Source organism: Haliotis rubra, unplaced genomic scaffold (assembly GCF_003918875.1).
Source record: "Haliotis rubra isolate DU_JTF1 unplaced genomic scaffold, ASM391887v1 Scf157, whole genome shotgun sequence".
Lineage (NCBI taxonomy): Eukaryota > Metazoa > Mollusca > Gastropoda > Lepetellida > Haliotidae > Haliotis > Haliotis rubra.
The window spans coordinates 679,446-743,598 of NW_025765525.1; the positions used below are offsets into that span (position 1 = coordinate 679,446).

Genomic DNA, 64,153 nt, shown 5'->3' on the forward strand with positions numbered 1-64,153 from the left:
TATAAGTATCAGCAGATCGTCTGCTTTTTATTTAGTTTCAAAATGCATACAAGTGTGATAATAAACTAAGGATTATAAGACCAAATATAAAGACGCACATTGACTAGTATCTACATACTGGTGAGTGGACATTAACCATGGGAATGTAGCAAGAAACCTATCGCGCAGTATTGTGACTTCGACCCCCACCTCGCTTCCGTGGAAGAAATCGTTATGTTACAAGTTGTGTCATGCAAAATCCGTTTGGTTATGATTCCAATACATATTTAACAACGAGTAGAAAGTAGTCCTGATTTTCTAACTTGATGAAAACAAACTATAATCTCATTAATTCTAACAGATTTTTTTATTTTTAAAAATGGCGGCGACCTGTCGGGAACATCCGCCAGTCTGAGGATAAATGGTATTTAGGTTTGTTTTCACCGAGTTACAAAATCAAAACTACTTTCTACTGGTAGTAAAATATGTATTTTATTGATGGCCAATAGGATTTTGCATGACATAGCGTATATCATAACAATTTCTCTCGGGGCAGCGAGGTCGGTGTCAATATGATATTACTTACAATATTATTGTTACTTCGACCACAACCTCACTTCCGAGGAAGAAATCGTTATGTTACAAGTTGTGTCATAGAAAATCTTTATGGTCATCAATCATATGCATATTTTACTACAACTAGTAAGTAGTTTTGATTCTTTAACTTCCGTGAAGCGATCTGAACACACGTAAGATATCGTTTCAGGCTTCCACAACGCTCGCTTCGCACTCACAAACATAACCCATTTAGCACGAACTGCGGGGTCCTGTGGAAATCTGTGCATGGGGACACCATCGCCCGACCCCTAGGAGCAATTGACGACAAAGCAACGATTCGGCATGTCGTCGTTGATGTCGAGAAATCATCAAAATGACGAGCGTGCTACACATTTTCTATACAACTAACTGAAAATCGTTCCTCATATGACGTCACTGCAGTGCTCTGGCGACAGAGTTACGTAACCTGTCTGTGGTTTCGTTGGCGGGCGAGAGGGAAGCAGGCGACTTTTTGGCCACTTTTAATCGCTCGGTATTAATTAACCACAAGTTTTTAAAGAATAAATTTGGTGTTCCGCATAAGACTAACCACAAATCTTTCATATGTAATGGTTAAAAGAGTAACAAAAAACAAAGTTTAGTGGTTCTTTAATACCTCAACCAATCAGCTTTCGCGGTCGTCATAAATTGGAATGAGAGCGCGCTACCGCTGCACGTCTCGAGCTTGATCTTTGTGTTGCAATGTCAACAAACCAGAGTGACTTCCCTTGGATCCTGGTACTCCGCCTTCGCCACGCTGCGGGGAATCCCCGATTTAAAACGAGCCCATTCTGTTATTTGTGAGCGGGGTGACCGCTCATATCGTCGGGTCCACTCTCGGACATCCAGGACACTACACTGACGGACAGAGGAGACCATGTCTACCCCGGATGGAGACCCAAATACAATAAATCACGACAGACGCGGGAAGTGGCAGCCTAAGTAAGTAGACTTTGTTTAATCTGTGCAAGCGATAACACGACTGAGGGTCTACATGGGGGCCCTTCGTTTCCTTGATCTGTTTTCTCTGATTTTCACATTGGGAACTTTGTTGTGATTAACTACGAAACAGATATCAGAATATGTATATGTTCAATATTACATTATTCAGTAGCAAGAACACGTTTTTGAGGATTGCTGCGTTGATAAGTTTTACAGGAAATTGGACGAATGAGAGGTAAAAATGTCAGGCTCTGAATGTGTGCAACACCCCACCCCTCTTCTTTGTAGAATTACCAAGATATTTATGTATTTGGGGAATTATGTATACCGGACAATCTAAAACGTTTATAACAACACTAACGATTTTTTGTTATGTGTCTTCATCCATATTTCGAACACGTGCCATCAATAAACAGGAATTGCTAAAAGAATGCGTTTTTCACCAAACCAGAGACCAGTATATGGTCTCTGTCCAAACCCTGTATCCGCTTGACCCATCTATTGTCTTGTGTGGGGAGAATAGAAAGCCTATTTGTTCATATTTTTCAAGTTTGTCTCACAGTCCTTGAACCACATTATCTTATCGATCACCCAGCCCTTCATGTAATATCGCTGTTACTGCAAGTTTAGATTTCTCATAGATTTAGGATCTGCCATATCATTTGGGCTCCTTTTTCTGCTCAAATGCGGTTATTTGTTGTTTCTGTCGAAATTATGCATTTTCAGGAAAAAACGTTAGTTTAGCATAACCATGGTTCTTAGACTAATGCTCTGAATGTACATAATTTCAATAGTAACAAACACTTCCTTTGTATTGAAAAGGAACCCCACTGAGATGGAAGCTTCAGAATCTGAGGCAATATAGACTTGCTTCGTTCATTTAGGGCTTTAACATTGCAGAGAGGACTGGGCAGAATGAAAAATAATGTGGTTCAGGGACTGTTAGACAGTCTAACCCTGTTCTCGAGTCCATAGTATTGAATTATACATAGTCAGATAGTATAATCAAGCAAGACTGCCATGTCAGGTGGATGATTGCGCAATGGCTTTTGTTTGTGTTGGGGACAAGCTTTAATCTGTTATCAGGATATCTCTTGTGTTGGGTTAGAGTGGGAGGAAAGTGATAGTGGGTTGTGAACTGGTTGACGCATTGTGAAACTCACGAGCACGATGTGGCGGTGAACACCAAAGGCGGCTGAGTGGATCGGATAGAGTTATATCGTACGACGTAAATCTCATAAATCCAGACCTTTTCAAAACTTGGTTTACGAATACACCGAATCCATGATATTGAAAACACAATATAAAAATATGCAAAGCAGTGTTATCTTTAGTGTTTAGCCGCCCAGAAATGCGTAAAATGTCGAAAACACCAATCCCTTTATTGTCGCCATCAATATAAATATGTTATTTAAAATCCTATGCTTAAAACCCGTTTAATTATCTTAAAACATCCATCTACTTTCCGCACCAAGCAACCTTCACGCCGAAGACCCGGGTTCGAATCCCCACATGGGCACAATGTGTGAAGCCCATTTCTGGTGTCCCCGCCGTGATGTTGCTGGAATATTGCTAAAAGCGGCGTAAAACTATACTCAGTCAGCCAGTCAGTCCGTACCAACCTACTAAACATTTTGAACAAATCAGTAAAAAATATTTCAAAGACGATATTTTCCTTTTCTGCGACCAACCGACTCGTAGTTTGGTAAGAAAATCCGTAAAAAAAATAAATGAAAGATTTCAAACCTTGCATCTGGCAGGTAGGTAATCTCAACTTTCATGGACTTAGACTGTTGCAGCCCTACGATAACGTTGTGGAACTAGGACCTGATTAATCGGGCAATCCTATTGTTGTTAATCCTCAGACATATTCCCGATAGATCTCAGTAGCGTGAAATAAAACCAGCCTGGTAAACCAAGTGAGACTGGTGATCGATAGCAAAGGTTACCATCATCCGGACAATATTAGTAGGATCACGTCCGATTCATTTTCTGGCAGGCTCCTGAGACGATCTGGTACAGTACGGCGCAGAAGGATATACATCACTGTGCACAGATACCCATAATAGATAGTCTTAAATCAGACTGCCTTGATCTACTCTAGTGGGATAGAATGAGTGAGTGAGTTTAGTCTCTACGCCGCACTCAGCAATATTCCAGCTACATGGCGGCGGTCTGTAAATAATCGAGTCTCGACCAGACAATCCAGTGATCAACAGCATGAGCATCGATCTGCGCAATTGGGATACCATGACATGTGTCAACCAAGACAGCGAGCCTGACCACCCGATCCCGTTAGTCGCCTCTAACGGCAAGCGTGGGTTGCTGAAGATCAATTAGCATCCATCAATCCCCATCAAGCTCCGTACGCTTCTTTCAATGGTAAAATATCTTGTTTCTTTCCGCTATGGAAGTTCTCAGGTGAATATGCTTTGAGGGTGGACATTGGATTCAGCGAAATATGGTTAAGGCTGGAGTTACCAATAGATTATTTATCAGTTATAAAACAAAGAAATAATTATCTTTAGTCAGTTGTACAACGAACAGCAATAGATATACATCGTATGATAAACAAACAAGAAAGATATACAACCTATCACAAAAAAGCTGTTTAAGCCGTTGGATGGTTAACTGGGACCCTTTTCGTGTTTCTTTCTTGATAAAAACTATATATTCATGATTGTCAAATATTAATGGCCAAATATTATAACTTTAGTCCCCTAGTCTATTAAAAACTGATTATTTTGTACTGTGCACTTTTAGTATACACGGGCTATTTTTTGACACATGGAGGTGGTCAGTTGGGCGTATGTAGTCGCCTTCAGCACGAATGCCAGTCACGATATACCCCCGACTTTGCTTTGTATTTACCTTGTCCTGACAAAAACCACATGCCCTGCAATCTTTAGCTGTTACACATCTGAATAGCACATGAGGGAGTAACCAGGCAACCAGTTCGCGCTGTGTTTTCGTAAATAGAGGTTTTGTCGAAAAAAGAAATTCCTCTCTTCTGACACCGTCGTATGAGCCTGTCACGAACCACGCCCTTCATCCCTAATCTTAGTTCTGAGTTCCGTTCTTATTCCTCAACACACACACACACACACACACCCCACCCCACCCCCCCCCCCCACCCCCACACACTCCATCTATCACGTCTCCCTGTCAGCCAACACGCCCCTCATCCCACCCCTAGCTCTGTTCTTCTTCTTCCACAAGTTAATCCCACCCGCTCTATCAGGTGCCCCTACCACCCACCACGCCCTTCATCCCCACCCTTAGTTCTGTTCTTGTTCTTCCACACGTCAGCCCCACCCGCTCTATCAGGTGCCCCTACCACCCACCACGCCCTTCATCCCCACCCTTAGTTCTGTTCTTGTTCTTCCACACGTCAGCCCCACCTGCCTCTATCAGGTACCCCTACCACCCACCACGCCCTTCATCCCCACCCTTAGTTCTGTTCTTGTTCTTCCACACGTCAGCCCCACCCGCTCTATCAGGTGCCCCTGTCACCCACCACGCCCTTCATCCCCACCCTTAGTTCTGTTCTTGTTCTTCCACAAGTTAACCCCACTCCTCTAGCAGGTTCCCCAGCCACCCACCACGCCCTTCATCCCCACCCTTAATTCTGTTCCACGTATCCACGATATAGCCCACCCATATATCCACCCAAAACCACGCCCCTCACCTTACAGCAGCCCCCGTCCCACACCGGACTGTAACCGGACACAGTTTGGCCTTTCGCTTTAACAGCAGTTTCGTGCATGGCATTATTACTTCACGTTCTGACTGATTCATAACCACTTAAGTAAATATTGTCAAATGATTATTCCATGCTTATGTGCCTGGCGCTCGGCATTCATGGGTACAGCAAGGACTGGTCGGCTCGGAGTCAGTATAATGTGTCTGGGTGGGGTATTCATGCTTCACTGCGGCATGGTATCTCAGTGGGCTAGCACTTTAAAACCAGCTTAAGTCTGGGCTAGTACAAGCAGCCGCACATACACATACACACGCATGCACGTCGTCATATGAGCGAAATATTCTCAAGCACGACGTTAAACCCAATTCAACCACCACCACCATGCTTATGACTTCAACAATACTACCACTCTGCCGAGTTGTTGATACGTGTCGAAGGTTGCACCATCTGGGCTAGCCTTGCTCTAAGGTTGTACTGAATCCTGAGCCCATGGTATAGTAATTCTATCCCTCGAAGAGGCAAGTCTAGATAGGCGGACAGTACAGGACACAGTCTGTTGTTTATTATTTTTATTTAGAAATTATCATTTAAACTATTAATTTTTACCATAGAGACTTGTGCAAGTCTACATCTGTGCTTCATATGGATGTATGTTGAGCACAGCTGTCGCTTGTGGGGGTCCAGCGGGTTCGGGTAAAATTGGGTTTTACATATTTACAAGTTATATGACACGAGGCTTATATCAATGACTTGTGATAAAAACATATATCAACTTGTAGAGATTTTTAAAGCCAATAATTTGACGTAAATCTATAGAACACGTTCCTTGGCGATAAAAGGGCGCGATTTGAAGTTAAACTACTGGGAAAATATCTAAAAGAAATCTTATATACAGGAAAGTGTTTGTACAGCATTGTCGTCTTTTAAATATTGAATCTGCAAACCAAATCGACTGAAATAGTTCGTAAAGGTTCATCCATCCGCTCTACCTTTCCAATAGTTCATCACCCGTGAAGGTCCGGATTGGATTGATCTTCAGTAACCCATGCTTGTGGTAAGAGACGACTAACGGGATCGGGTGGTCAGGCTCGCTGACTTGGTTGACACATGTCATCGTATCCCAACTGCGTAGATGGATGTTCATGCTGTCGATCACTGGATTGTCTGGTCCAGACTCGATTATTTACAGATCGCCGTCATATAGGTGGAATATTGCAGAGTGCAGCGTGAAACTAAATTCACTCACTCACTCACTCCAATAGTTCATCTATCCCCTTTGCTTTCTAATCATCCATATATCGCCTTATTTAATGTTTCACACACCTACTTTTCACTGTCAATAGTCCATATATCCCCTTTACGCATTCTTGTCGTACCTATGAAGGTCCGGGTTAGAATCGATCTTCAATAACCCATGCTTGTCGTAAGAGGCGACTAACGGGATCGGGTGGTCAGGCTCGCTGACTTACATGTCATCGGTTCCCAATTGCGTAGATCGATGTTCATTCGGTCGATCCCTGGATTGTGTGGTCCAGACTCGATTATTTACAGACCGCCGCCATATAGCTGGAATATTGCTGAGTGCGGCGTAAAACAACAACCAAACCAAACCAATTCTGTGTCAACCACACACTTGTGTTGGAATTGAATTGAATAAGCATTGAGTGGGAAATACAGTCAATCAGTCTTTCGTAATTTTGATACTGAACACGTAGATCGATGCTCATGATGTTGATCACTGGATTGTCTGGTCCAGACTCGATTATTTACAGACCGCCGCCATATAGCTGGAATATTGCTGAGTGCGGCGTTAAACAACAAACTAAACATAGGCGGATCCAGAGGGTGTATGTTTGTGAAGGGTGGGTGTCTGATTAATTGAAATAATCGAAGATTGGTCTCAGTGGCCAAACGACCAAGCAATCGATCACATTTTCTCATAATCAAACACAAACGATTTTGGAACTGCTGTAATAGAGTTTGAAATACTTGATGATTGAACATATCTAGGACGTTGTCAGGGCCGGAAATACTTGATGATGGAACATATCTAGGACGTTGTCAGGGCCGGAAATACTTGGTGATCGAACATATCTAGGACGTTGTCAGGGCCGGAAATACTTGATGATGGAACATATCTAGGACGTTGTCAGGGCCGGAAATACTTGATGATGGAACATATCTAGGACGTTGTCAGGGGACGAGGGCCGGAAATACTTGATGATGGAACATATCTGAGGACGTTGTCAGGGCCGGAAATACTTGATGATGGAACATATCTAGGACGTTGTCAGGGCCGGAAATACTTGATGATGGAACATATCTAGGACGTTGTCAGGGCCGGAAATACTTGATGATGGAACATATCTAGGACGTTGTCAGGGCCGGAAATACTTGATGATGGAACATATCTAGGACGTTGTCAGGGCCGGAAATGCTGATGATGGAACATATCTAGGACGTTGTCAGGGCCGGAAATACTTGATGATGGAACATATCTAGGACGTTGTCAGGGCCGGAAATACTTGATGATGGAACATATCTAGGACGTTGTCAGGGCCGGAAATACTTGATGAACATGGAAGGGCCGGATATACTTGATGATGGAACATATCTTAGGACGTTTGTCAGGGCCGGAAATACTTGATGATGGAACATATCTAGGACGTTGTCAGGGCCGGAAATACTTGATGATGGAACATATCTAGGACGTTGTCAGGGCCGGAAATACTTGATGATGGAACATATCTAGGACGTTGTCAGGGCCGGAAATACTTGATGATGGAACATATCTAGGACGTTGTCAGGGCCGGAAATACTTGATGATGGAACATATCTAGGACGTTGTCAGGGCCGGAAATACTTGATGATGGAACATATCTAGGACGTTGTCAGGGCCGGAAATACTTGATGATGGAACATATCTAGGACGTTGTCAGGGCCGGAAATACTTGATGATGGAACATATCTAGGACGTTGTCAGGGCCGGAAATACTTGATGATGGAACATATCTAGGACGTTGTCAGGGCCGGAAATACTTGATGATGGAACATATCTAGGACGTTGTCAGGGCCGGTTACCTCATGGAACATACTTGTCGTAATGATACGGAACACGTTGATCGATGGAAATGCTTGATGACATTATCCAGGACGCTTGTCAGGGCCGGAATACTTCGATGATGGACTTATCTGACGTTGTGATGGAACATTGGTCCAGGATAGCCGGATCAGGGCCGGAAATACTTGATGATGGAACATATCTAGGACGCTTCGTCAGGGGCCGGAAATACTTGATGATGGAACATATCCAGGACGTTGTCAGGGCCGGAAATACTTGATGATGGAACATATCTAGGACGTTGTCAGGGCCTGAAAATGCTTGTTGTGATGGAACATATCTAGGACGTATATCCCTAATTGACGCCGACATATCCAGGAAATACCTTGGAATGATGGAACATTATCTAGGACATTTGCATCAGGGCCGGAAAATACTTGTATGATGGGGTATCAGGGCCGGAAATACCTTGATGATGGAACATGCTATCCAGGACGCCGAAAGGGCTTCAATGCTTGAGTGATGGAACATATCTAGGACGTTATCGAGGGGCCGGAAATACTTGATGATGGAACACATATCTAGGACGTTGTCAGGTCCGGAAATACCTGATGATGGAACATATCTAGGACGTTGTCAGGGCCGGAAATGACCTTGATGATGGAACATATCTAGGACGATCCAGAAACGGAACAATTGATGACAGAACGACTATCCAGGACGTTGTCCAGGGCCGGAAATACTGATGATGGAACATATCTAGGACGTTGTCAGGGCCGGAAATATCTTGATGATGATGGAACATATCTAGGGGACGTTGTCAGGGCCGGAAATACTCTTGTGAGGGAGGACATTGATCTAACATATCTACGTGCTGTCAGGGCCGGAAATACTTGGTGAGGAACTTTGTATCTAGGACGTTGTCAGAATACTGAAATGATTTGACATATGGGCCTGAAATAATTTGATGATGGAACATATCTAGGACGTTGTCAGGGCCGGAAATACTTGATGATGGAACATATCTAGGATGTTGTCAGGGCCGGAAAACGTGTTTATTTCTAAGAACACTCACTTCACTTTCTGAAAAGTCATGACTGAATATTTCTTGAAGAATCTGGGAAGGTAATGTTACACTGGAACTGAATCATTTTACACTGGATGTGAAATTTGCAAATGTAATTTGTGCCGTTTCTAAATAAAACAAAAAACAACAACAGAGAAATGTTTTTTTCTTTATAGTCTTACTTTTCTGCAACTACAACCTGAATAGGAAAATCTAAAAATAACGTTAACCAATTTTTTTCGATGATTGGTCGTTGGTATTGAACCAATCATCAATTGTGAGATTTCAACCAATTCCCAACACAAGTGTGAAGGGGTGCATGTGTAGTCCAGTCGGCAGCCTCTACAATTATTGGGTCCGTATTGACATATGTCCGGGTTAGCGAAGCATATGTTGCAGTGCTTTATCAGTTCCACTGTGTGAGAAAAGGAGGAGTTTATTGAAACGTACGTAAAAGGAGAATCGCTCTCTCAATGTGTGCTTCACGTGAGCTGGTAACATGAATTGTACTGTACAACTACCTTGGCGTCTATAGTCCCTAACTGACGCCGACACATCACATTTTAGCCCTAATCTTCCTTGGAATTTTTGGAAATATTAAACAGTTTTACTGCACAAATAAAGGGGACGTGCACGCACGTGTGTGTTGGGATGGGGGTGGGTTGGAATTATTTAGGAGTCGGTTTAGTTTTACGCCAATTTAGCACTATTCCAGCAACATTGCGGCAGGGGACACCAAAAATTGTCAAACAAATCAATCAGGCGTGACTGTGATTACAACCTAGTCTTACCCACTGATATAATGAACCTGTCCCATACACTAACGAGATATTAGTCAGAATACTAATGTTGACAGTTAATCAAGAGAAAACTCAAATTGTTCTTTTTAGAAGAGGTGGACCCTTTGCGAGAAATGAGAAATGGTTTTATAAAGGTGAACGTGTCTTAACAGTTGGTTCATATATATAGATATCTAGGTATTCCTTTTCATCTTCTTGTAAATTCAATAAATGTATATTAGATTTATCATCTCGGGGTAAAAGGACACTTCTAGAAGCACTACACCACTTATATAAATTAGATAATGTTGACTGTACTGTATTTTCAAAACATTTGATACCCAAATTCAACCAGTCCTTTCTGTATGGTGCCGAAGCATGGGGTATTGATAAATTTTATAAGATTGAAAATGTACATTTAACTGCATGTAAGAAGTTCTTAAATGTTTGTCCCCAAACACCAAATGTAATTGTTTATGGTGAATGTGGACGTTACCCAATGTATATAAATGCACAACGGCGTTTCATAAAATACTGAGATCAGAGATTTTTGCATCTTTGTTTTACGATGTTCACTTTGATGAAAACAGGATTATAGATTTTTAATTATTTTGAGGGGGCGGTGGGGTAGCCTAGTGGTTTAAGCGTTCGCGCGTCACGCCGAAGACCCGGGTTCGATTCCCCACATGGGTACAATGTGTGAAGCCCGGTTTTGGTGTCCCCTGCCGTGATGTTGCTGGAATATTGCTAAAAGCGGCGTAAAACCATACTCACTCACTCACTCAGAAAGTTGTCTTAACGTTACGACTATCGTAAGTCTGCGCTATAGTGGTTACGGTCGTTGTAACGCTCCCTGCAAGTGGACTCAGTCCATGGCTTGCCCTCTTAGAGTCGAGCGAAAGGTAGGGAAAATAATTGGCTTGTACAAATCGGTCTTAGCGTTACGACTATATTAAATGTGTTAGAGTATGGGAGTTACGATCTCTGTAACACTAAGATCGTTTTGGGCAAGTGGGCCCAGTCCTTGACTTGACCTCAGAGAGTCCAGCGAAAGGCAGGGGGAAATAAACGTCTTGCACAAAACGGTTTACTCCCAAAAGTTAGACGTCCCAATTGTCAGACAAATCAATCAGGCGTGACTGTGATTACAACCTAGTCTTACCCACTGATATAATGAACCTGTCCCATACACGAACGAGATATTAGTCAGAATATTAATGTTGACAGTTAATCTAGAGAAAACTAAAATTGTTGTTTTTAGAAGAGGTGGACCCTTAGCGAGAAACGAGAAATGGTTTTATAAAGGTGAACGTGTCTTAACAGTTGGTTCATATAGATATCTAGGTATTCCTTTTTCATCTTCTTGTAAAGTCAATAAATGTATATTAGATTTATCATCTCGGGGTAAAAGGACACTTCTAGAACTACTACACCACTTATATAAATTAGATAATGTTGACTATTCTGTATTTTTCAAAATATTTGATACCCAAATTCAACCAGTCCTTTTGTATGGTGCCGAAGTATGGGGTATAGATAAATTTTATAAGATTGAAAATGTACATTTAACTGCATGTAGGAAGTTCTTAAATGTTGGTCCCCAAACACCAAATGTAATTGTTTATGGTGAATGTGGACGTTACCCAATGTATATTAATGCGCAACGGCGTTTCATAAAATACTGAGATCAGAGATTTTGCATCCTTGTTTTTACGATGTTCACTTTGATGAAAACAGGATTATAGATTTTTTAATTATTTTGAGTTTTCATTAACCTAATGGAGTTACTTTCCAACATAAACAATATAAAATAAAGTTTTGTCATTATCCATATATTAGTACATTTGGAGTAGTCCATTAATTAACGGGGGCGGTGGGGTAACCTAGTGGTGAAAGCGTTCGCTCGTCACGCCGAAGACCCGGGTTCTTCCCCACGTTAAAATGTGTTGGATTTCTGGTGTCCCCGCCGTGATATTGCAATATTGCTAAAAGCGGCGTAAAACTCAACTCACTCACTCACTCACTCATTAATTAACGAAGGTAACAGTGTAGTGAACCTCAATGCAACCAACCATAACCTTTGTTGTTTTAACGCGTCTAACTTTTGGGAGGACGTCCACAAAACGGGCTAAGCGTTACGACTGTCATATAACTGTGTTAGTGTATGGGAGTTACGATTACTGTAACGGTAAGATCGCTTCCTGCAAGTGGGCCAAGTCCTTAGTTTGTCCCTTCAGACTCCAACGCCAGGGAAAATAGATGCCATGTTGTAACGTCTCAGGGATATCGAACTACCGACATCCCGATATCCGAGTAGACGCTCTATCCACAAAACCACAGCTGTGAGAGCTAATTTGATGGACAGATCGACACGGGAGTAGTCTGATATAGATTACTCTCTGTGCTGCTGATGTTGACACCTTACGGGACATGCACATGCATTTAGTGTTAACAGGTGGTGCTCACTGATACAACTTGCACGATGACACACACATGACGGATATTTGTGTACCTTGGTTATGTTGAAAAGGTTTAATTGTGATATTTTTGTGTGTATATTTTATCTGGAGTTAACAACCAGATGAAATACATTCATGTAAGGTATCTCTGTATAATAATCAGTGGTGAAAATTACTCGAAGATTACTCGACGATCCTTCGTCCTTCCTTTCTCGAGTGGGGTATAAATGCCGAGTTTTATGTTTCACACAGGGATCACCAACGTAAACATAACCACTTTGGTAGTTGTGATAAATAACTACGCTTAATTTAACCATTTTGTGGATTACTGCTCTTTTGTTTTGTTGAAGCAGCCGCTTCGTTTTGTTTACAGTAAGGGGGATAACTCTATTGAGTATAATGTCACCCGCCTGTTGCCAATGCAAAAAAAACATAGGCAAAGGTCGTAGTTTTCATTGGAATTGTCCCAATATACACTGATTGTTTTGTAAAGTTTTCTCTGAGTAAATCGTCTGACTAAATCAAAGCCAGGGAGACTTTGAATATGTTTAAAGAGAGGTCCTACTTTCCAACTTAAAGACCCGTGAAGGTCCGGGTTAAACTATTGATCTTCAGTAACCCATGCTTGTCGTTTAGAGGCGACTAACGAGATCGGGTGGTCAGGCTCGCTGACTTGGTTGACACATGTCATCGGTTCCCAATTGCGCACATTGATGCTCGTGCTGTTGATCACTGGATTGACTGGTCCAGGCTCGATTATTTACAGACCGCCGCCATATAGCTGGAATATTGCTGAGTGCGGCGTAAAACTAAACTCACTCACTCACTCCAACTTAAAAGAAGAAATAATGAGTAAAGTGTAAAAAATTAATGATCTCAAATTTGAGATTAATTTAGATTTGAACTAAGTATGATCGCGGAAACTTTGCGTTGCCCCAACTGTGGATGATATAAAGGTCTACAGACAAGTGTTTGCGATGTAAGCGAGTTTGTTCACAGGGTCAAGGCATTTTAGTTAGCAAGCGGTCATTTTCTAAAAAATTTTTTATTGCTTTAAAACGCCGTTACGTTAAACCTATTTTGAAACATTACTAAATACGATCAGCTGATTTTAAATATTCAGCAATATTCCAGCTATATGGCGGCGGTCTGTAAATAATCGAGTCTGACAGTCAACAGCATGTATCCTTACGCCGCTCACTTACCCGACCCTTTTCTACGAAAGGGCAGTTAAGTCTGTAAGTGTGAGGATTGTTGTTTATTTATTATTGTTTTTGCATTTGTCGAAGTATAACATTTAACATGTAAACGATTTCAACGATTTTATGCAATTTATGATTGTGAATGTAGATGAAACACTATCTAAATTTGGCTAATAAAGCGCCTAGGTATGGCAGTGCGAAGAAAATCGAATTTCTGGTTGATATTAAACTATGATATATGATAAATGCGACACTTATTAATTTCGACAGCAGGGTCAACAAATCGGATGACTGCACACACTCAAATTAATTTAAAATCAATTTGAGAGTGTGCGTGCTGATATCGACTTTTAAGCACGTACGTGACCTCGCGTTGTGCAGCAGCAGGTGTGCGGCAGGTGGTAGACTGACGCTTAGTCTCTGAATAGATATAAGTTTGATACAAACAATGCCTTTTATATTGAAAAGGAACCCCAGAGATGGGAGAACTTGAGGAAATCTACACTTGCTTCGTTTAGAGCTTATTGCAGAAAGGGCTTGGCGGAAGGGAAAATATTGTGGTTCCCGGTCAACGAGACAGACTACTCCTGCTCTTGAGTTGATAGTATTGAAATACATGTACATATAGTGTAGCCAAGCAAGACTGCCATGCTGTGTGTGGGATGGCGCAAAGGATTTAAATTGAAAAGGTGTCCCAGTAAGGAAGGAGATTCAGATATCTAGATCTACTTCATTTAGGGCTTTAGCGTCGCTCGATTCCCCACATGGGTACAATGTGTGAAGCCCATTTCTGGTGTCCCCGCCGTGATGTTGCTGGAATACTGCTAAAAGCGGCGTAAAACTAAACTCACTCACTCACTCACTTTAGCGTTGCAGAAGGGGCTTAGCAGCAGTTACAATAAAGCGGTTCAGGGACTGTGAGAGTGTCTAGGCTGTTGTATACCACAGCTAACAGGTCGATATGTTCCATGTCGTTACGCACATATGTCGTTTCATGTTTGCTGCTTACTTTTTCATATGATTACAATTCATCTGTCGTGACATTACATGCAGGGGCGAAGCTACCATTATCACAAAAAGCCCGGGCTTACACGTGATTTTTGTCAATTCTTGCCAAAAATACCTACAAACACGTTATCAGAACAATTTTAAAAATGGTAATCCCTCTATGAATCATATAGACTACATAGTTCTCCTTATGATTTCAAAATATTTCTAAGATAATGTTCAACAGTTTGAAGTTATTGAAATCATCAAACGTCAAACGTTAACACTTCAGGTCTCATAAAAATGAGAGCCCTCAATACTATCTACAATGTAAATATAAAACTTTGCAACCTATCGGGCTTACACGAAAAAATTGTCTTGCTACGCGCCTGACATGGCATGACAGATTAAATATAGTCATGTTGAAAATTAGGATTTTCTTTAACTTCTTTTGAACCATATACATGAGTATCCCATATTTCACTCCCATAATCAGGCGCGGATTTTAACTTGAGTTATCGAATAATGTCGCTTAAAGAATTTTGTTATTCGACTAGAAAATAGTTTTACATCTGACTAAGCATTCTCGCTTATCCTCGTAATATCTCTCAGTTCTAAACGATATATGTCCTCGGTTTCAGCCCTTTTCGAACAAATAACTAAAAGTAGCCATCCAATCAGATTACTCGCATGAGCGAGAACAATTCTGTGCTACATAATTATAAGAGAGATGTACACTGTGGTGACACAAGGCTATGGTGTTGAATAGGTACCGAACGTTTATTGTAATCGATGTGAAATATATTAAATGATCGAGATGCTAAAACGATCGGGACAAGCATGTGAAAGCGATACAAATATAAATTTATTTATGAAATATGACAGTTTATATTCAATAACACAAAAACGCCAGGCAGTGTCTAACATGCTTCACATGACATTCACGGGTATGAAATTCATAATTGTATCGCACGCGAATGACCTATCGTGTGTTCAGTGCAAATGGCAGTTTATCGACATTATGAGATTTAGTTTTACACGCGTATCTGATCATACGCCATTTACTGAGATGACTTAGTGATATTGGTTTGGAGTGAGTGAGTTTAGTTTTACGCCGCACTCAGCAATATTCCAGCTATATGGCGGCGGTCTGTAAATAATCGGGTCGCCTTTTGTGGCAAGCATGGGTTGCTGAAGACTTATTCTACCCCGGATCTTCACGGGTCGATATTGGTTTGGAAGTTTGTTGTTGTTCATTAAGGACAGCGTTGAATACACAATGCCATGACTACGCAATGCCATTTACTAAGAAAGTGCGATCTCAAATATTACATATGTTACAAGGACAACGTTTTTCAGCATTTTTCGAAAATGATTTTTGATGAGTGAGTGAGTGAGTTGGGTTTTACGCCGCTTTTAGCAATATTCCAGCAATATCAGGGCGGGGGACACCAGAAATGAGCTTCACATATTGTACCCATGTGGAGAATCCAACCCGGGCCTTCGGTGTGACGAGCCAACGCTCTAACCACTAGGCTACCCCACCGCCCCTGATTCTTGATGATACTGATGAAGGTGTCAACGTTATTTTGGAACATGTGAGATGCTGTGTTGTGTTCGTCGTGATCGTATATTGTAAAACTATTAAACAAACGTTTCACTACGCATTTGGATGGCGTTTAAAAGTGATACAGCTAAGGGTGATTATCTATTTATCTATTTGTCTATTTGTTGGGTTGAGTCCCAAGCCGCGGTGGGTGAGCGGGTTAGGCGGCTGACATTGTGTACTGGCGATTATATGCCTGAGGGTGTGGGTTCGAATCCTAAATGAGACTCAACCCAACAAAAAGTACTAGAATCTGTACTTCATTGGTACATGGGTACAATGTGAAGCCCATTTACGGTGTCCCCGCCGTGATATGCTGAAATATTGCTAAAAGCGGCCAAAAACAAACTCACTCACTCACTCTAAATGACATTGTTTATTCATATGTGTCTATTGCTATTGCTAATCGATTACCACCGTTTTTTATTTGTCCATTTTTAATTACGAATCAGTGCTAATTAAACTTTTGGATCCCGCACCAAAAATCTATTTTTAGCGCTAAGGAGTTCGTAACTCCCATTTTTTATCATAGACTTACGAAGGACTTACGAGAGTCGTAGGGCAACAATCATCAGTCGTGGGGCGGGAACCTGGGCCTCAGTCGTTCAGTCTGCCCAAATTAACCATTGGCTCCCCTAGGTAAGATTCAACCTTTGTTATCATATTACAATATATATGTTCTCTGCATCCTATCAATTACTCACCAGATCCATAAGTAAACATATACTTCATTATGTTGTGTTTCTCACAGTTTAGAAGTTGACACACATAAATTCTCTCCCTTAACGGTTTTCCCGAGCACAAATTCTACTATTGCGTCAACATTGTGTGATTGGTTCTCCTGTTCCGATGATTGGTTGGAATTGGTCTTCGGCAACCCATGCCTGTCGTAAGAGGCGACTAACGGGATCGGGTGGTCGGGGTCGCTGACTTGGTTGACACATGTCCTTGCATCTCAGTTGCGTAGATCAATGCTCATGCTGTTGATCACTGGAGTGTCTGGACCAGACTTGATTATTTGCAGACCGCCGTCACATAGCTGGAATATTGCTGAGTGCGGCGTAAAACAACAAAGAAACAAACAAAACTGTCCTAAAAAAACAAGATCGTGATTTGGATATGGACCGTATCATATCATTTTTATTGAAAAAGTTTTGCCTATTTGAAAACCAGGTAGTAGTTCCTGAATTAATTTAATCAAATGTGGCAATATTTTTCAGACAGAAAACATTCTACTAGGCATATAAATAAAGTATTGATTACGGATAATTTCAATATTCAGCTGATATATTCAAATCCAACCATAGCGTATGGCAACATTGAACATGACCACCGGGTGTCTGGTTACAAGCGATGCGACACATGTAGTTTATGAGTATTTAACAACCCGGCCATGTTTGCCCTCGGGGTAATAAATGTATCTGATCCATATATCACGTGTACGTTCTGCGATGTGTGAGGCAGGATGTCACACTGTAGCATGAAGCTATGGGACGGGTTTCCGTGATCTAAAGCGCCACTCAGTTTTGTCTGTGGTTAGAATTCAAAGTTCGCCCTGATTTCGATTCGTGGTTTGTAAGCAACATATCTCATTCAGTGTCTGACCAGTGTGTGGGACCGCCTCCGTGGTGTAGTGGTTAGGTCGCGGGTTCTATCCCCGACCCCGTCATACCAAAAGACGTTAAAATATGGTACTTGTTGGTCCCTGCCTGGCGCTCGGCATTAATGGGTACAACAAGGACTGGTTGGCTCTGAGTCATTATAATGTGTGTGAGTGGGGTATTCATGCTTCACTGCGGCATGGTATCTCAGTGGGCTAGCACTATAAAACCAGCTTCAGTCTGGGCTAGTACAATCAGCCGCACATACACATACACACGCATGCACGTCGTCATATGAGCGAAATATTCTCAAGCACGACGTTAAATCCAATTCCACCACCAAACTACAAAGGTGTGAGTGAGTGAGGTTAGTATTACGCCGCACTCAGCAATATTCCAACTATATGGCGGCGGCCCTACAAAGTAGACTCTCTTTATGAATAGCAACTTATTTCGGGAATGAACTGAACTGAACTTTATGACACTCATCTCCCTGCGGTGACATTAGAGGACGACATGTCTGTATTAGGACTGACTGACTGAGTTTAGTTTTACGCCGCTTTTAGCAATATTCCAGCAATATCACGGCGGGGACACCAGAAATGGGCTTAACACATTGTGCCCATGTGGAGAATCGAACCCGGGTCTTCGGCGTGACGAGCCAACGCTTTAACCACTAGGCTACCCCACCGCCCCCTGTATTAGGATGTTCACGTCGATTTAATAGTATATTGAAGAACTTGTTATCCATACATTGTCTGCATGTTATCCGTTAACTATTGGGAATGCTCTCCAACCAAGCTCATGTTTGGCTTTCTCCCTCTGTGCACTCTCTCTCCCTCTCTCTGTGTGCACGGGGGCGATGGGGTAGCCTAGTGGTTAAAGCGTTCGCTCGTCACGCTGAAGGCACGGGTTCGATTCCCCATATAGGTACAATGTGTGAAGCCCATTTCTGGTGTCCCCAGCCGTGATATTGCTGGAATATTGCTAAAAGCGGCGTAAAACCATACTCACTCACTCACTCACTCTGTGTGCACGCTCTCTCTCTCTGTCACGGTCTCTCTGTGTGTGTGCACGGTCTCTCTCTCACCCCCTCTCTCTGCATCTCTCTCTCTCTCCCACTCTCTCTCTCTCTCCCCCTCTCTGTGTGCACGGTCTCTCTCTCACTCCCTCTCTGTGCACGGCCTGTATCACCCCTCTGTGTGCACGGTCTCTCTCTCTGTCTCTCTCCTCTCTCTGTGTGCACGGTCTCTCTCTCTCTCTCTCTGTGCACGGTCTCTCTCTCTCTGTGTGTGCACGGTCTCTCTCTGTGCACTCTCTCTGTCACCCCCTCTGTGCACGGTCTCTCTCTGTGTCTGTCTGTCTCTCTGTGTGTGCACGTCTCTCTCTCTCTCTCTCTCTCTCTCTGCACGGTCTCTCTCTCCCTCTGTGCATTCTCTCTCTCTCTCTCTCCCTCTCTGTGCACGGTCTCTCTCTCACTCACTCTGTGTGCACGGTCTCTCTCCCTGTCTGTGTGCACGGTCTCTCTGTGTGTGCACGGTCTCTCTCTCTCACCCCCTCTCTCTCTCTCTCTCTCTCTCTCTCTCTCTCCCTCTCTCTGTGTGCACGGTCTCTCTCTCTCTCTCTGCATGTGCCTCCCCATCTCTCTCTGCTGTGCACGCGTGACACCATGTGTGGCGTAGAACTACATCGCTCTCAACCCCTTTTCTGAAATCTTCGCATACCGTGCATTTACTGAGCATTGTGGGTCAACATCTATAGTTATATGAAAACATCTCTGAAAACCTTTTCCAGAGAAAATTGCAAAATTGATGAAAGGCCAACTAGCTTTCGCCCACTCACTGTAGTTAAGCCTTGTACCAACAAACAACAGTCGGAATGCAGCCATTAAATAAACTCCCGGATGTTACTTCACTGCAACGACGTGCACGACGTGCCAGTGTCGTCTTGAATTATACATCATACTGTTGTCAGTCGGACAAACCTCACCCGGCTATGTGATAGGCCGAATATAAGTATTCCACGGTTCAATTAGAGGTTCAGCAGCACACAAATATCGCATTGATTATATTGTTGACAATGCTAAACCGCAGCGTGTCGCGCGTCGAGGGATTACTTCGCCGTTCCTCTTGACATTTCCACGTTGAACGGCCGTGCCAACATCTCCATCGTCATGATATGCGGGAGGCGAAAATTCAGCTTTAACAAGTACGGGATGTTTGAATATTTGTTTTGGTATAATTACCATTTGTGCTTGATAATTTTTAAATGTTTGTTTATATTTGCAGGTTCGTGAAACTACCGAAAAAGCGCGATGTCTACGAGAGTTTCATGCTTAAAGGTAGGGAGTGTAGTTTGTTGAAAGGTCAGCCTTGTCTTCGGGCTGTGATGAGTTCAGTTACGTACATATTGTATGCCGTTGGCATACACCCTATGTGGACGTTATTTTTATTTAAATTTATTTAATTGCAATATGTTTCATCCGATGAAAAAATGTATCAGGTTTGGACGTTATTTTCTCAAACAGTCTTGACGCTAATAAGTAATAAGTGCCTCATTTTTTATCAAATTTTTTTTTTGTTAAATATGACGATTCCCTTGTCCACTTCAGTCAATGCAACACTGAAATATATCAAATATAGCCTTGTAATTCTCAATCCATATTCACAGTCCAGACTCACCAGTTTATGCATGCACCATTAAGTGCAGCTATGTGCACATTCTACACAGCTAATTGGGTCACCACCACCGTGAGTGTTCGTTGTCAAAGGACAATAAAACATATGTTATGCATTTGGGTCATCAATCGATCCTCCTGCTGTATGCACATCGCTTTTATGAAGTCGATGTAACATACTCTATACCAGGTGCATTCGCCAGTTTAAATGAGGTGAGTAGCAGTCTGGTTCCCGAGGTCTGCTGCGCTAACACTTGGACACAGTCGAAGCGTTAGCGCAGCGGACCCCGGGAACCAGGCTGAGGTGTGCAACAGTTGGTTGGTATGCACGCCGTGTTCGCCATTGACAGCGACGTTCTGAATGTGACGAACGGATCCGGTTAAGTATTTAATGACTAACTGGAAATGCTGTCAATAAATATGCATTTATGTTTATATCGACGTGTAGTGTAACTCAGAATGGTTGGCCTCGAGATATTTGATAAAATACTGGCTGAATTATAGGTGTTACAATGTAATTGGTTGTTACATATATACATGTTTTGTAATGTGAGATAATTAGGTGTTGTATACATACATGTCACGTGATATAAGCTAACTGGTTGTATATATACATCTCGTGTGATATACGCTGTTTGTGTGCAGGGATCGTGCCGGAGATGTCATACTTCACCGCCATTGCACTGGTGTACAGTGCTGCCAAGATGGCGTTAGGTAGGTATTGGCAGAATGATCTTGGCATATCTCAGATAAAGGTATATATATAAATGTTCCTCCAGTATGGTGGATACTGCAGATGTGTAACATGTGCAAGGATTGACCAATATGGCACCAGGTAGGAACTTTCAAGGATTCGCAACAAACAAACTGCGAAGATATAGGTACATGTAGGTATACCGAAGGGGTAGCATGTGCAAGGATTGACCAATATGGCACAAGGCCCTTATTCTCGAAACGTAGCCCTAAGAATTCTTAACTTTGATCGTAGCCAATGTGTTAAGAATGGGCTTAAGACTGACTGACTGACTGAGTTTGGTTTTACGCCGCTTTTAGCAATATTCCAGCAACATCAAGGCGGGGAACACCAGAAATGGGCTTCACACATTGTATCCATGTGGGGATTCGAACCCGGGGTCTTCGGCGTGACGAGCCAACGATTTAACCACTAGACTACCCCACCGCCCCAATGGGCTTAAGAAGTTCGTAGGGCTACGGACGTTTCGAGAATAGTTAACCAGGAGGGTACTTTCAAGGATTAAAAAAAACCCCGAGGATATGTACATTCAAATATTCGTGAATAATTTAAAGGTAGGAATTATGGTTATGTAGGTATTTTTGGTAGTTATCTAGGCATTATGATAAAGAGTTTACCAATATGGTGTACATTTTCATCAGTGAACAATATGGTGGATGTAGGTTTATTGATTTCTTCTCCAATAAGACATGAGGTAGGTGTGGGTGTGTGTATGTGTGTGTGTGTGTGTGTGTGTGTGAGAGAGAGAGAGAGACGGTTTCAAAGCAAAATGGTTTGTTTTTTGTTTTTGTTTATTTAAACTTTTATTTAATGTAAATACAGGTATTAATCACACAATACATTTACATGAACGGAGAATGACAAGAAGACCAGAGTTTGTGAAACATATCGACTCTATTTGACATTTCAGCTGCACATTTAGTAACATTATAATACTCCCGGACTTTGCATATTAATGTTTGGAAGGTTGTCAATCGTTTCTGTTTATGGTCAAATATAGTCTTTTTGAAACTCAAGATGATTATGTTTAGTGGGTCATTGTTTCTCTCTGGAAAACCAATGAGTATATGTTTCATAGCAAAATGGTTTCTCCAGTGGGACGATTGTACACTTCTGGGTTTCTCCAGATGGACGTATAAATAAATATACATTGAAGGGTCCTCCAGTTGGACGTTTATATGTACATTGTATGGTTCTCCAAATGGACGTATGCATGTTTATTGAAGGGTTCTCTAGGTGTAAATATACATATATGTTGAAGGCTTCTCCATTTGGACATATGTATGTGTTTTGAGGGGAAGGGTTCTCTATTTGGACATATGTATGTGTTTTGAGGGGAAGGGTTCTCCATTTGGACATATGTATGTGTTTTGAGGGGAAAGGTTCTCCATTTGGACATATGTTTGTGTTTTGAGGGGAAGGGTTCTCCATTTGGACATATGTATGTGTTTTGAGGGGAAGGGTTCTCCATTTGGACATATGTTTGTGTTTTGAGGGGAAGGGTTCTCCATTTGGACATATGTATGTGTTTTGAGGGGAAGGGTTCTCTATTTGGACATATGTATGTGTTTTGAAGGGTTCTCCATTTGGACATATGTATGTGTTTTGAAGGGAAGGGTTCTCCATTTGGACATATGTATGTGTTTTGAAGGGAAGGGTTCTCCATTTGGACATATGTATGTGTTTTGAGGGAAGGGTTCTCTATTTGGACATATGTATGTGTTTTGAGGGGAATGGTTCTCTATTTGGACATATGTATGTGTTTTGAAGGGTTCTCCATTTGGACATATGTATGTGTTTTGAGGGATTCTTCTCTATTTGGACATATGTATGTGTTTTGAGGGGAAGGGTTCTCTATTTGGACATATGTATGTGTTTTGAAGGGAAGGGTTCTCTATTTGGACATATGTATGTGTTTTGAAGGGAAGGGTTCTCCATTTGGACATATGTATGTGTTTTCAGGGGAAGGGTTCTCCATTTGGACATATGTATGTGTTTTGAAGGGTTCTCCATTTGGACATATGCATGTGTTTTGAGGGGAAGGGTTCTCCAGTAGTACATGCACATATATGTTGAATGGTTCTCAGTTTGTACACATGTATCTATACATTTTCCATTAGGACGTGTATATGTACATTGAAGAGTTCAACGGGGTGTCAGAATATAGGTGATATGCACCAACTATTCAGTGTTATTCATGCTGCCTCTTTTGAATTGGTTATTATTTAACCTGATCCGATCGTGTTAGTTTCATTCGATCCGGGCATTGACGTCGTTGTCCATTGATATTCTGCTGATATTTTGTGTGGCTGTTTTCAGCCATGCAATTCAATACGACCGACTTGTTTGCTGATTAATATTTTAAATATGCTATTCTCTAACTGTTCTTCTCCAATTAACCAGAGACCAGATACCGGTTGGTTGATATGGCCACCTGATATGTAGTACCAAGTTTTTGGAAGATATCTTGATCTGAATTCAGAAATGGCTGCCAGTGCCATAGTGGAAAATAGAAAACATTGTGAGTCACCCGTTGACAACATGTCTTCAGAAACCATTGGAACTATAACTGAAACTTCCCTTTCACCACCAATACTTGGACCATGGTGATTCCGATGTTCAATATGTCTGCCCCGGAGGCCATTTTGAAAATGAGGATATAATCGCCATGACACAGTTATTTTGATTATTCCGTTTTTGCGACTTGCATCAAATAGTTGAATGGCATCCCTGACAGCAACGTTTGTTATGTCTGTCTGCTTTCTTGAACCTGAAGAAAACACAGTTCCAGGTGAACTTCCACTATGTTTCGAAGCAAGACAAAACTTTTCATGAATAGTCTTCATTTCCACAGGTGCAGTTTACTACAATGACTGCTCCCTTGAGCCCCGCCTTTTCGTGTATCTATTGGTCAGTTCATCTCTCTTACTGCTGTATCTACCAATCATCGCTAACCTGGGACAGAAGGTCCTCGGTTTGAAAGTGTACGTCCGCCTCATCACGTTCCTACAGCTGGTGGGACTTTGTTTCGGTGAGTAGAGACCACTAACTAACCATGACGACAGCATACACCCATTCGATGACGTACGTGATACACAACATTAACGATTAAATATCTTGCGGATATAAAACGGAGATAAAACGGGAAATGAGTGAGTTGGGTTTTACGCAGCTTTTAGCAATATCCCAGCAATATCACTGCGGGGGACACCAGAAAAGGGCTCCACACATTGTACCCATGTGGGGGATCGAACCCGGGCCTTCAGCCTGACGAGCAAACGCTTTAACCACTAGGCTACCCCACCGCCCACTAAAGCGTGAAAACTGACGTGTTTACCGTGCAGGGGGCGGTGGGGTAGCCTAGTGGTTAAAGCGTTGGCTCGTCAGGCCGAAGACCCGGGTTCGAATCCCCACATGTGTACAATGTGTGAAGCCCATTTCTGGTGTCCCCCGCCGTGATGTTGCTGGAATATTGCTAAAAGCGGCGTAAAACCAAACTCAGTCAGTCAGTCAGTCAGTTTACTGTGCATGTCCGCGTCGACAAAAGGTGTGCAGGTACTTTTTAAGTTTATACTTCATGAGCTCAAAAACATATGCAAGTCAATTCTAATGAATACAACTTCACAGGCTGTTTAATCGTTAACACAAAACTCTGTAAACAGAAGTGCGTCATCCAGCGAAATAATGCAACACAATCCACGCCCATTATATAACAGTAACCCGTTAGGTGGGTGTGTTTTAATGTCTTTTAAGGAAGCAATGCATTTTAGTTACTAGTCAAAAACTACGGAATCACTTTATTGTTACATAAACGCTTATGTAGAACACGGTACAGGATTCCTGTTGGCTATGAGTTGTGCACTATTAAAGATGATGCCTTTGTTTTATCATCACTTTTTGGGGCATAATAATAATAAGGCATTATAAAAATAATAACATATACAGCGCTAACAACATAATGCACATTATTATCCCGGATAACCCAAGCTGCTTGTGAGGCGCTAGAAGGTTAATAGTCATATGACCATCTTATCCCACCGGGTACCCATTTTCTGCTGGGTGAACAGAGGCAATTTTGAACAAACCCACTTGTCTAATGTGAGACCAAATGTGTCACGTGTGCTTCGTTGTGGGGCAGGACTAAAGTCCTAAAAAACATCAGGAGTTAAGCTGCCAAACACGTTCACCCATCCAACTTGCTAAACTTATACGGATTTGTCATCCCGGCTCTATGCACGAGACCACACACCACCATTATTCATTATCATATAGCCACTTACTATCCAATACAAGTCTCTCGGGTGGGGCACATGATCCCCATGGTGCATTGTCTGTTGCAAGAACAATATAATTGGGATGGATGGATTACAATAGGTTACCTGATAGGCGACGGGTGTGTTCGTAGACGCTGCTTTGCCTCAAGCTACCTTTTGGAAAAAATTCGATTACCCACAGATCGTGTTAACATTCCCGACTGAAACTGATTAAAGGCGACAAAACTGTTTCCACACCCATAAGAAGTCTCCCCTAATAAGCACAACTGTACAATTCCGACTTTTTTGTAAGCTTGTGTTGTTTGTCGCCACAGCTAGTGAGTGAGTTTAGTCTTACGCCGTACTCAGCAATATTCCAGCTATATGCCCATGGTCAGTAATAATCGAGTCTGGACCAACCAGACAATTCAGTGATCAACAGCATCAATCTACGCAATTGGGATACGATGACATAGGGTTAACCAAGTCAGCGAGCCTGACCACCCGATCCCGTTAGTCTCCTGTTACGACAAGCATGGGTTACTTAAGATCAATTCTAACCCGGATCTTTACGGGTCCGGCGTTCTGTAAATAATCAAGACCAGGAGCTGACATGAGATACAATGAGAAAGTAAGTGTTTATGAATCTCTATCAGATTGTGATAATACCAGGTGTAACACCATGAATTCAGTTTTTGATGATATCCACCCTCACCTCATTTATGCTTTCACCCACACAGGTAGTTATCTCCTCTATAACGTCCATGTTGGTCGCCAGGGCAACCTGCAGCAGGACGCAGCGCCCAAGGTCACGCCCAAGGTCACGTGCAATGACGTCATATTCAAGTTCACAGCAGCAACAATAGGCGTGGAGTGGACATATATTTTCGTTTCATTTTTAGCTCGTGGATTTGTGACAGTGTTATTTCATCTAGTTGTTGTTTTACTGAAAAATGTTTTCAAAATGTTGTTCTCAATGGTGAGCCACGATAAAAAGGAGAAAAAATCATGATCGCAATAACGTAACACATTTTCTATTTTATTCAACATTTTTACCAAACAATTTATTTTTACGTTTATTTAGGAACACCATTTTAAACAGTTTGTCACAATGACTTTCCGAAATGCATAATTTTGTTGTTGTGACTGACCATTTAATGGTGCTAGGCTTTCCAGTGGAATAAAAGCGTATTTGCTGTTTCGTGACGGCGTTTGTTTTCAAGAAGGTTCCAGGTATTATCCTTACCCAAATATATAAGTATAAGTTAATATTTATACATTATTATATATAAAGTCACATCGACAGTATTTCAGCCATATTGTGACTAAAACAGGTTATACACAAATAATACCTTTAAAACTAAAGACCTGTCAACAAAGGACTTGCCCAAATGAGATAGGTTAGTTTGAAAAGAAGGAATCTTCTAGCGATTGAGTTAATTTAACATGTGCTCGTGGGTCCCAGGTTATGACTGCTCCCCCAGCAACCTGTGCAGGTTGTAAGAGGCGACAGTGGATTGGGTGGTCAGATTCAGAGACGTGGCTGACTGCGTGTCGTCGTACCGGACGACGACGGATTAATGCCCTTGTATAGGGGATCGAACTACCGACCTCGGCTCCTTGGGCAGACGCTCTATCCACTAGGCCACGGAGCATGTCTACAAGGGATCGAACTACCGACCTCGGCTCCCTGGGCAGATGCTCCATCCACTAGGCCACGAAGGCGGTCTACAAGGGATCGAACTACCGACATCGGCTCCCTGGGCAGACGCTCCATCCACTAGGCCACGGAGGCGGTCTACAAGGGATCGAACTACCGACCTCGGCTCCCTGGCAGACGCTCCATCCACTAGGCCACTGGAGGCGGTCTACAAGGGATCGAACTACCGACCTCGGCTCTCTGGCAGACGCTCCATCCACTAGGCCACTGGAGGCGGTCTACAAGGGATCGAACTACCGACCTCGGCTCTCTGGCAGACGCTCCATCCACTAGGCCACTGGAGGCGGTCTACAAGGGATCGAACTACCGACCTCGGCTCACTGGCAGACGCTCCATCTACTAAGACACGGAGGCAGTCTACAAGGGATCGAACTACCGACATCGGCTCCCTGGGCAGACGCTCCATCCACTAGGCCACGGAGGCGGTCTACAAGGGATCGAACTACCGACATCGGCTCTCTGGGCAGACGCTCCATCCACTAGGCCACTGTAGGCGGTCTACAAGGGATCGAACTACCGACATCGGCTCCCTGGGCAGACGCTCTATCCACTAGGCCACTGGAGGCGGTCTACAAGGGATCGAACTACCGACATCGGCTCCCTGGGCAGACGCTCTATCCACTAGGCCACGGAGGCGGTCTACCAGGGGATCGAACTACCGACATCGGCTCCCTGGGCAGACGCTCCATCCACTAGGCCACTGAGGAGGCGGTCTACCAGGGATCGAACTACCGACATCGGCTCCCTGGGCAGACGCTCCATCCACTAGGCCACGGAGGCGGTCTACAAGGGATCGAACTACCGACCTCGGCTCCCTGGGCAGACGCTCTGTCCACTAGGCCACTGGAGGCGGTCTGCCAGGGGATCGAACTACCGACCTCGGCTCCCTGGGCAGACGCTCTATCCACTAGGCCACACTGTAGGCGGTCTGCAAGGGATCGAACTACCGACATCGGCTCCCTGGCAGACGCTCTGTCCACTAGGCCACTCAGGAGGCGGTCTACAAGGGATCGAACTACCGACATCGGCTCCCTGGGCAGACGCTCTGTCCACTAGGCCACTCAGGAGGCGGTCTACCAGGGATCGAACTACCGACATCGGCTCACTGGGCAGACGCTCTATGCACTAGGCCACTCAGGAGGCGGTCTACCAGGGGATCAAACTACCGACCTCGGCTCTCAGATCAGACGCTCTATGGTCTATATCCACGGAGGCGGTCCGCTAGGTCATCGAACTACCGACTTCGGCAGATGCTACACCTACGCCATTGAATACGAAATGAATTAAATATGACGAATCATCGCCAACGTTCAGTCTCATACAGTTTATAAATGTGGACAATCGTACTCCTATACAATGACAACGGCTTACCAGTTGCCCAGCTTTCAGTCCTGTTCTCAATAAACAGTTTTCCATGTCATGGTGACAGTCATGGTAGAGCGTAATGGAAACTTGATGACTCCATGGGTTATTGTGTGCAGACTACTTCTCACCTGCAACAGGATTTCCCAAGTTACCTTTATTGTCGTGCTTGTGAGGCTGGTTAGACGTACAGCAAGGGTAGGGCAGTATTTCAGTATACCACGCCTTGTTGCTGGATAGAAAGCCAGAGTGACACACTGCATTGACGTTTACTACTTTGAAGATCCCACGATGATATGTGAGAAGCAGACTGTTGGGATGCGAAAAGCAGACTGTTGGGATGAATGTGGGATGTGAGAAGCAGACTGTTGGGATTCGAGAAGCAGACTAATGGGATGAATGTGGGATGTGAGAAGCAGACTGATGGGATGCGAGAAGCAGACTGATGGGATGTGAGAAGCAGGCTGTTGAGATGAAAGTGGGATACGAGAAGCAGACTGATGGGATGTGAGAAGCATACTGTTGAAATGAAAGTGGGATGCGAGAAGCAGACTGATGGGATGTGAGAAGCAGACTGTTGAGATGAAAGTGGGATGCGAGAAGCAGACTGTTGGGATGCGAGAAGCAGACTGTTGGGATGAAAGTAGGATGCAAGAAGCAGACTGTTGGGATGCAAGAAGCAGACTAATGGGATGAAAGTGGGATGCGAGAAGCAGACTGTGGGGATGTGAGAAGCAGACTGTTGAGATGAAAGTGGGATGCGAGAAGCAGACTGATGGGATGTGAGAAGCAGACTGTTGAAATGAAAGTGGGATGCGAGAAGCAGACTGTTGGGATGTGAGAAGCAGACTGTTGAGATGAAAGTGGGATGCGAGAAGCAGACTGATGGGATGTGAGAAGCAGACTGTTGAGATGAAAGTGGGATGCGAGAAGCAGACTGTTGGGATGCGAGAAGTAGACTGTTGGGATGCGAGAAGCAGACTGTTGGGATGAAAGTAGGATGCAAGAAGCAGACTGTTGGGATGCGAGAAGCAGACTAATGGGATGAAAGTGGGATGCGAGAAGCAGACTGTTGGGATGCTAGAAGCAGACTGTTGACTGACTGACTGAGTTTGGTTTTACGCCGCTTTTAGCAATATTCCAGCAACATCACGGCGGGGGACACCAGAAATGGGTTTCACACATTGTGCCCATGTGGGGTTTCGAACCCGGGTCTTCGGCGTGACGAGCCAACGCTTTAACCATTAGGCTACCCCACCGCCCCTCAGACTGTTGAGATGAAAGTGGAATGCAAGAAGCATACTGTTGGGATGCGAGAAGCAGACTGTTGAGAAGAAAGTGGGATGCGAGAAGTAGACTGTTGGGATGCGAGAAGCAGACTGTTGGGATGCGAGAAGCAGACTGGTTTGATGTGAGAAGGGAATCCTGGTTACTGAAACACAAAACTTTCGAACCTTTTTCCGGATTTGTGGTCACTTTGGTCACTGAGCCATCAACTCCCCCATCCCTACCAACACCTACACACGCACGAACGCACGCACACACACACACACACACACACACACGGGATCTGGTGGTCAGACAGGGTTGTGATGCTTGTCCTATTCAGTGTGTGTAGATCTATACTCATGATGCCGATCACTGGATTATGTCATCCAGATTCAGTTATCAACTTTAGCGTTAGACAATAAACAAACCTTATCTTGGTTCGTCTGTATGATATACAAACATGTATTCATGATGTGAGTGTGCACAAATATACGCATTAGTTACATACATGTACATATATCTGTATGTATGAATCCAATATGTCTGTATGTAAGCACTTGCAAGATATATGTATGTAACCAATAAACTGTACAAAAAGAGTAAGGGATATATGTAAATTTTGAAATTATGAATAATGATCTATTTATTCATTGACACACTGATAAAATATCAATCATAAAATCACCAATATCCCTAACTTATTTTGTCCAGTATATTTATATACGTAATTAATATGTATGTAATCAACATGCCAGCATGTAATCAATGTCTATTTTTGCCATTAATTCTATATGTAACAAGTATGTAGCCAGTATGTTTGATACCAATGTCTGTATGTAACCAATATGTGTAAATATAATAAATATACTGGACAAAATAAGTTAGGGATATTGTCCAGTATATGTCTGATTGTATCAAATATGAATCTGTGTAGCCAGTGTGTGTGGAAGCAATATGTCATGTAGCTCTTGTATCAGCGGCGTCAAACAACAGTCACTCGCAAATCCGCTCACGCCTGAAGTCCAACGGTCTGAGGGCAACTGAGGCACTTAAGATGCTTGGTAAAATTATACCCAATAACAAAAATAAGAGGCTGGGCTCTCACGGTTTGCCTGTTGGCTATGGCTACACCCATGAAAGGTGTGTCATTATTATCAGTTTCACAAAGCTCACATTCACAGGTGGAAATGTTTAAACATCCATGACGCTCAATATAGATTTCAGTGACGTTGGCTGCTGTAAACAAACGGGTCACAGGTCACAGGTCAAGGATGATTGATTTCTCCCACACACGTCATGTTTGTAGTGCGGGGTTAATTATAGTGTTTATACTACTGTTTCTATGGAGGAAAGGTACAGTGATACAAGTCACCGCGACTCATGGTACAAGGAGTTGCATCCCTCACCCTTCCCCGTATGTGATGCTCCTGGTTTCAAATACCAGATATGTCCTAAGTTCGAACCCAAGTCTCTCAGTACTTTATAAGTGCTCCTGGACGCTTCCCTCAGCATAATGCTGTCACGCTATGTTTTAATTAACTGAAGTAACATTCAAAGTGATAACTCACTCATTTAACTTTATTTAATCTAACACCTTAATTTCGGAATCTGACGGGGCGGTGGGGTAGCCTAGTGGTTCGATCTTCACGCCGAAGACCCGGGTTCGATTCCACACATGGGTACAATGTGTGAAGTCCATTTCTGGTGTCCCACGCCATGATATTGCTGGAATATTGCTAAAAGCGGCGTAAAATCATACTCGCTCACTTATTCATTTTCTATAGCGCTAACAGGAACATTTCTTATGTTCTACGCTCGAACTGCCGAACTATCGACATTACATTTGCAACATACCAAATGCTTTCTTCCTATTTCGAATTAAAGGTATAGGACGACATTCTCCGGAAATGTACTATTTTTCCCAAATGACATATATCAGGGGGAATAACTCTTGTTTGGTTTTCTGTAGGCTGCTGCTTCAATTTAAGATATTACAAAGTGGATAAATGCCTAACTGTGGCATTCTCACATATTCAGATGAAAGGCATGTATGCGATACAATCAGGATGTAGTGAAAAGTTACAGAAGTACAGAATAAGATGCTTTGTTTGACAAATGGTTTCGGTTTGTGCTTAATCTTTTCAAGTGGACGTGAAGCGGATAGTATATGTGCTGTATTTGTGACATATGCCGTGAACGGTACATGTGCTACAACTACGACACATACTGTGGATGTTATGTGTCAATAATTTACGACAAATGCTATTGACGTTGTACGAGGCGATGACAACTGACACTCACCGTGACGTCGGTTACCAAGGGTACGTTCGATTACGAGGGGGCAGACTCGAATGGCGCCGTGACGCTAATGCATTGTGACGTCATGCAACAAGTGTACATTATCGTCTGATAAAGTACTGTCGGCTCCTTTGATCTTTCACCGAAGCTTCTTAAAAATGTCAGTAATGCAATATCTACGACATAGGTATTGAAAATCACATATAGTTTGTTTTCGACAATGGTATGACATTGTATGCTTTACTGGCTTACTGGCGATTAAAGCTATGAATGTAATGAGTGGTAAATTTGCGAGACATTCTGTGAATGCACCTCCCACCCTAAACTTGGTAATGTACAAAGACTTGTGATATTGCTGGAATATTGCTACAAGCGGCGCAAAACCATACTCACTCACTCACTCGCTCTTAACCAATCAGATGCTGTCGGAGTCTCATCATGCTATGTGTAACCTTACCAGGTCGGCGTTTACGCACGCCCACCGCTGAGTAGAAAGCATCCAATTTTCAACCCAGTCAACCATGAAGCCTCACAATGACAAGCCGAACCTGACTCACAATCTCAGCTATTTGAGAGATGAAGTAGTTAGAAGCTGATGGGTCTACCCGTCTTGTCTTCAATCAACTCCCAGGGTACTGGGTGTGGCCTGAGAGACGATTGCATCCATTTGTACCTAACGACATTATTTTCAACTCCGGGATCAATCTTCCTCTCCTTAAACATCGGGGGACATTGACAAAACTGAATACCATGGACCACGGTCCGCTCATTCGGCGATGGGGGTAGGTTAAAAATAGAACATATTTTCATAAATATTTTTATCAAGATTAAATGACTTCAAATGTCTTTGATGGTCCGCTGTGTTTATGAACACATAGACTTGCAGCAGCTTCAGGATTGAACGTCTCGCTGTGGGTACGGCACAGCATAAACAGGTAGGTAGTGTGGCTTTTGTGGCTAGGTAGCTATAGGGTGGTTTTATATTTCGCTGAAAACTCATGGTAAGCTACGCCATTTTCGTATTGTTTAAATGGAAGTATTGTTTAAAAGCTTTTCCTAATTCGTACACGGAGACTGAAAACGATGTAGCCATTCCATCAGTAACACAGTGACACTATCAGTAACAGTAATAGTACAGTAACAAGTAATGGATGTATCATCTTGTTACCATCACGTCACCCGTTGATGTTCCCATGCATATGTACACCCATGTGGATGAGCCGTGTGAAGATCCGGGTTAGGGTTGGTCTTCAGTAACCCATGCTTGTCGTAAGTGGCGACTGACGGGATCGGGTGGTCAGGCTCGCTGACTTGGTTGACGCATGTCATTGTATCCCAATTGCGTAGATCGATGCTCAGGCTATTGCTCACTGGATTGTCCGGTCCAGACTCGATTATTTACAGATCGCGGGCATATAGCTGGAGTGCGGCGTTAAACAACCAACCAACCAATCTAACCATGCGAATGGTGGACAAAATTAAAAATTAAACAAACAAAAATGATTATTCAATAGTGGTCTATTGTATACGGGTATCATAGTCATGTGTCGGGCCTTATGTTTGCCGTGGTTCGCCGACTAGGTTTATACTGGTAACATTTTGAAATTGTAAGCTTTTTAAAAACAATATCATTTTCAGATGTATTTTTCCTTGTGGCTGGTACTTTAATTTATTACTATATCGCGCTATGATATTTAATGATACATAATCAAGTTGACATATCAAACATCATCAAGTTATAATTATTATTATATCATTATTACAATAGCTCACAATAGAAATGACATCATATCATCATAGTATGCCAACATATCATCCCAATAACACCTCATCAATAGTTATATCATTATCATCCCAATAACACCTCATTAATAGTTATATCATTATCATCCAATAACACCTCATCAATAGTTATATCATTATCATCCCAATAACACCTCATTAATAGTTATATCATTATCATCCCAATAACACCTCATCAATAGCTATATCATTATCATCCAATAACACCATCAATAGTTATATCATTATCATCCCAATAACACCTCATCAATAGTTATATCATTATCATCCAATAACACCTCATCAATAGTTATATCATTATCATCCAATAACACCTCATCAATAGTTATATCATTATCATCCAATAACACCTCATCAATAGTTACATTGTTATCATCCAATAACACCTCATCAATAGTTATATCGTTATCATCCCAATAACACCTCATCAAACTGACTCGGGCCATGTGATTGGTGGAAAATAAAATATACTGTAAGATTTGTCCATTTCGAAATATGAACTTTGCAATATTCCTTCTATTTTGAATGATGTACGGAACAGTAAATTGGTAAGAATAATTTTAGAGGTTATAAAAATGCATTTGATATTGATTCATTTTTAGGAAATTATATTTATAAATATTTAACCTCTAATATTATTCTTACCAATTTACTCCCCAAGTCACTTGAATGTCAAGGTCATTAATGGCCGACAAATGATTATTATTGCCGATGATTTTGGAGAAAATGCCAGCTTACTGTCGAGGAAATGATATGTAGATGTTGCAAAAGGTTTGTAGACCCGTGAAATACCGCTGACGATCTACGTGCCTGGAATTTAAAAACGAATTTAAAAGGTGAGTTTTCGCTGTCTTGGCTGATCCATGATTTTGGCGTGGAAATGCGGAGGTAGATGTTTTCATTGAGTCGTGGCATATAATTTTTAAAATATTGATCCGATTGTGACCATTTATAGCTCGTTTTGTAGGGACATCATCTATCATCCGTAGGCCACGGCGTGATATCACCTGTAACACCATGTCATAACACCATATTACTATACCATTCAACCGTATCAATATATCACCTGTAACACCATGTCATCACACCATATTACTATACGATTCAACCGTATCAAGATATCACCTGTAACACCATGTCATAACACCATATTACTATACCATTCAACCGTATCAATATATCACCTGTAACACCATGCCATCACACCATATTACTATACCATTCAACCGTATCAATATATCACCTGTAACACCATGTCATCACACCATATTCCTATACCATTCAAACGTATCAAGATATCACCTGTAACACCATGTCATCACACCGTATTAATACCACCATATTAATATACCATTCACACCGTCATCAATATTACTATACCATTCAACACCAATGTATTTACTATACCATTCAAAATCAATATATCACCTGTAACACCATGCCATACCATGTCACCCATATTACTATACCATTCAACCGTATCAATATATCACCTGTAACACCATGTCATCACACCATATTACTATACCATTCAACCGTATCAATATATCACCTGTAACACCATGTCATAACACCATATTACTATACCATTCAACCGTATCAATATATCACCTGTAACAACATGTCATAACACCATATTACTATACCATTCAACCGTATCAATATATCACCTGTAACACCATGTCATAACACCATATTACTATACCATTCAACCGTATCAATATATCACCTGTAACACCATGTCATAACACCATATTACTATACCATTCAACCGTATCAATATATCACCTGTAACACCATGTCATAACACCATATTACTATACCATTCAACCGTATCAATATATCACCTGTAACACCATGTCATAACACCATATTACTATACCATTCAACTGTATCAAGATATCACATGTAACACCATGTCATAACACCATATTTCTATACCATACAACCGTATCAATATATCACCTGTAACCATGTCATAACACCATATTACTATACCATTCAACCGTATCAATATATCACCTGTAACACCATGTCATAACACCATATTACTATACCATTCAACCGTATCAAGATATCACCTGTAACACCATGTCATAACACCATATTACTATACCATTCAACCGTATCAATATATCACCTGTAACACCATGTCATAACACCATATTACTATACCATTCAACCGTATCAATATATCACCTGTAACACCATGTCATAACACCATATTACTATACCATTCAACCGTATCAAGATATCACCTGTAACACCATGTCATAACACCATATTACTATACCATTCAACTGTATCAATATATCACCTGTAACACCATGTCATAACACCATATTACTATACCATTTCAACCGTATCAAGATATCACCTGTAACACCATGTCATCATTACTATACCATTCAACCGTATCAATATATCACCTGTAACACCATGTCATACACCATATTACTATACCATTCAACCGTATCAAGATATCACCTGTAACACCATGTCATAACACCATATTACTATACCATTCAACCGTATCAAGATATCACCTGTAACACCATGTCATCACACCATATTACTATACCATTCAACCGTATCAATATATCACCTGTAACACCATGTCATAACACCATATTACTATACCATTCAACCGTATCAAGATATCACCTGTAACACCATGTCATAACACCATATTACTATACCATTCAACCGTATCAAGATATCACCTGTAACACCATGTCATAACACCATATTACTATACCATTGAACCGTATCAAGATATCACCTGTAACACCATATTACTATACCATTCAACCGTAAAAGGATAACACACTTCACACCATACCATAACACCATATCACCATATCACTATACCATTCAACTGTATCAAGATATCACCTGTAACACCATATCACTATATCATTCAACCGTATAGGGATAACACACTTAATACCATGTCATAACACCATATCACTACACCAGACCGCTGTATTAAGTTATCGATTGTCACACCATGTCATAACACCATATCACTAAACAAGACCACAGTATTAAGATACCACCCGTAGGACAATGTCGTAACACTATATTTCCACATCCGGCCACCATATCAAAATATCACGCCTAACCCCATGCCATAGCCCTACCACCAGTCCGTCACCAGCATGTTTATACTAATGGTTTAGCTGAAGTTATAACAAGAACTGGCTGTTCGGTCGTGAGGCATTTGACATGGGTATTACAGATGCAATAACCTTGAGTGTGCAGTGTTTTGGGACTGTTTTCAATTTATTTCGTAAATATATGGGTCAAATCCATTTTTCAAATGCATACAGTTTACATCCAATGACAACAATGGTAACCATCGTTGCGTGTGGGTATCTCCACGTTTGGATTGTAGCTGACCTACTACTGATTCTCCTGTCCTGTTTCATCAATAGTCTATAAAAGGGACTAGTGCGGAAGGGATTGGCCGTGCATGTCACCAGTCAGCCAAGCCGTTCAGGCGAGAAGTACTGAGTACATAGTCATTGGGACAAAAGGCATCGCATTAACAGCGGAACTAATACACGGCCATATTGGAAATAGTCCAATGAGAATCGAAAGGACAGTAATGTTGAAGACGAGGTGTTTATTGACAACCTGCGTTCGTTTACTCAAATAAAATTGCATAAACATTTTGGGTAGCGATTGTCCTCATTATTATAGTAAAAATAACTGTGTGGCAATTGCCCCGTGGTGGAAATTGTTCTGGGTCGCAATTTTTCGGTGGCAATTACCCGGGTATCAGTTGTCCGGGTGGCAATTGTACGGTGCTAAGTGCCCTGGGTGGCAGTTGTCCAGGTGGCAATAATACGGTGCGAAGTGTCCGGTCGGTAATTGTCCTAGGTGGCAATTGTCAGGTGGCAATTGTCCGGGTGGCAGTTGTCCTGCTCCCTTGTGGTTTATGAGCTCTAAACATGAATTGTCGACATACATATCATTTTAAATTACAATTTAATTACATTTTTAGAAGAGTTTATATATTTCATGTCCAGTATAGAATGCAGATGTATGAACAAAACCTGTTTCACAACAAGGTAGACACCTGTTATGTTGGTGACGTCGTACAGTTTGCATATCATTATGTCACATTAAGAATAATATCTCATAACTCCATAAGGAGTTATGGAAACGTATCATTGTTATTGTAGGATATTTACATAGCGCACAAATCCACGCAACTAGTGCATCCTCAAGGCGCTGGTATTTTTCCTCTCGATCATAGGATGTCAATCTCAACGGCCCATCGTATTATCAATCTCAACTCCCTGGGGAGTATGCAACTCTTGATGCCACTAGGCGCACCGAGTTATTGTGGCCTTCTCATCCTAACGAGGTACCCATTCACAGCTGGGTGGACTGGGGCACATAGTCACAGTACTTTGTCCAGGTTTACTGCACGTTGCTGTACCCGCAACTAGGTGTTTGCACGTATTCATGTGTCCTCCATCTGGTCATATACCAACGAATTCGTATTGGTGCCATCGTCTGAAAAAGTACTTTCATCTAATTAGTTCATACTTTACTTCTACATGATAGTATACTTCCACTTACTTGGTACTTTACTTAATACATGGTACTTCACTTCTACGTACATAATACTTTACTTCAACGTACATGGTACTTTACTTCTACATACATGGTACTTTACTTCTACGTACATGGTACTTTACTTCTACGTACATAATAGTTTACTTCAACGTACATGGTACTTTACTACAACATACATGGTATTTCACTTCTACATACATGGTACTTTACTTCTACGTACATAATACTTTACTTCAACGTACATGGTACTTCACTTCTACGTACATAATACTTTACTTCAACGTACATGGTACTTTACTTCTACATACATGGTACTTCACTTCTACGTACATAATACTTTACTTCAACGTACATGGTTCTTTACTTCTACATACATGGTACTTTGCTTCTACGTACATGGTACTTCACTTCTACGTACATAGTACTTTACTTCTACGTACATGGTACTTCACTTGTACGTACATAATACTTTACTTCAACGTACATGGTACTTCACTTCTACATACATGGTACTGATCGGGTTGTCAGGCTCGCTGACTTGGTTGACACATGTCATCGGTTCCCAATTGCGGAGATCGATGCTCATGCTTTTGATCACTGTATTGTCTGGTCCCGACTCGATTATTTACAGACCGCTTACTAACTCTACGTACACGGTACTCTACTTCTACGTACATCATACTTTCCTTCTACGTACATGGTAGTTTACTTCAACGTACATGACACTAGTACTAAACATCTACGCATCTATTTTACATCATCCTACTAAAGGCGTATTATTGCAAAGTAATGCGTTGTAAATACCCGTCTACGCTTGATCTGAGACTCGAATATAACAGCCGCCTCTGTTAACCCATCATGATCAGTTGAGGCAAGTCGGTCATGCGTGGTGTGGGGATGTATGGCTGCAGACACATGCCATTAAACTAAGAGCGCAACAAATACCCGGCTATAAAGTACATAGTACAAGTATGAATCACACGGAGAGATAGGAACACAACAAATACAGATTATAACTCGTCTTTGTGGGGAGTTTTGTTGTGTGTTTTGTGTTGGTATCTATGTAATCCGAAGAAAGTGGCATTTTTTGTGACTTCTTACAGTTGAACCACGTAATTCGTGGCTGCTGGGATCGTAGATCAGGCTTAACATTTTGACAGTATGATTTACCCATTGGAGACTCGTATACAGTAATAGAGCGTGCTGGTCGAGTTCTATTGAAACAACATCGGCTGAGTGTTTGTTAACTTAAAAGTGGGGGCGTGAATCAACAGTCGGGTCACTGGGTAGCGATTTCTGCACCACCTCTTGTATTCCAGTTCCGGTCTCGTTAACATGGTTTCCTAGGCCTTGACCCAATATCTTTTGACAAAGATATTAAATGGCCTTTCGAACTTTCTTACACTTATCTGGAGGGTTGAATGTGTTAGGTTGGGTGGTCAGAATACGGTAAGTAATGATTTTGGTATGATGACTAAAGTGGATGTCATTGACTTGAGCGGGCGGTGGGGTAGCCTAGTGGGTAAAGCGTTCGCTCGTCATGCCGAAGACCCGGGTTCGATTCCCCACATGGGTACAATGTGTGAAGCTCATTTCTGGTGTCCCCCGCCGTGATATTGCTGGAATATTGCTTATAGCGGCGTAAAACCAAACTCACTCACTCACTCATTGACTTGAGCGTTTAACATCTTATGGCCAAACTCACTGACTCACTGACTCACCGACTCACTCACTCATTCAGGATCACTCATTGAATCACTGACTGTCTCACTCACTCACTCACTCACTCACGTGAATTTTTCTCCAAAGTCCAGACCGTGTGTAAACTAAATTTAGGTGTTTTATAAGAATACATTATATGCTAGTTTCAGTAACCGTGTCGTCCTAAATAAGGGTGTGTTGTAATGTAGTTGTGTGTAGTAGTGATGTATGGGGTATGGTAGGGGGCGGTGGGGTAGCCTAATGGTTAAAGCGTTGGCTCGTCACGCCGAAGACCCGGGTTCGAATCCCCACATGGGTACAATGTGTGAAGCCCATTTCTGGTGTGCCCCGCCGTGATGTTGCTGGAATATTGCTAAAAGCGGCGTAAAACCAAACTCAGTCAGTCAGTCAGTATGGGGTATGGTACATAGATATAGTTTATTTCCACCCTTATCATGGAGACCAGTACACAAAATGAACAACAAAATATACAAAGTAATCAGTCAGCCATAAGACTTGGATGTACAAGGATATTGCAGATATATACAATTCTGTATCTAAACTGACGTACAAAAGAAAGTACACACCTGGTGCTTTTGGATTACTTTCCAAGGAGCGACCTAAATGTTTTGAAAAGAGTTTTTACAGTGCTATGTAAGTCACAAACTTTCCTAACATGTTGCCAAAACACCACAGATATCGTGGCCAATTGCGAAGTTGCCAGTCAAAATCACAACACTTTTCAAATAATCCATCAACACCAGGTGTGTACTTTTTTTTGTACGTCAGTATACTTGATACTGATATAATGACAAGCTGGGGTCTGTATAGTCTGTCATACAGACCCTGACACAAATATATTCAAGAAAGCCCGTGCAAGTCTAGAATATGTGGCAAGTCCAGATTTCCACAGTTAGGCTGAAAAGAAGAAAGTCTCAGGGCTCCTTTTCATTATATTGTTTTTTTGTTATGAACTGGGTTTTTTCTGTAAAATGTGTTCATTTCAGAGACTAGTTGTTAGTCTAGGGTCAGGGCATATATCATGGCCTACATTTGTGAACGAATTCAGAAACCTTTTGCACAGTTTTGTACATACGTGTCACATAGGGCACAATGTCTCACCAAGATTTTCATGCTAGCTATTTTCATGCTAACATATGCTAGTTTTACTTGGAATTGGTGGTGAACATTAGGTGTCAGATGACGCCTCGGAGTTCCTATGTTGAAGCCATCAGTGTTTTGGCCGATGGCGATCAGCAGGACATAACAATCATTGGAGAACATAAAGTTGCTCACAAACAAGGAGTGATTTCCTTATAGAATGCATGTTCATTCAATGTTACAGGAACGACTTCAATCTCCCCACCGTCACAGACAGCCGCGGTGTCCGCTACGTCCCCTTCACGAAGATCGCGTATCTTGAGGTCGTGGGTAAGTCCCCTCATCACACGCACGCACACACGCACGCACACCTTGTACTGACTACACGTGTGACTGTATTTGTTCCATCAACAGCATCTCGCCCTTCGATTGTTTTACCCTATTATGTCTTGTGTTACCTCTTGTGTTCTCAGTCCCTGAACATTGCATTGGAGAGGAATTATGTTACGAAACATTGAGAAATGGTTGTGTAAGGGAGATAACTCCTCTATGAAGACACAAAACAGGTGTGGCAGGGAAGTAACGCCTTCATGTTGACAAGAAATAGTTGGTGGGAATAGGTGGGAATCAAACCCACCCTTTCGAGCGAACACTTATGCCTCTGGGCTTCCCCATAATGTATTAAGGTTGGCATAATATGACGTGGTCGTTTGGAGATAAGCGGTCCAATATAACGATTAAAGTACCATGTGATTTACAATAACCTTTTAATGCATTTCTTCAGATGACGACATGGACTCTCAACATCTCCCAAGCTGGGCCCCTCCCGCACCTTCTCTCATACACAGGGAGTGGCTAGAACCGACATTACCGGACCGGGATGTGATCATCCCGCGCCCTTTTATTGATAACATCAGGCCCCCTATGTTCACACAGCGAGAAGATTTTGAAATACCTCGACCGACATTTTCCCCGCCAAAAAATTCCGTCAGACGTGATCGCTTCGTGTTCACTCGGGACTCGCCCGAACGACTTTCTCGACATAAGTCATCACGTGACAGGTCGATACGTCACGTGACGTCACGTGACCTTCCTGACCTACGTCCACCTCCTCAACTTTACCCTCCAGTTCCGGCCCCGAAACCGAAGTTCCGATACAAAAACCTGTCCTTGTATCCGCCTAAACGGGAGAGTGAAAGCGGTATTGTGGCGGCCAAGAGAAAATTAATCAGAGAAGCCATCGCCTCGTCAAATTACAGACCCGTGCGACCGCAGCGGTCCGGCAGCTACGGTGACTGGATTATTCCTCATCCCATATATCTACCGGAAGTGAAGCCTCAGAGACCGGATACACCCCGTTTCCGTAATCACAGCGGTTCCGATGAAGAGAAGGAGAGCCCTCCGATCCCCGAGAGGCATTACGCGGAACCTGACCTTGAACCGGCCACGTCCACGGTCGACGCTTTCACCCCGCTGGAAGGTCAGCTCGCTACCAAGAAGCGGTCTTCAATTATTTCTCAGTGGCAGGAGACGCTCATCTCCAAAGCCCTGCTGAAGGGACAACTACTGCGCAGCATAGAGGAAAACCCGGATTACTAGCACCAGAAGCTGAAATGCATTTTTTTAGCGTAGACATGTTGACCCTGCGTATTTATGACCTTGAACCCTTGAAAAGATACTATTACAATTTTATGTGACTGTGTTCATGTGCTGAACAGACCTGAGCTTTTGTGAAACCGGCATCGTCAACTTCAAATTGAGCTGGCACACAATTATATGTTCAGCTCCATCTATATAGGTGTTTGAAACTGAGTATCTGAGTCTGTATCAATTTGCACATATATATATATATACTCTCCCCACCAAAAAGAAACGCATATAGGAATTTCAACTGTATTTATATGTTTATTTTGAAACATCTTGTAGGCTTTATGAGTCAATGAAATATACCGAAATTGCACACTGGGAATGCAGACTTATCCGTCTTTGGCACCAACTCGAGGAAAGTCAGTTTGAGTGTCACATGGAGTCAATACCTCGTGTGACCACCGTGGGCATCCAGAACTGCACGGCATCGCCTCGGCATCGAACGAATAAGTCTCAGAATCTCGTGTTGCCCAATCGCAGCCCACTCTGCCTGTAGTGCCTGTGCGTGTTGCTGAAGCGTCTGGGGCTGAGGGTTACGGCGTCGCACCCGTCTGTCCAGGGCATCCCCACAGATGTTCGGTCGGGTTTAAGTCCGGTGATCTTGAGGACCAGGGGAGCACATTGATGTTGTGGTTCTGAAGAAAGTCTCTAGTGTGACGTGCTGTGTGGGGCCTGGCATTGTCCTGTTGAAACAACTTCCTCTGGCGATCAATGATTGGAAGGGGGTGTGGGCGTAGGATTTCGTCACAGTACCGTTGAGCTGTCAGGTTGCCCTGGATCATCACCAAATCACTTCACATCATAACACTGCTCCGGCCGAATATGTCCACCTGGGGAACGCAAGCGTCGGCGAAACGTTCACGTCGACGTCTGTACACCCGCATTCTTCCATCGCGTCGTTCCAATAGAAATCGTGATTCATCACTGAACCAGATTCTACGCCAATTCGGTAGGTTCCAGGCCTGAACGTTGGTGCACCATTGAACTCGATGTCGACGATGTTGTTGTCGAAGCACAGGGCTAAAATAAGGTCTTCTGGCGCGTAAACCAGCCTCTCTCAGCCTGTTTCTGACGGTCTGTGCAGATAGCCTCCTCAATCCGGGCATTTGTCGAGCGGTACTGGTCGCCGTAGCTGTTCGATGACGCAGGTGATGTACCCGGATGTAGCGATCCTGCGCCGCAGTGGTCGCTCGAGGTCGCCCACTACGAGGGGCATCTGCTACCGCATTCTGCCGGCGATATCTCTCCCAGAGCCGTGAAATGGTGCTTTGGTGAACATTCATGCGTCGGCCAACTGCACGTTGAGACTGGCCAGCTTCAAGCAAACCAATGGCGATATGACGGTTGGCTTCACTTAAACGTGGCATTTTGCGTTCGTCAACAATATTCCAAATACAGTGAATAATCGACAGACAGCGATCAACCTTTTATACCCATCATTGAGACTATCTGATCCCTAACTTTCACGTGCATTACATGTGAATTGTGTATTCTGTGACACTACAGGCCGAAATTGAAAATCATGCTGTTAAATACGGGTATTTTACGGATGGTGCGTTTTGTTGTGATGTTTCAAAACATAAACACCATAGGACTCATAAACAGAGCAAAACCTTTTGTAAAATGAATCACGTTTTAATTCATTGCTACATGATATTGCTATTTTCATGATGCGTTTCTTTTTTGGGAGAGTATATATTAAGCGGTATGCGTGCGGATGAGTGCGAGCTTCTGTGAGATACCAGCTATGAATGTTTGTATAATAGTTTTAGGTATGTATCATCAAGATTATCTCTCTTGCCTGCCCCTTGCTATTAATAGGTGACGTCGTTTTTATATCAATGTTTTATATGATGTTAACACGAAATAGGACTTTTCCATTGCATTAGTGGTATGTCAGATGACCGGGATAGAATTTGTCTTCAACAACCCATGCTTGGTTTAAGAGGCAACTGACAGGATTGAGTGGTCAGTCTCGCTGACTTGGTTGACACAGCTCACTGTATCCCATTTACGTAGATCGATGCTCATACTGTTGATCACTAGATTGTCTTGTCAAGACTTCTTTTTCGTTTTTATTGAATCGACGAGATACAGATAAGGTTTGATTCACATAAAATTAAACGTGCAGACAAAAGGAGTTTGAAAAGAGAAAGACAGCGGTATAGACCCAGGGTGCAGAAGGGTTTTACTCACATGGGGACAGAGAAGTCCATTTCATACGAAATTTTTCATCATTTTCGCCGAAAATATGTTTTTCTAGTTTGAAATGGTATTTTATGAAAGTCATATCTTGTTTTGTTAATATATTTCTTGATAATGATAAAAGATGGTTAATCAGGACAGGTGTCCTCCCAGCAGGAAATGTTCAACATTTATACTTAGATTACGGCTGGTTTTGTATCGATAACACTCAACAAATGTAGAGAGAAGGTGTTTTGTTTTTTCACCGAAATAGAATAAATGTTCTAAAATTTCTGTTTCTTTATTGCAGAGGATACAGGCATTATTATCACTGATACCTATCTTAAACAGAAATAGAATAAATGTTCTAAAGTTTCTGTTTCTTTATTGCAGTGGGTACAGTCATTATCATCACTGGTACCTGTCTTAAACAGAGATGACTTAGTGATAACTATTCGATGAATCAGTTTATACTGAAAATTCCTGGGATATTCTCTATGGTAGTTTTATTTATCAATGCAAAACAGTCACTAAGATAGTCATCTGCTAGAGTAATATTAAGGTCAAGACTTGATTATTTTACAGACCGTCGCCATATAGCTGGAATACTGCCGGGTGCAGAGTTAAACTACCACCAACCAACCAATCTAACAAAGACAATAATTATCGAATGTCGAGCCATGGCAAGCGACAAAACTGTATTCACGAGGAAGAGATAAACCGCCCTTCCTCGTCAGGAGATTACTGTTTATTGACCCATCATCAAATTTTTAACATACGAAACTAAAATTATTCTTTCATTCACCCTTTATGAGAGAGGCGAGGACGCGTTTTGTCGCGTGTGAAACGGCCCCAAATTCCGGGGCACGAAACGGCACCAAAACCCATAGATTTTACCAAAGCACAAAATGTTTTCGCGATGGGCAAATAGTTCGATTAGAACAACTCTATTTCTGGGAATATGAAACAAAATGTTCACCACAATACAAAATGTTTTCGCGATAGTCAAATGGTTCGATTAGAACAAATCTATTTCTGGGAATATGAAATAAAATGTTCCAAAATTAGGCATTAAGCATTATTTTAGTTTAATTTATTATCAACATTAAGCATTTCAAAGTAGAAGATGCAGGTGGTAAGAAGGCAGACACGGGCAGTTTACTCCAAACCGTTGACGAGCAAGCCAAGCTGTCGCCATTGCGTCAGGTTAGGTTGACGTCATTACAAAATGGAAATGCTGAAAAGCCAGTGATTTCTACAGCGCTAACTCCAAGTAATGGCAAAGAATGATTCTACAAGAAGTGAAAGTTATTGAGCAAAGCAATGTTATGTGAACAAATGTGTTTAAATAACAGTCAATGTCAGATGTAAACATTGGAATGTCCGTGACCTTGACCTTGATACATTCAGTGTTCGTGAAGCGTGAAGTTATGGGACAGACTGCCAGTTAATGTTCACAAGTGTATGGAAACCAAAACAATACGATCTGTGCTGGGAAAAGGAATTATAGTGGTGCACTCTTATTCTGAATCGGACGATGTCTCTTGGGTATATCGGAGTTTGGAAGGGATTTTGTTCATTGTCAGACGGGACAGATATGTCCATGTTATTTTGACGGGAAAAAGACAGTGTGTACATCTGCATTTGTGTTTTGTGTTTAATGAAGAGGATTGCACAACCATGTCATGTTGTTGTATCGATGAAGAAGGGCGGAAGCCACGTTCGAATTAAGAGCGGCAGTGGTACCGCCGGTGAAGTTCCTGGTTAGAAATGATCTTCAACAACCCATGCTTGTCGTAAGAGGCAACTAACAGGATTGGGTGGTCAGGCTCGCTGACTTGGTTGACATATGTTATCGTATCCCCATTACGTAGATCGATGCTCATACTTGTTGATCACTAGATTGTCTTGTCAAGACTTCTTTTTCGTTTTTATTGAATCGACGAGATACAGATAAGGTTTGATTCACATAAAATTAAACGTGCAGACAAAAGGAGTTTGAAAAGAGAAAGACAGCGGTATAGACCCAGGGTGCAGAAGGGTTTTACTCACATGGGGACAGAGAAGTCCATTTCATACGAAATTTTTCATCATTTTCGCCGAAAATATGTTTTTCTAGTTTGAAATGGTATTTTATGAAAGTCATATCTTGTTTTGTTAATATATTTCTTGATAATGATAAAAGATGGTTAATCAGGACAGGTGTCTCTGGTCCTCCCAGCAGGAAATGTTCAACATTTATACTTAGATTACGGCTGGTTTTGTATCGATAACACTCAACAAATGTAGAGAGAAGGTGTTTTGTTTTTTCACCGAAATAGAATAAATGTTCTAAAATTTCTGTTTCTTTATTGCAGAGGATACAGGCATTATTATCACTGATACGTATCTTAAACAGAAATAGAATAAATGTTCTAAAGTTTCTGTTTCTTTATTGCAGTGGGTACAGTCATTATCATCACTGGTACCTGTCTTAAACAGAGATGACTTAGTGATAACTATTCGATGAATCAGTTTATACTGAAAATTCCTGGGATATTCTCTATGGTAGTTTTATTTATCAATGCAAAACAGTCACTAAGATAGTCATCTGCTAGAGTAATATTAAGGTCAAGACTTGATTATTTTACAGACCGTCGCCATATAGCTGGAATACTGCCGGGTGCAGAGTTAAACTACCACCAACCAACCAATCTAACAAAGACAATAATTATCGAATGTCGAGCCATGGCAAGCGACAAAACTGTATTCACGAGGAAGAGATAAACCGCCCTTCCTCGTCAGGAGATTACTGTTTATTGACCCATCATCAAATTTTAACATACGAAACTAAAATTATTCTTTCATTCACCCTTTATGAGAGAGGCGAGGACGCGTTTTGTCGCGTGTGAAACGGCCCCAAATTCCGGGGCACGAAACGGCACCAAAACCCATAGATTTTACCAAAGCACAAAATGTTTTCGCGATAGGCAAATAGTTCGATTAGAACAAATCTATTTCTGGGAATATGAAACAAAATGTTCTACAATACAAAATGTTTTCGCGATAGTCAAATAGTTCGATTAGAACAAATCTATTTCTGGGAATATGAAATAAAATGTTCCAAAATTAGGCATTAAGCATTATTTTAGTTTAATTTATTATCAACATTAAGCATTTCAAAGTAGAAGATGCAGGTGGTAAGAAGGCAGACACGGGCAGTTTACTCCAAACCGTTGACGAGCAAGCCAAGCTGTCGCCATTGCGTCAGGTTAGGTTGACGTCATTACAAAATGGAAATGCTGAAAAGCCAGTGATTTCTAAAGCGCTAACTCCAAGTAATGGCAAAGAATGATTCTACAAGAAGTGAAAGTTATTGAGCAAGCAATGTTATGTGAACAAATGTGTTTAAATAACAGTCAATGTCAGATGTAAACATTGGAATGTCCGTGACCTTGACCTTGATACATTCAGTGTTCGTGAAGCGTGAAGTTATGGGACAGACTGCCAGTTAATGTTCACAAGTGTATGGAAACCAAAACAATACGATCTGTGCTGGGAAAAGGAATTATAGTGGTGCACTCTTATTCTGAATCGGACGATGTCTCTTGGGTATATCGGAGTTTGGAAGGGATTTTGTTCATTGTCAGACGGGACAGATATGTCCATGTTATTTTGACGGGAAAAGACAGTGTGTACATCTGCATTTGTGTTTTTGTGTTTAATGAAGAGGATTGCACAACCATGTCATGTTGTTGTATCGATGAAGAAGGGCGGAAGCCACGTTCGAATTAAGAGCGGCAGTGGTACCGCCGGTGAAGTTCCTGGTTAGAAATGATCTTCAGCAACCCATGCTTGTCGTAAGAGGCGACTAACGGGATCGGGTGGTCAGGCTTGCTGACTTGGTTGACATATGTTATCGTATCCCCATTGTGTATATCGATGCTCACATTGTTGATCACTGGATTGTCTGGTCCAGACTCGATTATTTACAGACCGCCGCCGGCCGCCGTATAGCTTGAATATTGCTGAGTGCGGCGTAAAACTGAACTCATTCACTCACGTGTGTTCATGGACATAAGCGACAGGAATTTGGCTTCCGTCGATTGGCATGTAAGAGTTACTTGAATGATATTTTTATATATTACTTGTGTTTGATTTGGAAGTGGGAATGTTGCCATGTTTGTTTTCATTTCTTGACGATGTAGACGATTATTGTTTTAAGATATCTTATGAACTTACGTTTTTGTTTGTGTACCAAAAGCGTTGATATCAGTTAGTTGTTGTATGGCTGTTGTTGCCAACACTGCGTCACATATATGAAAAACATGGCTGTAGATGTGAACCCGTGAAGGTCCAGGTTAGAATTGATGCTTGTCGTAAGAGGCGACTAACGGGATCGGGTGGTCAGGCTCGCTAACTCGGTTGACACATGTTATCGTATCCCAGTTGCGTAGATCGATGTTAATTCTGTTGATCCCTGGATTGTCATATAGCTGGAATATTGCTGAGTGCGTCGTACAACTTAACTCACTCACTCACTGGAGATGTGTGTAATACCTCCTTGGAGGATCGTGCTTTTACGTAGTGATGTGAAAATTCAAAAGATTAACTTCCCTTTTTGTGTGAGTTCATTGAAGTATGAACCTGAATAGCATCAGGACAAACTGCATTACCAACTCACAGACGGAAACGCATTCACCGTAACGTTTGACCCGAAGCGGCTCGTCGGAACCGACAGCGCTCGTTTATGAAATAACAATCTACATCGGGTTGATATGTATCTTCATTACCATGTAACTACTCTCGCATCTAAGTATCTCGCATGTGTCTCTGTAAGACTACATGTTATTAGTGTCAATACACACCTTTGAAAGTCAGATCCATTCATGGCTGATTGAAGTTTTAAAAAAGAGAACATTATATTTGAATGACGTTTTTAAAAAGAATGAGTGAGTATGGTTTTACGCCGCTTTTAGCAATATTCCAGCAATATCACGGCGGGGGACACCAGAAATGGGCTTAACACATTGTGCCCATGTGGGGAATCAAACATGGGCCTTCGGCGTGACGGGTGAACACTTTAACCACTAGGCTTCCCTAGTACAGGGACCATTATGTTTAAATGAAGGTTTAGAAAAGAGAACATTATGTATAAATGAAGTTTTGGAAAAGAGACCATTATGTTTAAATGAAGTTTTAGAAAAGAGACCATTATGTTTAAATGAATTTTTAGAAAAGAGAATATTATGTTTTTAATGAAGTTTGAAACGACGACAATATTATGTTTAAGTGAAGTTTGAAAAAAAGACGATTATGTTTGAATGAAGCTTTAGAAAAGAGACCATGTTGTTAAAATGAAGTTTTAACAAAGAGAACATTCTGTTTAAACAAAGCCCCGGAAGTCAGCATTGCTGGTTTAGGTTAGATATATATATAGATGCCACGGCAAGTGCACTTCAAGTTAACTGTTCCCCGTCGGTTATCGGTAGATAATGTCTGAATGAAAACATGTGGTCCCGAAACACGCAATGCCCAATATCAGGTTGCCAAATGGATGTGATTTACAGTCAACGTTTTACAGTGGAATATATTAACATGTACACGTATGTTATATTTTGTTATATTATAATTATGCGACATTTGGCTAATTTTGGTTATTTTATCAACAAGCAAATCTAATTTAAAATACTAATGTTGTAAATCATGTAATATCAATGTCATTTTCTCAATCATTCAATCATGATTTATATTGTGATTTTGTCATATATTCAGTGACAATATCGGAAGTGCAACAAACTATCTATCTGCAGGAAACAGATTTTCTCAGGATCCCCTGCTCAAGCTTCGAATCAAGGACTGATGTGCGTTTCGTAAACGTACCTACACAACTACTATCTTATTTTAAACACCTAACAGCAGCCCTATGTGAATTAGTTATATCCAAGTATACGAGTATATGTATATTCCGTGAACGTCAGACATAAAATCTAATGTTTGTGCCGCTTTTCTTGTTGTTCATGAAGTTGAACCGCAGAGAATTAGATCGCCAGCATGTTCAGCTGGTATCAATGCAACAAAAACCCTCATAATTCCATAATAAATACCTGCAAGATGGACTGCACGCTTTCAACCCCTCATTAAATTACATTTGTGATGCCATTCCATTGTCTGCTCGCTCCATTATGTTTCAGGAATGGAGTGATGTGTACCAGTTTCAATTGCAAGCCTTTCATAGTTCGTACTCTTTGCATTACATTTGGCTCATACAGTATTTTGAATGTATTTTGAGTTGGGTAATATCCTCGTAACTCACCATTCCTTAAAAGTTATGTGTCTCGGGCCCTTTGAGACTTCGGTTCCATTATTTTTAAGGAATAGAGAGTCACTCCGACATTACCCTCTACGGAATGAACCGCTCAGAGACACTGGTGACACGGATGCAAGGAAGATCGCCGTCACCCTGCCCCACCGGTGGGACACACAACAAACTCAGTCAATGTCCATGAGGACACGTGGTTCAAGTCACAAGGGGGCTTATATGTGACATCATGTTTGTAATCGGTACATGAAATCTGGAAATGCTATCATCAAGTCCAGACAAAACCTTTTGTAATCCCAGGTCCCGAACGCTCGCAACCCAAGCAAACAACCCCGCTACCCAACCAAACCTTGAGTTTCGGAGTCAGTCGTAGTGAGTGAGCAATATTCCAGCAATATACACCAGAAAAGGGCTCCGCATCATTGTACCCATGTGGGGAATCGAACCCGGGTCTTCGGCGTGACGAGCGAACGCTTTAACCACAAGGCTACTGTCCTTGAGTATATATATTGACACATACACATTTTCACAACAATGCAGCTTCGGGCTCATGGAACATAAACAAACATCGAGGGCACATCAGCCCATGTCCCCCTCGAGACCAGCGAACAACGTATTTATCTTATCGAATACCTCAATGGTAATTTTGAACTGTTTGAAGCACTGGTATCATAGTGTGGAGTACAAGACAAGAAAAACAAATTTAGAGTTATCTCCCTTCCATCGATTTGCATTCGCAAAATATCGGTAATGTCCGTACATCAAACGTGATTCAATGTTACTCGAGATGAAGAATTACTACTACAAAGTACCACACGAGTTCGACATTCCCAGCGAGGTACATAGAAAATGTTACTCACTTGTAAGCGGGGTACATTGAAAATAATAGAAGAGCGCTCAGCCAATCAGAAAACGACATTTATGCGTGTGGCAAGATAATAATGCTTCAGTATCCTCAATCCACCACTATATCTGCCTCCCCACGTCAACTTGCTCAATGAGAAATTGACTCTGTGTCAGTTTTCGTTGTACACGAACACTATCCATAACATTATATTATGCCCAATAGATTTCAAACGTCCAGGACACAAGATATATGTTGTATGATTACAAACATTTCCGATACCATTTCGTCATGATTGGAATATGTGTAAATTATCACTTGCATAAGTCATTTGCATCACTTTCAAACCCTATTGAAATAGTTGAGGCATAATCATTTATGTTAATTTAAGACATGTTTAAATCCATTAACATAAACTGCATTTATTCCGTTGTCTTCAAGCACCATTTAGAGTGAGTGAGTTTAATTTTACGCCGCATTTCGCAATATTCAAGCAATATCACGGCGGGGGACACCAAAAATGGGCTTCAAACATTTTACACCTGGGGGGAATCGAACCCGTGTCTTTGGCGTGAAGAGCGAACGTTTTACTACTAGGGTACCCCAAAGCCCCATCACCGTTATGGAAATACTTCATGATATAACCACACATTCCAAACAGTCGAAATACACAGGTAGCTGCTCATGTCAATATCATTTTCCATATGTGAAGTCGCCTATGGGCATAGAATCAAACCATTTCAAAGATGAGGGAATACATGGATATGCACTATTTCTTGCAGTGTTATATAATAAAAGTATGGAAAAGGACCCACCGTGGGTATTACCATGTTTTGACAGAACTGGGTGCCGTTGTACAAAACAACCTTAGCGCTAAGGCTACCTTAAGTCTATGTTAAAGAATGGGTGTTACGGTCACCTTTAGACATCTGAGCAAATCATTTGACTTGGTGTGAATTGTACTTGCCTCAAATACTTTAAAATCATTTGTGAAATAACGTATCAGTTTCAACTGTGTATACGAGTGGTAGAGTTGTGTGCATTTGGCATGCCTAAACCTAAGGCCATGAGTTCGAATCCCGGACGCAAGATGAATTGGGCTTCTTACTTGTTCGATTTACTTCGTAAACATTTAAAGATCTGCAAAATTGGAGGCTTTCATTGAAAGTGAAGCTAAGCGGTTGTATGACTGTATGACAAATGCAAAAGCTGTGTTTCCATGGCAACACGGTTGTGTTAGTGTTTATTTAGAATAGAGTGAGTGACTTTTGTTTTACGCCGCACTCAGCAATATTCCAGCTATACGGCGGCGGTCTGTAAATAATCGAGTCTGGACCAGACAATCCAGTAAACAACAGCATTGGGATACTGGATGAGTGAGTGAGTTTAGTTTTACGCCGCACTGAGCAATATTCTAGCGGTCTGTAAATAACCGAGTCTGGACGAGACAATCCAGTGATCAACAGCAGGAGCATCGATCTACGCAAATGGGATACGATGACATGTGTCTACCAAGTCAGGGAGCCTGACCACGCGATCCCGTCAGTAGCCTCTTACGACAAGCATGGGCTACTGAAGATCAATTCTAATCCGGATCTTCACGGGTCGATTTGGAATAGAAATATCAGTAAGGACTGACTGACTGAGTTTAGTTTTACGCCGCTTTTAGCAATATTCCAGCAATATCACGGCGGGGGACACCAGAAATGGGCTTAACACATTGTGCCCATGTGGGGAATCGAACCCGGGTCTTTGGCGTGACGAGCCAACGCTTTAACCACTAGGCTACCCCACCGCCCCTATCAGTAAGGATAAGTAATGAGTACATGTACATCAATTTTCAGAATCACCACTCTCCCTTATCTTTCAAATGTTGTATGTAGTTTGAAATGATAAATGCTTTTGCTCGATTTAAACCAACAGCGAAATGATTCCCGTCAAAGCTTCGGACACCGCGTGTAAGATTATACAGGTCTAGATACAACGCACCATGACGCTGTACGAAGCTGGCCATCTTGTTATTGAACGTTGCTCTTTGCGCCCGTAATAAGTTTGGGACTGCCTTCATCAAGGCTCCGAAATCACTCAGGCCAGTGAAGAGGAACCGTGGCCATAGAGCACCGCGCTGATTGAGGAAGTCGAAGGCTGGTTGGAGATATTCCTGCACAGCGGTGTAATTTGTTTGCACGTGAAGGGCTATACCGTTGATAATTATGGTTCGTTTGACGTTTGTGATGTTCCTGACCAGATCAAGAAGTTTGCCAGTATGTTCCAGAGTTTCGTGAGGAACCCGCCTGATGGAGACACGCCCGCCACACACGGTAGGACTTTGGTCCAAGACAGGCCTGCAGGCAACTGCGCCGAACATTCTAAGATCAGTGCACTTCATATGCCACTCTGAAAAGAAACACGATACCACAAGCTACATTTTTGCTATATGTTTTAGTCGAAATGCGCATACCACAAGCCGCTTATAACGAACTGACGCATAAACCGAACTGTTCATTAGTCCTGACCACTTGAATTGCTATATGTTTTTTGGAGTCGAAATATATATATATAATAAGGTGGGTTTTATGCCAAAATATTGTCCAAAATGTCTGACATTGTACCTTTAAAGTAATTATGAACCATCTGGTATTATACAAATATTCATAAATTGTAATCCTTTATTATATTGTCTGTCTGTGGCAAATATACATCTATTATACAACCAGACATTAATTTCTGTAGTATTATCCATCCTTATACAACCCTGTTATTCATGTTCATCTGTGGTAAATATGGTATTTACACCTTGCTAAATATCATTTATTTCTGGTATTTACACCTGGCTATGGTAGGATCTGGGTACGGAGGTCCCAGCAGTAGCTACACCTGCACTTATCAACGCTCCGTGCAACACAATGGTTGTTATAGCAACACGGTGTTTTACCAATAGGACTGCAGACCGCGCGCCAGTGGGTGGCAGCTCGATTTGCGTCGTATGTATAATTCTACATTTACCGTCGCTTCTTTCCAATGTGCTTGGTATTGGGGCTCGGTCTTGTAAAACAGAATGATAGAACTGTTCCAGTTCCAGCACCCGCGTTGCATTGGGTGGTCGCTTTACCCATCGACCTATGGAGACCTGTTCCAAAAAATTAGGACATTTCATGGATACTTTTGTTGCTGGAACTGGCACCGGCACCGGCACCGGCACCGACATCAATGCCCGGATATTCTTTTTCCAACTTCCGGTAACTTCGAAGTTGTTGGTTAGGTACAGCACGTGTCCGGTAAAAAGGAGTCCCGTGAGAAATATAAGAGACCAGGGGTCCCGCAAGAGACGCCTATACCAACATTTGCCCATATCGCTCTTGTGGAGAAACACCCCAGTCTTCGCTGTAACAATTGAACTTTCACTTAAGCTCCATCTGAGCAACCAATAGCTTGTATCAATAGCCAAATATATGACTTGGCAGTTAATGTTCAACAATTACTTCGGAGTTAATGTTCATCCAGGACGTTCCTGTTGTTCAGGAAAGGTTGCTTTGTTGTAGATGCTCAACACTTGTGTCAACGTTTACGTCGTCTAGGAAACTGGTTTGACGAAAATGGAAACTTTGTCGTAGGTTTCAACACTCACGTATGGTCACCTGTTGGTTGAAAGGAATTACAAATCAATTTCGGACCAGTCGATTCAAGAAAAAGCATAGATTCGACATATATCAAAGCATATATAATTATTGTATTAGAGTTATTGAGTAAGTTGGTTTTTACGCCATTTTAGCCTACTTTCAAGGCGGGAGACTCAAGTTCTACACACATTGTACCCATGTGAGGAATCGAACCCGGTTCTTCGGCGTGAAGAGCGAACTCTTTAACCACAAGGCTACCCCACCGGCTCTGCATTGTATAAGGCGTTGGTGATGTAGGATGTTTGGACATTACAATATTCGAGTGAGTGAGTTTAGTTTTACGCCGCACTCAGCAATATTCCAGCTATATGGCGGCGGTCTGTAAATAATCGAGTCTGGATCAGACAATCCAGTGATCAACAGCATGAACATCGGTCTGCGCAATTGAGACGCAATTGAGAACCGATGATATGTGTTAACCAAGTCAGAGAGCCTGACCACCCGATCCTGTTAGTCGCCTCTTATGACAAGCATAGTCGCCTTTGTTGCAAGCATTGGTTGCTGAAGACCTATTCTACCCCGGATCTTCACGGGTCACAATATTCGAGAGATAATCGATTGACGATACAGTGAATCAACCTTTTGTGGAAGGAACCGTTCCCAGTGAAAGCATGAAATCTAACCTTCCTGGGTTGTGTAAAACTGATGAAACAACTTTTGAATAAGATTCGAATGCGTCTTTCAACAATACCTCAAATGGTGTGGAATGTGAACACAAAGAGCTTGATTTGTTTGAATATTGCTCGATATAAAGGGACTCATTCTGATTCATCCTCATATGACGTCGGTTTCTTTATTCACTTGTCTCGTCAGTTTCCAGTTCATGTGGGTAAATCGGCTATGATTCATTCTGATATGACGCTGGTTTCTGCGATGCAATGGCCTCTGTCAGTTTCCAGTTCATGTGGGTAAATCGGCTATGATTTATCCTAATATGACGTCGGTTTCTGTATTCACTGGTCCCGTCAGTTTCCAGTTCATGTGGGTAAATCGGCTATGATTCATCCTAATATGACGTCGGTTTCTGTATTCACTGGTCCCGTCAGTTTCCAGTTCATGTGGGTAAATCGGCTATGATTCATCCTAATATGACGTCGGTTTCTGTATTCACTGGTCCCGTCAGTTTCCAGTTCATGTGGGTAAATCGGCTATGATTCATCCTAATATGACGTCGGTTTCTGTATTCACTGGTCCCGTCAGTTTCCAGTTCATGTGGGTAAATCGGCTATGATTCATCCTAATATGACGTCGATTTCTGTATTCACTGGTCCCGTCAGTTTCCAGTTCATGTGGGTAAATCGGCTATGATTCATCCTAATATGACGTCGGTTTCTGTATTCACTGGTCCCGTCAGTTTCCAGTTCATTAGGCAAAACCTAAATTTGTTCCCAAAATTACTGTGGTTTAATGTTTCTAATTCAAGGATAAACTGTTATTGACACGCACAAATGTGTCCGTTAAGATCAGTGTGCGAAAGCCACTGGCCTGCTAGCCCGTGGATACTAAAACTGCAATCGGGGCAGTAAATCTTCACGGTCACTGGCTCGACTGGTTAGTTAATTATCCCTTGGTCATTTCGTAAATATATCACTCTCTCCGACTTGTTAAGTTATAATACACTTTTAAATCATGCAAAATTATGGCCTGATAAAATGTTCATCATATATTAGCAGTTTAAAGAAGAAACCCTTGTCGACATTTACATTTCGAGCTAGTGAATTATTTGTCGGCTAGTAACTTTCAGGCATAGCTAGCCTGACTAGCTAGCAAAATTTGGAAACCGTATACCATACCATATGTACCAGTATATCATAAAACACATGCTTTTAGACTGTGTGGATTCTGCATTGATACGTCAAACATATTTCAATGTTTCTACTTCATGACAATTTCTCAATGTTTACTCAATTTCATGGCTAAAGGATTTTTCATTTTTGAAATTTGATCTTTATGACAAGATAAACCTTTCAGCAAAATAGTCAGTCTTTGATTTGTCCATGATATATCATATGACTCATACTTTATAGGAACATCTATTATGTATACATGCTGAAATTCATAGCCACTGATTCTCGCCGAGAATAGCTGGAAATTGCTGATGCGGCGCTAGACAATATTCATTCATTTCTTGAATGACCGGGGCGGTGGGGTAGCCTAGTGGTTAAAGCGTTGGCTCGTCACGCCGAAGGCGATGGTTCGATTCCCCACATGGGTACAATGTGTGAAGCCCATTTTTCTAGTGTCCCCCGCCGCGATATTGCTGGAATATTGCTAAAAGCGGCGAAAAGCCAAACTCACTCACTTACAAATGAGGGGCGTTGGGGTAGCATAGTGGTTAAAGCGTTGGCTCGTCACGCCGAAGGCGATGGTTCGATTCCTCACATGGGTACAATGTGTGAAGCCCATTTTCTAGTGTCCCCCGCCGCGATATTGCTGGAATATTGCTAAAAGCGGCGAAAAGCCAAACTCACTCACTTACACATGTTAACTGCCTGCCTGTCTACATTGCCGAATGTGTTGAAGTTAAGCTGACTACTCACATAGACGCCCTGAATTGCCTACTGCACTGTGCCTGCTAACCCAGCTGTTGGACCTCCTACGACGGAAGCCAGAAAACGAATGAAGCAAGTGTTCAACGTAATTGCAAGTTTACGTTGAAATCAATAATTGTATTATAAATCTCTCGCTTTGATTACGCACTTTATGATATACATATACGTCTATCATGGTTATACAGTGAAATTGCTGTCATGCACTCTCTCCATCATACGTATGTTCGAACAAGGGGTACATGCAGCCAAAAGGGGCGGTGGGGTAGCCTTGTGGTTAAAGCGTTCGCTCGTCACGCCAAAGACCCGGGTTCGATTCCCCACATGGGTACAACGTGTGAAGCCCATTTCTGGTGTCCCCCGCCGTGATATTGCTGGAATATTGCTAAAAGCGGCATAAAACTTAACTCACTCACTCACATGCAGCCAAACGGCCTAAGGCGAAGCAATCGCCGTGCAGAGTTGCGTCCCTTCGATATGTAAGGATTCGATAGTCGAAGGTTCGAATCCCAGGATATTCCGGTTATTATCATTGGTTTACCATGATTGTGCCGGAACTTGTGGCCTCGTTCAAATGGCAAATGCGTTTAACGTTCGTGGCAAATGGCAAATGCGTTTAACGTTCGTCTCTTAGTGTTTACCTTTAGGCAGGGATAATCTTCGTGTTCTATTCTCCCTGATTTAGGGAACCGTTATATAACAGAACATACTGCTCAAACGAGGGTAATACCAATACCGCTTACCTCAACAAAGACTAGGTCACTACGTTCCCTAGCTAAGCACAACAAACTTCCTCGTGAAGATCCAAGTTAGAATTGATCTTCAGCAACCCATGCTCTTCGTAAGAGGCGACTAACGGGATCGGGTGATCAAGCTCGTTGACTTGGTTGGCACATGTCATCGTATCAATTGGTAAACGTACACCAATTGTGAAGATCGATGCTCACGCTGTTGATCACTGGATTGTCTGCTCCAGACTTGATAATTTACACACCGCTGGAATATTGCTGAGTGCGGCGTTAAACATCAATTAAAAAACAACACACACAGAGAGACTTACCCAAGCGGAATATAAACTTAAAACTTGTTTTAAAACAATGCTACCGTGCAAACCTTGACGGTTGTTAAGGACATTTTCCCTTGTCAGTTGGGTACGGGCGTATTCCCTTGACCTTTGTTAAGGACATTTTCCCTTGTCAGTTAAGTACGGGCGTATTCAATTGTCCGTTGGTACGGGCATATTGCCTTGACCGTTGTTGAGGACCTATTATCTTGACCATTGTTAAGGACCTATTCAATTGTCAGTTGTTAAGGACCTATTCCCTTGACCGTTGTTAACGACCTATTCCCTTGACCATTGTAAAGGACCTGTTCCCTTGTCCGTTGGCACGGGAAGTAGTCCCTTAATTACCCGCCGTTACATGTTTTTGCCCTTGACCTTTGTTTTTCCATTGTTGTGTACTAGATCCCAAAAGTCCTTAAAATCCCTACAAAGATATATCTATATATTTACCACCTAAGTCCATGCTGCCAAACATTAACCATGATCCTTAATACAGTCTCGGAAAGGAATTCTTAATATTCAAATCGTGTATTTGTTACAAGCATATTTAATACCGTGAGGATTAAAAAAAACCCAAGGATTAGTATGACTTTCAATTATGACAAAATTAATGAAAATCGTAATATTTGGCATGGGGTACATGTGGAGTGAGTGAGTGAGTATGGTTTAACGCCGCTTTTAGAAATATTCCACCAAAATGAATGGGATTCACACATTGTACCTATGTGGGGAATCGAACTCGGGTCTTCGGCGTGACGAGCAGATGCTTTAACCACTAGGCTACCTCACCGCCCCATGGGGTGGATGTACTTACTAAGGAAAATATTTGTGAAACATTTGACTTTCTCGGAGAAAGCATCATGCAGCATACGCGTATATTAGGGTAGGACATTTTGGCAATAAGTTAACATCCCAAAGGGCCCAAAATGTACTCCCCTTCTTGCAGATTTTGCAATTGATACTTAATAGCTCAGCGTAATTTCTGCATTGACTGGCAAATATCAAAACGAGGGAATTTGACCAAGACGTTTTACAGAATCTTCAGTGATACAGGTGGTCAGTTGTGGTAAATTTTCTATTCCCTATTTACACCCAGCCATAAAGATTCATAGCGAACAAAAAGTCTCCGTGAGGGTGTAGGTATATGACAAAAGGGTCGATGACTTCATACTGAGGGCGGTGGGTGGCCTGCTGATTAGAGCGTTCGCTCATCGAGCCGAAAACCCGGGTTCGAATCCCCCAAGGGCACAATGTGTGAAGCCAATTTCCGGTGTCCCTCACTCTGATATTGCTGGAAAATAGCTAAAAAAAACCCAATCCTGCTAACCTCACGTAACACTATTCAACTCGACCAGCTGTTGTGAATTGTGGACTTCTTCATGCGTGAGTCATGACTTCTGAGATAGTTACACATACCCAGTCTGAGGCCCTTATCAATCTTGGTACTGCGTAACGCTTATTCTTACAGAAATAAGCTATATTGTTCAGACTATCGCTGATAATGAGGATATTGTTTCACGCCCAGATGGTGCATAAACATATGAATGATGTTTTCTAGGTATGGGCTTATCAGAATCGTATTTCCTTTCTATTCAAAATCAAAACCATGATTCTACTGCATAACAATTGTTATCTGTGAATTCCCAAGTTCATTAAAGCCGTTCAATCAATATCCTATTTGTAACTTTACTTCCATAGTATTTAATACCATGTGAATTGTTTTAAAAAAACAACGATTAGTTTGAATTTAGCAATTTTACCAGTTCATTTAAGTAAAGGGTGCCGCGGTAGCCTAGTGGTTAAAGCGTTCGCTCGTCACACCAAAAACACATTTTCGATTCCCAACATCTGTACCATGTGTGAAGCCCATTTCTGGTGTTTCCGCCGTGATACTGCTGGAATATTGCTAAAGGCGGCGTAAAACTAAGCTCACTCACTTATTTATGACAAGCATAATGAAAATCTCATTCCTGATCTTTGGAGTACACCTTTTTACTAAGGAAGCAATTTGTGAAAAATGGAAAGTGGCGCAGTAGTTAAAGTGTTCGCCGGTAACACCGAAAATTCGGGTTCCATTCCCAACATGGGCGCTATATATGCTGCCCATGTCTATTGTCCTTCCCCTGAATATTGAAAAAAACAATGCTCACTCACTTTGGGATATGATATTCGAGGATTCCATTCCACACCAACTTCAGTGAACATACTTTGTACATGTAATATGAGGTGAGGTGAAATTTGGTTTTACGTCGTTCTTGAGAATATTTCGCTCATATGACGACGTGCATGCGTGTGTATGTGTATGTGCGGCTGCTTGCACTAGCCCAGACTTAAGTGCTACCCCACTGAGATACCATGCCGCAGTGAAGCATGAATACCCCACTCAGACACATTATACTGACTCCGAGCCGACCAGTCCTTGTTGTACCCATTAATGCCGAGCGCCAGGCAGGGACCAACAAGTACCATATTTTAACGTCTTTTTGGTATGACACGGGATCGAACCCGCGACCTTCCGCTCTCCGGGCGGACGCTCTAACCACTTCACCACGGAGGCGGTCACATGTAATATGAAATATCCAAGCATACCTGTAATACGTTGGTGGTGGTTGGGGCAGCCCACAGGTTAAATTGTTCGCTCGCCATGCCGGAAACACGGGTTCGACTCCCAGCATGGTTAACATAAATCCATTCAGGTTGTCCGCTGCCGTAGTGTGGATGTATAAAGTTATACTCATTTCACTCACTCACTCACAAGACATCGTGAATTGTATCCAAGAATATATGTATGCTTTTTATACAGTGGAAGATTGACGTGTATTTGTAATATGCTCGTGATGCCAGTGAAATGGCACTAGTAAATGATACTTTAAATGACAAACATACGATGTTGTCAATCTAGAGCAAATTACTTGTATACTCCCCATCAAAAGTTTAGACTCACTAGTGTAAATGTAGCCTCTTACTTAAGTCAACTCTTCTTAACTAGATTTTGCAAATCTGATGTATTGTAAAACAAATTCGTAACGTTGAAAAGATTTTTTTAAATGATGAAACTGAGTGAAATTGTTTAACAAAAACTTTACACCACAACACAGCTGTTCACATGCACGATATTTGCATATGCTTTTAGCAATTTCATGCATGATCCTCGTGCAATTCATCTGCATAAAGTTTGCAGTTGGTTCCCCCGCCGTTTTGAGAAATTCATCTTCGATGTAACCACATATAGCATAGCATATAGTGAGTGCTTCAAGTGAGTCTAAACTTTTTTGATGGGTAGTATAGATATTCTCGTGAAGATCCGGCTTAGAACTGGTCCTTCCAACCCATGCTTCAAAGTTAGTTGATCACTGAATTCATCTGGTTCAGACTCGAATATTTAGAGACAGCTGCCTAATAATATGGCGGCGGTCTGTAAAATAATCGAGTCTGGGGCAGACGATCCAGTGATCAACAGCATGAGCATCGATCTACGCAATTTAGAGACAGCTGCCTTAGGCGGCGGTCTGTATAGGTCTGAACCAGACACTGATCAACAGCATGAATATTCCTCAGGCTATACGGCGGCGGTCTGTAAATAATTGAGTCTGAACCAGACGATCCAGTGATCAACAGCAGAAGCATCGATCTACGCTATTGGGATACGATATGTGTCAACCAAGTCAGCGAGACTGACCACACGATCCCGTTATTCGCTTCTTACGACAAGCATGGGTTATGAAGATGAATTCTAACCCGGATCTTCACGGGTAGTTTGATGTTAGGGTGTTAAACATGAGTCACTAGATGTTTACCACTAGCTCCACGGCTCATATGCTAGGTGTCATGATACGATTACCATGTTATCTTAAAATTCCATTTGACCATTTGTAAGTTTATGTACTAAGCCTTTAAATCACCCGTGAAGATCCGGCGTAGAATAGGTCTTCCGCAACCAATGCTTGCAACAAAAGGCGACTATGCTTGTCGTGAGAGGCGACTAACGGGAGCGGGTGGTCAGGCTCGCTGACTTGGTTGACACATGTCATGGGTTCCCAAATGCGAAGTACGATGCTCATGCTGTTGATCACTGGATTGTCTGGTCTAGACTCGATTATTAACAGACCGCCGCCATATAGCTGGAATATTGCTGAGTGCGGCGTAGAACTAAACTCACTCACTCACCCTTTAAATCAATTTGCAATAACATCTCGTTTGGTCCATGGCTGAGATTTTACGAGCGTACCCAGAGTTTCTTCATTGTTGCCCTGCGGCAAAACAGCATAAAACCGAAACTGACCCATGCAACAGTATTGTTAGAATGATTATATATGAGTATACAAATCGGTATGTATGAACTGGTTGTGAGCTATTGTCAAATAACTCGTAAGAT

The 64,153-nt window shown here is 42.0% G+C and overlaps 3 protein-coding genes across 5 annotated transcripts; 2 read left to right on the forward strand and 1 right to left on the reverse strand.

Annotated features, from left to right (window-relative positions):
- Window positions 1-1,284: 1,284 nt before the first annotated feature.
- LOC124271060 lies at window positions 1,285-26,867 on the forward strand. Of its 2 annotated transcripts, none has more exons than XM_046706128.1 (5): window positions 1,285-1,518; window positions 20,271-20,323; window positions 21,305-21,373; window positions 24,268-24,444; window positions 26,407-26,867. In XM_046706128.1, the coding sequence occupies exons 1-5, from the start codon at window positions 1,454-1,456 to the stop codon at window positions 26,676-26,678; spliced, it is 636 nt and encodes a 211-aa protein (XP_046562084.1). In that variant the 5' UTR covers window positions 1,285-1,453; the 3' UTR covers window positions 26,679-26,867. The 2 variants fall into 2 exon arrangements, with proteins under 2 accessions (XP_046562084.1, XP_046562085.1); XM_046706129.1 differs by lacking the exon at window positions 1,285-1,518 and adding an exon at window positions 19,903-20,190.
- Window positions 26,868-32,852: 5,985 nt separating this feature from the next.
- LOC124271061 lies at window positions 32,853-43,372 on the forward strand. Of its 2 annotated transcripts, none has more exons than XM_046706131.1 (3): window positions 32,853-33,097; window positions 41,755-41,840; window positions 42,295-43,372. In XM_046706131.1, exons 1-3 carry the CDS (start codon window positions 33,066-33,068, stop codon window positions 43,107-43,109), a joined length of 933 nt encoding a protein of 310 aa, XP_046562087.1. In that variant the 5' UTR covers window positions 32,853-33,065; the 3' UTR covers window positions 43,110-43,372. The 2 variants fall into 2 exon arrangements, with proteins under 2 accessions (XP_046562087.1, XP_046562088.1); XM_046706132.1 differs by lacking the exon at window positions 32,853-33,097 and adding an exon at window positions 33,151-33,250.
- A 10,920-nt stretch (window positions 43,373-54,292) lies between these two features.
- LOC124271027 lies at window positions 54,293-59,361 on the reverse strand. Its single transcript, XM_046706088.1, has 2 exons — window positions 59,357-59,361; window positions 54,293-54,883 (listed from the first exon to the last, which is right to left on the reverse strand). Exon 2 carries the CDS (start codon window positions 54,873-54,875, stop codon window positions 54,333-54,335), a length of 543 nt encoding a protein of 180 aa, XP_046562044.1. The 5' UTR covers window positions 54,876-54,883; window positions 59,357-59,361; the 3' UTR covers window positions 54,293-54,332.
- Window positions 59,362-64,153: the final 4,792 nt, after the last annotated feature.

Excerpts from the sequence above, each read along its gene's own strand:
- LOC124271060 (XM_046706128.1), top strand. The coding sequence starts at position 1,454 with ATGTCTACCCCGGATGGAGACCCAAATACAATAAATCACGACAGACGC. Across the intron at positions 1,519-20,270 it reads CGCGGGAAGTGGCAGCCTAA|GTTCGTGAAACTACCGAAAA; the intron begins GTAAGTAGACTT and ends TTATATTTGCAG. Across the intron at positions 21,374-24,267 it reads TGCTGCCAAGATGGCGTTAG|GTGCAGTTTACTACAATGAC; the intron begins GTAGGTATTGGC and ends TCATTTCCACAG.
- LOC124271061 (XM_046706131.1), top strand. The coding sequence starts at position 33,066 with ATGGACCACGGTCCGCTCATTCGGCGATGGGG. Across the intron at positions 33,098-41,754 it reads CCGCTCATTCGGCGATGGGG|GAACGACTTCAATCTCCCCA; the intron begins GTAGGTTAAAAA and ends TCAATGTTACAG. Across the intron at positions 41,841-42,294 it reads CGCGTATCTTGAGGTCGTGG|ATGACGACATGGACTCTCAA; the intron begins GTAAGTCCCCTC and ends GCATTTCTTCAG.
- LOC124271027 (XM_046706088.1), bottom strand. The coding sequence starts at position 54,875 with ATGAAGTGCACTGATCTTAGAATGTTCGGCGCAGTTGCCTGCAGGCCT.